Below are 62,246 nucleotides of genomic sequence, written 5' to 3'. Positions count from 1 at the left end.
AAAAAAAAAAGATGTCTATAGATGCTAGTTTATTGAAGTTTATTACAGACAAGAGAATTCTAATTACCAACCATTGTCACATTTTTAATATCTCTGTTAAAGATATTCAAACAAGAACAGATTTTCCTAAGATATATTTGCTCATCTTGTATGACCATGACTGTAGATAAACATGTTTTTGCCTATAATGTCTTCAGCACATATTTCAGGTGAATATGTTACAAATACCTGTCCAGTGATATAGATCACTACACCATATTAAGAGAGTTTCCCTGAGAAATCACTTTCTCATTAGGCATAGGAAGTTTATTTGCTGGAAACATGCTGTCACATTTGACCATCTATCACTTCTCTTGTGCTGGTTGTAATCATTAGTTACCTTGCAGAAAGCTTTGAAGTTATTGCATTTTATAACTACTGAAGATTTACAGAATAGTTGGTGATAACAATTATAATTCTGTTACAAGTACATTAAGGCAATATTACACTCTGAAGAAATGTGTTATGACTGAGTTTTGCTATATAATTCCAGTATTTGTACTTATCTCCCCAGCAGAGTTATTAAAATATTTTGATAATAATCCAATGGGATCAGGAAATACCTTATATATAAATTTTACTGTGTTTATATTGTTGCTATGTCATATCTCAAGTATGATAAAATAGCACTGTAATCAGAGACATCTTTATTTTTACTGATCTTCAAGTCCAGTGGCAGAGCAAATTTTCTTTGAAGCTCTGTTCCCAGGTGGACTACACAGGCTATTGCATCTTCCAGAAGGCTGTAACAGACCATTCTGATGTAAAGTTCTGGCTCCCATCCTTCTTTTCCTATTCTGTATTTCCATAAAATTTCACATATCCAAATGATATTGTTTTATATCCAAATTGATACTTTTTTTTTATATTCTTTGAGGCAGAACTCAAAACTTACATGTTTCCCATAAGAAAGTTCTAATGCAGCGTTTTCATAACAGGGAATGTATTGTATGCCTTGAAAACAACAGTTAGTGATCACACAGCCACTAGTTAGTTCCACAAACACGTTAAAGTATCAGTAAACAGGTATAAATTATACTAATGCCTTTCTTCTACTTAGGACTGTGATTTCTAACATGACTTTCTATTAATAGACAGGAAAAGGCCTCCAAGGCTACATCTGTCTTATTAAATTAACATACCCAATATTGTGTTCTGGCACTGAGATGAGCTGGCATGGAGTAGCCCTCATACATATGTCTGCACAGTTCACAGGGTGATGACACTCACTGCGAACAGCTCTTCTCTGTGCTCACTCCTTAATCACACCTGGAATTGTTTTGGAGACAGCCTGGGATGACTCTGTGCCAGAGATCACTTTAATCACTCATTTAACAACATCAGTAGGAGTATAAAGCCATAATAATTTCACAGTAAAAGCAGTATTGTTTCAGTGTCCAGGACTGCTATGCAGCATCACTTTACTTACTAGAACAGAGGAAATCTAACTGAGCAGAGTCTGTGACATTACACTTCTACTTGTTCAATTTAATCCAAGGGACAGGATCACTAGGTACAGAATCAGGTCCTTTACTGGGAGGTGCAGTTAAGAACAGTCCACAAAAATAATATTATAGATATTTTATTAACTTATTTTTTTAAATACAATTGAAAATTCATACAGATAGGGAAGAGAAGGGAGTCCTACTTTCAGGAGTAGAAGTTTCTTAGAAAATAACTATGTACTTTTCCTTTGTTGGCTTACTACTTTTTATTAGATATGTGTTTTCCACATCATTTCAAAATAAAGATGTTAATAAACAAGTGTGTTGAAATTTTGAACAATCTTATCCTCTTGAAATAGCAAGTTTTCCCTTCTTTCTTCAGCACTATGAAATGTAGTTCAGCAGTTTGAATTTGATTACGCTTTTTTTTCCTTGAATATCTAAGCTAACTGTGTTACTGATATTTTTTATACCCTTACAGTGGGAACAAGACAATATATGAAGTTGCATAAGTCATATCAAATGCCTGGTTTTCTTGCAAACGTGTGGTATGACATCAATATGGCAAATACGTCACCATGAAATTATGTCGTATATAAATCTGATGATATCTGTGGAGGGAGGGAGGTAGCATTCTTGCAGTAGTATCTTTGCATATTGGCAAAATCAATTTTACTTCTAACAATGTAGTCTATAAGCATTTTCTGATACTGAACTCACTTACAGATTAATACTACAGCTATATTCTGTACTATCACTATGTAATCCCATGACATATCTTTTTAATTAAATTGCTTTTCTCTCAAAATGAAACCTAATTAATTTGGGTGTATAATCCCTTGCAGATCTATTTTCAACTGGGACTAGAGATCCTTTATTTGGGAACCTGTCTTCTGAGTTATACCTGTCTTCTGAGATATTTTCAGCTTTATTTGCCACTCATACACACTTGTAGATAGACAGTATTGAAACAGAACATTTGTGGTCAGCCAACATTGTTATTAAATGTATGGTTTTATTATTAAATGTATGGTTTTATGTGTTCTGAAAACTATGAAAAGATCAGATTCTATGATACATTACCATTTACCACAATGGTCCAGCAAGGGCTCTCTTATAATTGGCAATTACCTTGCAGTACTACTTTTCAGGCAATATGCATAACTGAAAAGAACTCTAGGCAGAAGTAAACATCTACTTTTCACATCATTGGAGCCTTTTCTTCATGACTCTGTGACTTTTCTTTCCTTTAAAGTGAGAAATGGCAAGTGAAATGTATTCTTAAAGTTCTACTTGTTTCAAGACCTCCAGTTAAAGCTTCATAAAGAGAAAAAAAGAATTTAAATCCTCCTTTTGACTAGTCTTCCTAAGATCACTTATTTTACATGGAAAACCAGCTTATTTGTTGATGAAGATAACTAGTATGTGTTAAACAATCCTGTAGGACTTTGTCCAACAGCTACTGTCCTTGTTTGACTCTTACTGACCTCTAAGTGATTTATCAGCCATTGGACTTTGAAGATCAGATGTAATATTAACATAATTCTTGACATATAATTTCTTTAGCATGCTGAATTTTGGCCCCTGCTCTAGACTCTTCAATGACAATTTATACAGATTGCTGAGCAGACACAGAGAGCTATTGATTTCTGCAGGATTAATGCAGTTTTTCTGTTGTGACTCATTTAGAGCTGCTCTTAAATTATTTGATAATGCAGTGGTCTTACCTAGTAGTTTCTGTACTTTTTGGCTTAAGCGTCTCTTACTTCGAATTGTTTGAGATGAGTCAAGCAGAAAATAGATGACTGAATATGTCCTGTATAAGAATCGTTAAGAAAAAGACCTCATTATTAGACTTGATGCCTCTGGCCTCCAGCATCTTTTGGAACCTGAAGGGGGAAAGAGCCCACTAGCACAAATAAAGGAATGAAGAAACCTTTCTGTTATACAGAGGGGCAGAGTTTAGGGCTACTACTTAACATCCAGAGTGGCGAATCCATCCAGATACGTAGAGAAGCATAGCTGCATATGTGAATTGGATATGACTTCACATGAGATACAGCATTTTATATATATGTGTGTATATGTATATATATATTTATATATATATGTATGTATGTATGTATATTGTATATATATACACAGCTTTTTGGAAGGGCTTGAATTAGGAAAAAGTACTTACACATTGTTTGGTACTTTATAATTGCTGTGCTTTTTTTGATAATGTTGGAATAAAAGCACGCTGTTTTAAGAATGATTCTGTATTATCTCAGTAAATACAAGATCATAAAAGAAGAAAAGTAAAAGTTGTAAAATTCAGGTACATATGTTCCTACACAAAATAATCAGAAAGGACTAGCAAGAGGCCCTAATTCTGAGATTAGCTATTCTACAACACTAGGAAAAAAAAAAAACAACCCACATATAACCACATAATAATAAATTTGTATTAGGTTATCCACAGAAAAGAATAGGTTTTATGTGAGTCACTCCAAAAGTAATGCCTCATATTTATTTCGTGGAAACTACAAAAGATACAAAGAGCAAAATAAGATAAAGCAAATTCTCAGCTACAGTAGTCACCATCACCATTAGCTGTGTGGTTTCAGCAGTGATGAACAAGAGCCTGAATGCCATGCTTATAAGAATATGCAGCAGTGGAAGTGACCCACTGTTGCCATTGCCACTGCTGAAACACATCACCCACCACATCACTGTGCTCACCTCCACTGTTTGGTCTCAATAAACATTAAGCAATGTTGATGAATGTCAATGGGTGCAATTTTTTCAGTGAGAGGAAGTTCAGTGACACATCTTTTTTTCATATGCACTTCCATGTTGAATGCCATTTCCTCAGCCTGCCCCTCTGCTGCCATCTGTCACATCGCAACAAAATGTAACAGAATATTGGTGGGAAGATTAAGCCTCCACTGCCATACCACCAACATATGCCTCTGATTTTGTGGGCTAGCATAGTAACATAGGAGGCATTACATTCGGAACAGTCCTTGCATGTTTGTAGTACATATGACATTTAGCTCCATAAAATTCTCATTGAAGGACTGGAGAATAGAAGGACTTTTTTCTTTCTTTCTTTCTTTCTTTCTTTCTTTCTTTCTTTCTTTCTTTCTTTCTTTCTTTCTTTCTTTCTTTCTTTCTTTCTTTCTTTCTTTTAATGTTGACAAATTCAAAGACAGAATTTTTAGTCCTCAAGTCCCCATTAATGTAATTTCCAGTCACCCCCACTTTTACATTCCAGTCATGAGATTTACACTGTACTTTTTTCTTTTTTTCCCCAGTGTTCCTGTTCATTCATTTTGGTGAGAAAACTGTTTTCCCTTAGGTTTGCTCAAATATATGAAAAAAACATGTTTCCACAGAAAGAGTAGTCAGTTTTCCAACTAGCTTTAGTTTGATTCCTTTGTGTTCCTTTATGTTTCTTTTCCTGATGTGACTTCTAGCTATTTTCTTGCTTAATTCTACTCTTAAGCTCAAACAGTCAAAAGGAGAATCTAGCTATCTGAGAAGGACAAAATGCATGTAGAAAAATCATAGAGGATTGTGACAGCAAAACTATGGGAATATTTGTAGCAAAACTTGCTTTTTGTTACTGTTATCTAGATAAACTTCCAGATAATTTACAGCATCTCATCTACACAAACATTGTGATCAACAGCATTCTTGCTACTTCGCATGCGGCCACTATTGAAAAGAATGACCTGAAAAAGAAAACCTATAAAATCATCTTTTTTACAGAAAACAAACAAACAAACAAACAAAGCAAAACCAACATTGCCACATGACACATCTGTTCCTATTAGATCGCAGAGCCAGGTGAGCATAGCTGGCAGAAATTTGTAGGGAACTACTATGTCTACATGTGTTCTTCTAAGAGACAGTGTAAGGTAGGAATATCCATTTAACTTACCTTGGAAATCTCTTCTTCCTTTTCCTGTCCTCCAAACACCAAATACCACATGGCTAAATGTAGAAGGATCAGGGTTACTAACTTCTTTATTGCATAATTCAGACAATCCAGTTATTGATGCTCCTAAATTTTACTTCAGCTCATTAATACAGTTACAATTAACTGAATAGCTTAGCCATGTACATTTTATAATATCTAATGGAACGACAACCAAAACTGGCCTTTAACATGGAGATCTGCAGTAACTTGATGAGAAGCACTAAATATTAAAAGATTATGTAAAATACACTGAGTTACTGAAAAAAATCATAGTTTGCATGCGTGCTATTTTTTCTATATTGGCAGATAAGATGCTACATTTTCTTGTTCTGAATAAATAATATACAAAATTCTTTTTATAATTAGCCATATTCCAGTAGTGCTGATATAATTACTGAAATACTGGGTTCATATATCAAATATTCAATGGTATAACCGAGAGATCAACTTGCCAAACTGCTGTGGGCTATTAAAAACTTATAGATAGATCTTATAGATCAAAAGCATCATTATAAAATCTATACTTTTATTTGAAATCATGCTACCTTTTAAACATTTTTAAAATCTTTCTATGAATATATAATTCTGACTTATGTAACTTTGGTATGATACACTTGTTTGAACCAGTATGTTCATTCTCTTAAGTAAGCTCTCTTCTGTTAATCTCCAAATATTTAAGGTGTTATACTAATTTTTGAGGTGAGAAAAGTAAGCTATGAGCCAGGTAGATGGCTTGCCAATAGTATGGAAGTTAAAAGATTCAGAAAAATCATAAAAAAAACTTATGTTTTTCTAGGACCACAATTATAACTGACTCCTTATTTGACGTTCCTGAAATGGAAGATTTTTTTTTTTCCAAAAGTAATCAAATTCCCCAGTATTTGTCAGTTTTAATTTAATCCTACAGATAAGAAATTAGATATAATTTAAGATACTGCTGGTAGAACAAAAGAGTACAATAAACTACTGACCTCTTCCAAGAATTGGATCTTGTTTTTACTTTGCACCTCACAGCTTTCTAAGTGCAAAGTAGCAGTTCTTAAACTGTGAGCTTGGCACCATGGGGGGACTTTGATCTCCTGTAGTGGAGAGTTCAAATATGACAAGCAAAATCATATAAAATATATATTTATTTCCTACTTTCCTTCTTTCTTTTCATTTTCTTTTTTGAATTTCCGTAATTTAGCACTTTCAGCATATAAATATTTGTGGTACACTGCATACTTTGTATCTCTGCATCAACTTCAAGTAGATTAAGACAAGGTAACTAGCAAGTTTGTATTTCTGTACATATGTTTATTATTTTAGGAAACATTTCAGGCTGTGGACAAACACGGTGGCATACGTTCAAAATAAGTTCTGAATTTGTTTGCATTTTAATCAATTATTGTAATGAAATGGTTAAGGACAGTGGTATAAAAAATACTGTAAGAAAGAAGCACAATCAATTATATGAATCTAGGGATTCTGAGGAGATTTCCACACCCAGTGTGGTTATGGGGTATGTTGTAGGATTGTGTATTTATGTTGTACGATAGACACTACTATGAGAGATAAATGAAAGTATTAAATGAAGAAGATGTCATTGGGATAATATGGCAAGTCACCCAAAGATCTCAGCTACAAAATTAAAGCACTATGGAAAATATTACATACTGCCACTGAGACAAAAGTCAGTTCTTTTCTCTAGTTGCCCACACTCACATCTCTGAAGAAGTGCTCAGGAGGTGATTCTGGGAGCTGCAGGATGGAGACTCCTACTCACTGCAAAGGCAGATGAGCCAATAAAGCACAGATTACTAAGTATGTGCATGAAGTAGTATGCTGAGCTTAAGTCCATATTTTCTGAGATTTAAAAAAAAAAACAGCCTCACTGACCTGCTAGACTTCTGTCCATGGGCTGGGGTAAACTAGCCCACAGATAAAGGCAGCACCATGAAAACCATATGATTAGATTTTTGAAAGGCTTCTGATGGTCTTTCACACCCAAGTCTTTTAAAGGAACAGAGCTGTCAACAGGTTGGAGGAAAGAATGTTTTAAAAATTGGAAGAAAGGGTTAGAATTTAATTATTTTCCAGTCTAGACAAGAATCAGCAGTGGATTCCTGCTGACCATCCATATTCAGCTTTTTAGGACACAGAGAAGGAGCTATGCAGTACCTACAAATGTTTATAAATCATATTAACCTTTTGCAAGTAGTTAAATGCCACATCACTGTCACAGTATTGGAAAAAGATTTGCCAAACAAATGGTCATTCTAGAAGATAGTAGTCGATCTTCATAGATATATATGAAGAAACTTTTCTATAATGTGACTCCATGAGGCTGAATTTGGAACTTTAAGAATGAGTCAAGGCTAAAAAGTTTTCTAAATAATTGGCTCCATCTGCAGTAGTAGAAATGATGAAAGTTACCAGAATGGATTTTGCTCATGATAGACACTGAAAAAAAAAGAGGAAGTCATTTTTGCCAGTAAATAAAATCCTGCTGTTCTCAGCTTTATGCATTGCATATGGTTCCAGCCTCTACACTTCAGGAATGGCACCATCAACATAGACAACATACAGACAAAAAAATGTAAAACAGTGAGGAGGATGGAGTAACTTCTGCCTGAGGAGAAACTAAACAGGCTGCAACTCTTTAATTTGGAGAGGAGAATGAGGCAGGAACATGACTGAGGTTTATAAAATCATGGAAATGATGGACAAAATCAGTGCAGCTGAACTATTCACTAAGCTAAGGCCTTTGATCAAACTAATGTTAGGTTAAAGATATACAAAATAAGGTAATTATTTATGTAGTAAGTTTCTAGACCTTAATGCTACAGAGCTTGTAGGAGCAAAAAACACTGGCTAATTTAAGATGGGTTTGGTATCTTTATAGACAACAGATCTGAAAAGAACACTAAATGGATGAGGCATGGTTATGTCTTCCTTTATCACTCATACAGAAATTCTGATGGTGCAGAAGTATGAAGCAGGTCTAAATATCACCTCTTATTTCCTGTCCTCACAGACTTTCCTCTAGGATTACCTGAGTGCCTGACTGGCAAAAATCTCATAGTCCTCCTTGTGAAGCGATGAGAACAGAGAGAAAAGTAATCAGTAAAATGTCAACAGCCACAGGGAACAGTGAATGAAGAAGGAAAGAGTGTGAAAGTAAAAATGGAAAAATAAGGAACTTCAGACAGGTTTTGTACAGAGCACAACACCAAAGCCCACCACTCCCTTATGACATTCAAGGAGACAGCACCTTAAATTCATTCAGAATCATAAAATGTTTAAACTTGGAAGGGAAATTATGGAGGTCCACTGGTCCAGCCACTTGCTCAACCAAGGAAACCTTGATCAGATTACCCAGAATACATCCAGATGACTTCTGAAGACGGAGACATCACCTGGGCTATTCCAGTGCTCCATTATCCATATAGGAAGGAAGTGCTTTGTGAGTGTCAGTGTTCATAGAAATGCTCATTAATGAGAAAGTTGATGATCGTCAATACATACTATACATCTAGGGGCTATAAATAATCTTTTTTTAAATATTTTAGGAAATTTGATAGAAAGACATTTATTTTTAATATTGACCTTCGTAGAAGTGGGGAAAAATGGAGAGGGGAAACAGTTTCTAGTATTTATAACAAAAGAAACACTTCAAAACCATTTTTAAGTCACCCCACCTCCCTCAGGTTTAAAACAATCTAAAAGAGAGGAAAAGAATACTTTTGTCTCTTGATTTCTGAATTATTTTCTCATTAAATAACTCTGGAAACATCTCTTTTTTCTTCACTATCCAAACACATTTTACAGATCAATTCTAAAGACACTAGAAGGATTATCTATAGGATAACTTATATAAACTTATGGCACTCCACAAATATCTTGACAATAGATATATACGTACATGTTTAACAGCAGTCTCTTTCCAACAGAAATGTTTGTCTATCCTGAAAACTCTAGACAAGAAATGTTAGCTCAAGGCACTAGGAAAAAAAAAAGAACACACCAGAAAATTGCTAAGAGAAGATCATGTGATCATATTTCAGATAAAGATATTGCTGGGGATAGAGGAGAGAGTACCAAACACACAGTGGTGAGAAAAAACACCACCAATAAAATAAATGAAACAAAACAAAAAACCCTAAAATGAGCCACGACAGAAAATAGTGTCAAGAGCTGTTAAACTGTAGGAAAACAGTTTAATAAAAATGACATAACTGCCAAGACCCAGGAATTATTCCAGAAAGTACAATCCAAGCCATGGAGATTGCTTGAGCAGGTTCTGAAAGCTGAGAGATTGGTAGTTGTTTTTTTCTTGAACTTGAGAATTACAGCTGGCATTGTAGTAATGGAATTCAAGAAAATGGGAAAGAGGGCATGGCATGTAACTTCTGGAATAGATAATCTTAAGTATTCTTTTACATTTGATATATATTTTTATGATCACATGTCCACACAAAATGTAATAAGTAAAACAAATCAGAGTAGTAGAAATAAAGTGAATAACTATAATTTTCAGCTTTTTTTTCTCTCCTTCCCAAGGCTGTCACACAAGCTCAGCATAACACTTCAGCCTCAAAAGGTAAATACTTTACTGAATTGTTATAACGTAATTAATTAATTAGCTAATTAGCTAATTAAATGGATTTTTTAGCCCACATTTAATATCTTAGTATATATATAAAAAAATCAGAGCTCATAAGAATTTTACATATATATATTCTTGTTATCCAAAGACAAACACCAATAAATGAGATTATTAATTTTCACAGACAGCAACAATCATTTTAACTATTCTTAGGAATACTCACCTTACCTCTCCATACTATTCTTAACGCTATTCAGAAAAATAAAATGTATAATCAAACTAATTTAAACTGTATGTAAACTCCTTTCACAAAACTGAATGGAAATCACAAAAATCCATAAACTACTAGAATTCAGCAGGAATGGACAAGAATAGAAGCATCATGTGAATGATTGACTGTTACTTTAGGGAAATATCCCCATAAATGCAGTGTTTTACAAAGAAGAATGGTTAGGCGTATGATGGTAAAATACACAGGAATCACAGTAAAAATCAGATAAATGAAATTGTTGCAATTAAAATATTAGCATAAAGCAAAACATTGTTTCTTATTTATACCAGATAATAGATAGAAATCATACTAGTCTGGAATTCAACTGTAAAAAATTTATAGAATAACTCTCTTTCATTTCTACTTCTCTCCTGCCAAAGTAAGACTTCTATTGTTCCTAAAACTAAGGTCATGCAGCTATTATGTATCATATAATGTGTTTTCTGAATTACTTTTGAGGTCTTAGAGGGGCTGAAAATAGCAATGGATATAGAATTTCACTGTACCATATCAGTCTAGAGTTAACTGGATTTAAGAGATTTAAGTAAGTTGTATCGAGCTGTTTAGAAGTAAGAAAATTAATATTATAATTACGAAAACTTTACATAGTTTTCTGCAACAACCATAATCTCATGTTTAAGAAACATTCAGATGCTGTACTAAGGGATGTGGTTTAGTGGGGAAATATTAGTGATAGGTGAACAGTCAGATTAGATGATATTGGATGTCTTTTCCAACCTTGGTGATACTACGATTCTATGATTCCATAATATAATTAGAGAATTTAGGATTAGAAAAATAACTGGATGTAATTTTCTGACCTTTCCTCATCCAGGGACATGAGAAGTTGAAGTAGATGCCCTCCTGATCCAGCCTACTCTATGATTGTCTCTTGCCTTTGTCTCTCTCTCTTCTTCTTTTTTTTTTTTTTTTTTGTAGGTCAGTGTATTTTCCCGTATAATAATGGAAGGATAAAGCAGAAGTCTCCCTTAAACTTCAGGAATGTATCAGTGCCACAGAGCCTTCTGTGATTGACACAGAAACAGGACAGCCTTACTCTGAGAAGCTAGCACTAGCTTGTACTGATGGACTCCATAAACTTCCAGTGTGTCTGTTCATGGGCTCAGCTGCTCTATCTCCAGGAGGCCAAAATGCTGACACTGCTTTAAAAAGTCATCTTATTACAATAGAGGTAGTACACTGCATTTGATCTAAGACTTGTATTTGATCTAAGTTTGGTCAAACTTTATTTACTATGAGAGAATTGGGAGTAGTATGTATTGGAAGTTATATTTCTTTCAGGAGGAATGTCTCATAACTCCTACTTTAAAGCTAATGCTGAATTTATGTTTAATAACTTTATGTTCCTGTTCCTATTCATTTAAACAATACTTTTTCTTCAAATAATTATCTATGATCATCACTGGTGCTAATCCTTGCAAATCAAGTTTTTCTTGATTTTGTACTAATTTTCACTTCTGCTTGTAAAAGTCCTTGAGACTGATTGCTCAGCAATCAAAACAAATGGAATTATTGTAGTTTAATAATGCTCAGGAGAAAAAGGATTATATTGCTTATTATTTGCTTCAATTGCTCTTATTTAAAATAAAATAAATTTTAAAAAAAGGAAAAAAAAAGCAAGAAAACCCTACTCATTGAAGTTTTAAAATTCAGTATATTGTGATTTGTGTTCCAAAACTTCTACTCACATAAAGTGAGACCAAAATTTGAAAAATGTGATTTACGTGGCCCAAACAGAAAGAAACATATAGTACGAATACAGTACTGATTTTGTCATTGGAGCTCTGTCCTAACCAAGGCTACCTGAATACAATCCAAATGCAAAGGAGAAAAAAATGAAAAGATTAATCACTTAGAATTAAACTGTCTGATTGCAAAGATGGAACAAGACTTGATAAATGCTGGAGATATTTTACCTCTGGAAATCCATAAAGAAAAGGTTTCCTATGAGCTTTTCACTCTTTCTCTTTTGCCCTTTACAGGGCTTTTTATTTGTGCCTGTTCAGTCATGGCTGGAAGCCAAAAGATGTGGAAAGGAAGGACTAGAATATAAATCCTCTAACCTGCTTCCCAGAAAAAAAAGATTTGCATCCAAATCTGCATCATTACCCTGACACCCGTTGGAGTTCTCTCACTGAAAGTGAACTCTTAAAATGATGACTCATTTCTCACTGACCTTCATACCCTTCCCCTGTGAAGTGAAGGAAAAAAAAAAAAAAAAAGACAGGTTCCTAGTTTATCTTCTTAGTGATAAACTGACCTGTTCGTATATCCCATCGCTGTTACTGATGAGCTGAGAGCTGATCACACGACTAGAAGAACAAGTAGGTCCATGATATACTGGCTTCTCACAGTTTTTCTGTGAGTCACCAGTGTGATACAGCCATGGGAATAACTCATGCCACTACTCACCGTCTGTGCAGATGATCGACAAATAGTAAGGCCATTGGGCAGGACCTAAGGGAGATCATATCTGGAGCATGGTACGTGATGCAGAGGTAGTTTAGAAGAAAAAGTCACATTAGGACAGATTCAGAGTAAGACTGCATCCCATTAGAAAATGGAATGGAAACAAGCCAGGGAACCCAATTAGCGAATGCCTGCACTGAGCACTGCAGAGCAGTGCAGAAAGACTGAGCTAGTGTGGTCTTTATCTGCTCTGGAAGCAGTATGTCATGGTGCAAATGAGTGGTATTTATTATCTTAAGCTGAATTAAAGTGCATGAGCTGCTTCTGGCACTGAGCTGGTATAGCTGCAGAACAACAGGTAGACATATCAGTTGGGGCCAGCAATAGCTCAGGAATATGCACCAAATTTCACTGCACTGCACAGACATCTTCTGCATGATCCTGTGCTGTGCATTCAGGCAAAATGAAAGCTGTCAGGGTATATGATTGCTTGCTATAAATATACCAAGGAAGGGAAGGGAAAGTGGAAACTGACACCAGGACTGCAAAAATTACTTAAATTAGGGGATAATGTTGGCACAAAATCAAATAGATATAAACTAGCTACAAATAGGTTTAGACTGGAAATTAGAAGACAGTTTCAAGCCATCAGAGCAGTGAAATTCTGGAAGGTTTTCCAACAAGAGGAGGAGTGCCAAAAAGCCTAATTACTTTTAAGATAAAATTTAAACATTGGTGAGAAGGTTTATATGACACGACTGCCTGAGGAAGCCGGATAAGATTCAGTGACTTAGGCTGTTCTTCCTAAATTTACATTTCTCTGAAGAGTTTCCCACCATCACAATCCCCTGGGTCCTTCACAGTTGGACACAAGGTTCCCCTAAGTCACCCCAACAGCTCAGATCTCTTATACATCACTCAAGCGACTGGGCCTTCACCTTCCTATCGGGGAACAGCTCCATGCATATTTCTGTGCAACTGAAAGCACAGATCACTCAGATCTGAGTTCCTCTTGCCTTTGAGTTTCCATCTGTATCATAGTACAAGCTCCTTTTTTTTCCCCCATGGAAACTGATGGAAAGCCTTAGGTTCATGGTATTTGCAAATATTTGGCTTTGAGTGTGAACAGAATGTAAATTGACCAAAGCACTGCCTTGAGCTCAGGAGCCTTTGCTGTAGTTGGCAGCACTGCATTAGCTACGATTACAGCAAACTACATCTTGATTTCTCTTCCTCTCTTCAGCAGAGGGATTTGACATATCTGAGATGCTGTCTCTTCCCCCACCAGACTATGGAAGCAAAGCGGGCAAGGGAAAAAAAAGACTTCTAGCTTATAGGATTCTATCATATATCTGTTCATATAAGAAAGGTGAGAGTTAAGATCTGGCAGCATAGGAAGTTTCTTGTCTTTTCACTAGGCTTTTGGTATTTTGTTGAGCTTCTTTTTGTTTGCTGAAACACCAGTTTCTAGACATATGACCACTTGATATCTCAGTATCTGGTAAAAAGTCTTCCTAGCCTTCAGCTCTTCAGCAAAAAAAGTCTGAAGGAGGCTCTGGATTCACTTTCAGAATCCCAGAAAAATAAGAAGAAAGTGACTGTCATCACTACTGTCTTCAAGTACTACTATTTTACAGGGCAAAATCCAAAGATATGGGGCTCCTAGACACTGTTAGCCAGATGCTGTTGTTTTTTGTCTTCTATGTTGTGTCTTTTAGGAAAATGAATAAATTTCACTTTATACCTCTAGATTTTTAACTACTCTCCAGACAAGTCATATATAACTAATACCATAATCACATGACCCGTGCAATGTGTCCTCTTCACTGTAGCAGTGACACAAGAATAAATGCTTTGAATTTCATAAATTGTCTCCAAAATAAGATTTTTCATCATTCTTCTTCTAGTAAAGAGATAAATTTATCTTTTGATTTACAGCATGTTACCAAAGAATACCAAAGTGCACCTAGTCTTCCATGGTCTCTGTGCCCTCAGCTCTTTCCTACATCAGAGGTACTCAGTTTTCATCCTCAAAACTGTTTTCCTGAGCCCCTTGGGCAGTAAAGCATTATCTACATTTATCTGTCTTGCAGTTTTATCTTGATTGATTGTTGGGATATATCTGTACACAAATATTCTGGTTTTGGCTGGGATAAAATTAATTTTCTTCAAAGTGGCTGGCATGATGCTGTGCTTTGAATTTAAGAGAAAAACAATGTTGATAACGCTTTGATGTTTTCACTGTGGCAGAGCAGTGCTTACACCAAATCAAAGACTTTGTGGCTCTGCTCATAAGGAGTTGAGGGTATAGAAGGAGGTGGGGAGGGACAGGACCAGGACAGCTGACCCAAACTGGACAAATAGATATAACCTATACTATATCATGTCACAGTGGACTATAAAACTGGGTGAATTTGGCAGTGGGGTAAGACTGCTGCAAATGAACATGTTGGACATATGTAAGAGGGTTGTGAGCAATGACTATGCAGCTGAACATGGTGGTGGGAAATGACAATAGCAGCCCAGGTTCTTCAAGTATTTTCTTGATCTCACAGATTTGACTTTCAATGATATAAAACTCATACACTGTATGACTGAATGCAAAAGATTAGTTAAAAAAGTATTTATTTTCTATATTTTTTCTGTTACGTTCCATTACAAAAAGAAACAAAATAAAACATAACAAAAACAAAAGACAAGATAGAATTTTATTAGTGGTACATTAATGAGCTTTAACAGCTAAGTGACTTATGTTTGTCACAAATACATATTACAAACAACCACAAAAAAAAGTAACTGAACATGAAATAAATAAATTGAATATTTATCTTCAATTTTTAATATTTATAAAATATATAGCACTTTCTATTACATTTTTCAGTCATTTTTATCCATAACAAATTAAAACTTATGACATATATTGCAAATATTCTTAAGGATAAGAATAATTAAAAAAATCAAAATTCCTGGAGGTATGAAATAGTAAATCAGTTAATGTTCATTAATTTATTATCATATATCCAGATTGTGCATGTTCTGCAAAAATAGCCATTTCTTCAACTAATATACATATTTTTTCTTTATAGTAATATAAGATTAAGATTTTAAATGTAAAGCTTCATGGATTTATGCTTCTGTTTTACAATTGTGTCTAATATGGAACTTTCTTTACTATATACTGAATATTTTCCATTAGTATATACTAATATACACACACACAAATACACACACACTATGCTTTATATATTAGTATATACTCAATAATAAAGCCATTTCTGTAACATATGATTGAGATTCTCATAGTGAGTTGTTGAAACTGGGAGGTGTGCATATCATAGCAATGAAAACTGACTAGGTTAGCTAAATGAATGCATTTAGTTTTACATTGTTCAGCATATTTTAACAGAGTATGTAATGTACTGTAACAACATACAGAATCCAAATAGAATTTTTTTTTTTATTTCAGTATCCCTGATTTTCCATCTGATTCTGACAGAATATGAATTGCTATTCTCATTAAACTTCCTGAAAATGGGAAAATAGAGCCAAATAAATAAAAATTTATTGACCTTATGGACTTTATTCCAGGAATGATTCTAAAATTGCACTTAAGAGCCCTCCTAGCCAAGGAAGCACTTAAGCTTGAAGATGACTTTACTCAATTTACTCTGAATGTTGATCACGGACTGCAACACTCTTCTGGTACACAGATGCCCTTGCCATAATGTTTGAATATTGTCCCCTGACTGTGTTAAATATGTAGAGGCTTTCTTACATAGCTGAGTGAGTGCAGCTTTGCTACCTGCATAGAGCAAAGAGAATGGGGCAGTGTTCTTGGAGCACTCTGAGTGAATTTTAAAGTATGTATTTCTGATAGACAGGAAGAGAGACGCAGCAGGGAGAGGGCTGACCAGCATAATGTAACCTTAATTATTTCCCTTTGGAGTGATGGAAGAGGGCAATGCAGACTAACCTAGCCTGGACTTGTTAGTCACCTTCTGTAAATGAAGGACGTTCTTCCAGAACCCACAGTATATGGGCATCACTCACTGTGCAGAAAGGATGCTCACCAGGATCCAGCAGCCATAGCAATTTAGAGGAATTCTGGCTTTGGTCTTGCTTTACTTAGGTTGAATGAGCTGAATGCCCATTAGAAGTTGGAACTATTGGTGTGATGCTGATTTAGTTTTAGCCTAAAATTCCAGTTCATGTGCTTAAAGACTGCTCTGGCAAATGAAGAACAACATAGTAACAGGCAGAGGGCAGGAACCTGGCTTCAAAAGCACATTCCTAAAACAAGTGAAACCATGAAAGTGGCTGCACCTCTTTCATCGCACTGGGGAGACACACACCTTAAGACTGCTAAGTCATGGTCCGACCTCAAAACTGCCCTGCCCTGCCATTTTGAGGGCCTCAAAGTCCTATCCTAGGTGTCTATGATAGGTATTTAAATTTAAGGAACTTGGGTGAGTGCATCATGTGCCCAAATTTGAACATTTTAAGTTGATGACAAAGATGAACATATTAAAATCAGTCTTTTTTTTTTTTTCGTTGACAAAACACTTTCTCAGTGTTCTCAGGGATTAGATTCTATAAGGGAATTAAAAGTGCAGTACATAGGTGAGTGTTTAATATTAATACATTTACATTTGACTTGGCATTGGTATATCAGAATGAAAATTGTACTTTCTTTTTGGCATAGAGAATACTAGGGGGTACTTAACAATATGTAGCAAAGCTGCTGATTTTTTAAGGGCAGCAATTGTACATTCATGAGATTGTTAGCCTTTTTAATATTTCTTTTGATGTAAGAAACATCTTAAGGCATTGCATAAAAGAAATCATATTTAAAATAATAAGTAGTAACCACAATGACTTACTCATGTTTAACTGTGCACTGTGAGATATTCTGATAAAGTCAGTGCATATAATGTAAATATAAAACAAAGTTTCTGTGGGATCAAGAACTAAGCTGGAAAACAATATGTTTCAGGAATCTCATCTCAAAGTATATTGATACTGTATATTATTATTTTACATTTTTATGAATTCTAGTTTAAACGGCCAAAATGTCAAATTATGTGCTTTAAAAAAATAACTGGCTTACAATTTACAAACTTCTTGCTGCACTTTATTAACAAAATAAAATGATCAATATTTTATAATATCCTGATCTTTATTTCAAAAGTGCCTTCTGGAACTGTTTTTTTAAGCAGATATAGGAAATGAAATATATTCATTCACCTATGAAATCTAGAATAACATGTCTACAAATCTGCAATACGTTCATAACAAAATTATGATAACACTATAACTAACATATGGTTAATTCTGTGGAGGTCAGCTTATCCAAAATTTCCATCATAAAGCACAGTAAATTAAATCAAATACATTTTGTGATACTGAGGAGTGTATATTTTTGGTATGCTATATAATATCACTTCATTAGGCACAGTACTAAGTATAAGCATAAAGACATATACTTTTTAATTTAACTTATTTATGATGTCATAAGGAAAAATTATATTTTACTTTGTGGGAAATAAGGTTTGTTGTATTTTTTTTTTCTTTTCAATATTTGCTTTAATTTGCATACAGATTTTCAGCAAGAGCTGACATTTTATTATAATTTTGTGTTTTTCTTTGTAATCAGTGGGCCATGCTGACTTACAAAATATTTGTATTTCTTATATTTTATATGTTAAGTGATAACTTGCAACATAAAGGTTGGATTTTGACATATGCACATGAAGTTAACTATGCTTTAATTTGGAGTCTTCTTCTTGTATTTAAGTAAAAAACATAGTCACTAAAATTATATTTTGCTGTTTTATGATTAGTTATGACACAGTTTAAAATTGTCCCATTGGTTCAAGGCTGAATTTCTCTTCTACTTGCTATGAGAGGGCAAGCCTGATGCAGCCACCTCTGAATAATCTGAGGTCAGTGCAAAGGCCCCCAGAATCACACACTTACAAGCCAGTACTAACCTGTAGTAAAGGCCATGGCATTTTATATTCTCCCAAGGTCACCTTTATTTTCTTGGAACTAAAAATATTGATTAAGCCCCACAAGTTCAGGTCTTTGAAATATAGGGTTTCAAAACACAAACAAACATAAAAATTGCAGGTTCTTTTTTTGTGTGTCTGTTTGCTTCTTAAATATTGAATATTCAATGCCCAACTAAAAAAGAATTCTCACTGATGAATACAGTGTTTCTACAAACAAAATACATGACAGTTCTGTAGAATGCCCTGGTAGAGTCCAGGCCCCAAAAGTGCATGGCATAAAAACATTTCTGCACAAGAAGCAACTTTTATTTATTTATTTATTTATTTTTCTTTCAAATCATGGAAAAACTTAATCTAGATCAATTTGCAACAGTATGGTTTCTGCTCTTTCAAATAAATGCTACGCTCACTTAAACATATTAAACAATGTCCCTTAAATAACCCTTGGTTTCAGTGGTGCCGTTGTGCACATCATCTGAGCTAGTTGAAGGGAAAACGTTCAACTGATTATTTTAGATTCTTCTACTACCACCAGAGAACTTAGAAAGGCATTCACATGCCTGTACTGGGTGTCTGAATGCAATGCTCACCAGAATGAGATGATTTGGGAGCACAGAAGAGAACTGTCATTAACAGATACAAAGCTTCATCATTGCCAGTGGTCTGTCAGAACTGTCTTTCCAGAACATGCCTTTTTGACAAGGAGAACATCTGAGTTGTCATCAGCAAACTTCTCAGAAAGTTGCAGTTTTGGATTCAAAACATTTGGGACCTGTAATCTCTCAGGAATAAACTCAATAGCCACAGCAGTTTCACATGTCATGCAGAGACTAGGATCTAACCCCCTTATTTAGGGAAGATTCATATAAACAGGATAATAACTACGAAAATATTGGATTTTGATGACACTTAAAATATTTAATCATTGGATTATGACGATTCCATTGTATTTAGCATGGAAAATAAATGTGGAACACAATTATGAAATCCTGTAACACTTGGAGTTCTACTAAGAAGTAAGAAGATACCAGTAGTCCTGTGACAATGACAAAGTGTTCCCAGAAAATGTATTTTCAGATTGTTTTCAACTAGAATCAACTTTACCTCCAGTCTCCATTTTGCAAGGACGCTTTGTAACACACACAAATCCAAATACTTCTACTGCAAAGTAAAAAGACAGATGCATGATTTACCCTGACAGTTCATTCATCTTTTGTCCCCACTTAACATTTGAATTGCTCCCATTTGGAAAAGCTTTACTCTGGATTCAATTATGAATTTTTTCTTCTTTTAATATGTATAAATGGATGTGAAATAGTTTGTCTTCCAGCTGCACAAGGGAGATTGTTTCCTTAACTCTTACCTTCCATGTGCTTTAATAAGAAGAGAGAAAAAAAAGGAAATGTAGATTTCAACATTGTAAGTAGAAATCTCAGAAAGCATCATTTAAAATATTCCACACATTCTGAATGTGCAACAAATGCATTTTCTGCAGTCTTTTAGGGTTTTTTCTTTATATCTGCGAAAAACAAACAAAAAAAACTCACCTTTTTTTGATATTTCAGCTATAACCCATGCATAACTCCCACTATTTTACCATTTTCATTGATGCGTAGTAGCACAACATTAAATTATTTTTGAAAACTATATTTTAATAAGTTATTAGTTATGAATGTAAAATTCTTTCAGATTTGATCATTAAATGAGACCCTTGAACTATTATTTCTGTTATATGGTCATAGGTGATGTAGTATTTTTTTAATATACAAAGACTTTATGCGTTCCTTCATTGCTTCTATCATTAAAGGCTATTTATTTTATTCCTGCCTTTTACTAATAATATAAAAAAAGAAATCACTACAAATTCAATGATTGGACTCATTTTTCAAAAATAATATTGAATGTCTATTTTCTTGAGACCTTATGATGTGAAATCAAGGTTAATAATGGAAACAGTGCATTAAGTGGATTGTTTCTGAAGCAAATACAACATCTGTATCATGTGAGCAAAAACTATCAGATTCTTAGTTCTTCAAAAAATTGAGGAAGCAAATAGTAGAAAGGATATTTTACAAACTTTCACTTGTCATTATATTTAAAGTAATATTATTTTTAATTGAAGAAGAGTAACTTATGGAAGTGGGGTTGTGGGGTTTTTGTTTTGAACTGTGTCAGTCAATATGGCTATAACTTTGTTGTTAATGTTAAAAGAACAAAATAGAAAATGTACCATGACTCCATGTATGGAAAGAAGTATGGATTACGACAGTGCTTAAAGTGCTTTCTTATTTGAAGAGATACTTACACAAATGTCTTTTCATGCTCATCTCTTCATGATTATGTACTAAATGCTTGTCACTTTCTCTTATGTCATTTATAATATAATCATTGGGTACTAAGTTCATACTCAGAATTTAGCATATTGTCATAAAAACATTTGAAAACAGGAAGATGACAATTCTTTTTGTGTGTTATTACAGCAATTTGAAAATTTTATTAAATACCGAAATGCCTCATTGCATCATTTATTCCTTTGCTTCCAGTGTTGGTTAAAGCACTAAATAAGTACAAATAGATCATACTAAAAGCATATCCATCCTATTCTGGGGATTCTGTGAGGATTATTTACTGGTGTCTTGCAGAACAGAAATGAGTTTATGATCCCACGTGACCATCTATCTGCTGATGCTGCAAGATGTCTTGTCTCCAGGATTGGTTTCCATGTACATGGTTCACCAGAGTTTCACATCTTATGAATATCTATACATTAAGTCTTTTTGATAAATGGCAGTGCTGTAATGTGAGATATCAAGTTGTATACTTTAATTTGCCAGTACCAGAAGTTGTGGGAGCAGCAGAAGCTGTTGCTTGACTGCCTACATACAAAGGGTCCAAACAAGCCACTTTGGCTGCAAAGAATGAATGAATACAATGAAGGACTGCAAACAGGTTGGAAAACTCCAGCTCCTGGAAGTGAAAAAAGAAAGATTAATCATGAAGCAAAAGAAGACATCTCAAACATGCACCCAGGAATGAACTGAGTTTTACATGGAAATAGTCTGATGTAATTTTGCTGATGTATCTGATAGTTCTACATTATAGGCACTTAAGATACAGAGCTATTTATTCCATAAATAATTTTTGGAAGCTAATATGGACAAATTTCTGAGTAAAGTAGCTGCACAGAAATATGAGGTTCTGCCTGCTAAAGAGGAAGGAATGTGACAGCCATATACAGTATGTTTTCCCCCTGAATGCAAATCTGGTGCATTTTGCAGGTTGATTTCTTTTTATAAATCAATCAATGGAATGAGTGCATTGTGTCTACATACCTCTGGGTTACTGCTGCATGTAACCACAAAGATCAGTAACATTGAGTTCTACATATGTCATATTCCTCTGTCATGTCACCACATAGTGGTAACTATTATCTCACCTATGCTAATCTTTAGTTAAAAACAATACAAAACAAAACAAAAATTTTTATAAAGTGCTACTACAGAGATATTCTGGCTCTGTTTTCATCGAGGCAATTATTTTTATTGTACCAAAAGTAAGGAACATACTTGGAGTTTTAATCTTCTTAAAAATATTAGACAAAGCTCTTTTCATTCTACTTTAATTTGCATATTTTTTTTTACAGCTCCTCAGATGAGATTTTCTTAGAAACAAGGTGAAAACAAAACAAAATGAAAAATTATAAGTATGTATACATAGAAATGTTTTCATTTGTGTCTAATTGATTTTTTCTTATCAATGGGATCATAATGATGTTGAATTTTTTTTTAGGAATTCTTCAGTATGTGTTTTTGATGTTAGCATTTAATCAATAAAAACGTGCTGTGTTTGAAAGCAGACATTGATGTTATGCACGTAGGGATAGTGATGCAGCTTTATGATCTTTCCACTGTGATTCACTGCCTATGTAGATTTCTGCACTGAAACCAGGAACAGAGAACTGTGGTATATCCTATTTGTGTTTCTCTCTAGTACTGATATTTCCAGGTTATTTAGTGCTGACAGCTTTGCTTTTGTATAAAGAAATATCGATAGTACTGTGAACTTAACAAGAACAAAAAAGATAAAATTCTAAAAATTCCATGAGCCTTCCTCTTGAGTTTTTTCTGGAAGATATTGCTTTAAATACTTTGTGGAGACATTCAGAAATCCCTTATGTGTGAGACGGAATAACTGCCTGAAAGCAGAATACTACATATGCAGAGTATCCCAGCGATGTACGAAATGGGTGGAGTTCTGTTCAACTCTCTTACAACCTAAGCAGATGTCCTTGGAAATGCTCAGAAATGATTTTTTAATTGCTTACAAGCTTCTTTAAACTCTCCTAAGTACCAATTCACAATAAAGATGATGAAGTTTGTGCCAAGTTTCACATACCTGCCATCTGTATTCATTAAAAAAAATTCTGTTTAGAGATACTTTCATTTTAAATATTGGGAAAAGTGTAGTTTTGTTACAATGCCAGAGATTTCTTCCCCTTCTATCAAAATTTCAAAATAAGAAAATTTATCTTAGATGAGAAAAATAGGGGAAAGTCAAAGATGAGAAAACAAGGAATTATGGAAACTGTATCTGAATAAGAAGCATCAGTCACTCAAATCATTACTTTTCATTTGAAATTTTTCTATTAATAAAATGTATCCTTTGGTACTACAAAATAATACTGAAGCTTAAGATGAAAATATAAATATTTACTGGATCTTACAAATATTTGTGATATCAGCTCTGTGTTATATTTGGAAAGACTGTCTCCACCTATGTGTCAACAGAGCAAGTCTATTAAAATAAATATTGCAGTTTGAGAATTGTTCGAGTCAATTAGGTAATCCTATTGCTGAAAGTTTTTATGTATATCATAATTATGGCTGCTGGACACTGAATTTTCACAGTGCATTTCACAGTACAATTATTATCACCAGTTAACACAGGTGTTTCTGCAACAGTAACACATTGGGAAGATCCACTGCTCAATGGACCTTCAATGAAAATGTGTGAGGCAATGGCACAACTGCTGAAGGTCCCAATGGTTTGCTACTGCTGTTAGCGATGAAACAATACATAAATTAATTTGATAGTAAAGATGAGCACTAACAAGTCAACGAATGCTAGATACTACTTGGCATGAAACAATGGGTACATCACGCAGCGAATTAAACAGATCTCTCTGATCACACAATTTAAGAAATTACATGCATTTAAGGTGGCTTAAGTAGAGGATCCGAATAATGCAGCTTATTTAGAAGACACAAATATAAGCATACAACCAAATTCTATGAAGGTACTTAAAGACACTGATGGCTTGTGTTGTAACTGTGCAGGGCAGAAGTCACACTCTTGTGATCACATCTGTTTCCCCAGCAGCGGATGTGGATTAGAGGCTAAAAAAGTCACACGCTGACTCTGTTACAAGCAGAGTTCACATTAAAAGTGGAATTTTAAGCAGTGTGAAACACAGTGGGCTGATATTGGTATGTGATGAGTATATACATGTCTGATTAATAGCTGCAGCTGAATTCAAGGGAGTAAGATTGATGCAAAGGGATCCACCATCAGGAACAACACTTTCCAAGCAGATTAGCCTAGTCACAATCAAGTTTACTGAACAGATAAAGGTTCACATAGAACTGCTGACAGACAAAACATTCCCTCAACTTCTGTTGAGAACTTGCACTTTCAAATCGTCATAGGTCTGCAGCACTGCCATAAAATGGAGGGGAACCCACAGACTTTTCTGCACATCTAACTGCCCCTGGTTGTTTTCACATTTAGAATGCTCTGCTGTCAGTCATACGCTTGTCTGAACACACTTTTATCTAGCAAAGTAGTGCACATTGCACACGCAGCTTCAAGGAAACAAACAAATCCTAAGAAACCTGAAGAAATATTCTGTCAAGCTATTAAGTCTGCAAGCTGTAGGGAAAAGCAGATGCTCTGAATCACAAAGCAAAGAAATCCAAATTTAAGCCACAACTACTTATTCATGCACAAAAACACAATTTACTCTTATTCCACTTTCCAGATTGGAATATTAGTGTATCCTCTTGATATTGATCTTCAAATCATCCTCCCACTTTCTTGACCAAACTACTTTCACTCAACATTGCTGTCATTATACCAGATATTCTCAGATTATTAATCTGAAGATTCACTGTTACTGCACAGGACAATGCAAGCCAACAAAAGATGAAGACGACAAATATGGAAAAAAAGGAATACAGATAATGTCAGACAAAAAAGAATCAGCTAATATTTCATTATATTAATGACACAGCTACCTAAGCTCTACATATACAAACTCAAGTAACTGTTAGTTTGTGATTCAGAAAAAAATCATGGTATTGTCACATATAAACTTCATCAAATGTCTATATACTGGGGTAGAATGTGATTTTAAACAGCTACAAAAAAAATACAATCTTTGAGCAAGACATGGGAAAACTAAAAACTAAGTCACGCAAACTCACATAGTTCAAAAATATGAACTCAGAACGCAGTCACTGCAATTGAGCAATCACTCCGTAAAAATACTAAGGATAGGTACTTGAAACCCATTTAAAACTTAAATTCTGAACTTGAAGAGCACTGTGATGATCACAGAAAAGCCCTCAAGGCTAAGAACAAGGATTAAATTAAAATTATACTTTGGAGAATATACTTGAAATGAGCAGAAATATCAGCCTGGAAAATAGTGCAAGCATTCATCAAGGCACCTTACAACACACCAGAAAGCAAACATTTTGTTCACATTACAACATCTCTACTGCAGGCTGTCTTATTTTAGATTCGATTTCTATATGGAATAGTTTCAAGTACAAATTAATTACCATTAACTGTTATTAATGCATTATTCATCACTCCATATTAATGCCAGATCTTTAAAGTTATGCACCTTCTTTTGCTGACACCACAGTTTTTCCCAATTGACTAGATCTTCATCTTCATTGCTGCTCACCACTGTTCCATGACACTTAGCTTAGGGCATTAGCTAGTCTGTGAACAAAAGCTAACAGCACAGCTATGTGACCTTGGCCGAGTTTTGCTGAGAAAGCTGTTAAGCTGTGAAAAATCCTTGCAAGTTCAGAAAGGTAAAAGAACAGAGAGAATAGTTTTTGAGATATATACCGTGCTTTATGTTACAGAGCTGAAATGTAAGAAGGACATTCATTTTCTCAGTCCAACTGTGTAAGCCTGTTGCTACTTTACTTTAGTAGGCATCAAATCCTTGCCATTGCGATGGGGCACACAACCTTTCAGTTTACAGAAATTACTGGCTATTATATCTACTTACAAAATTCAGATAGAAATGGTATGTAATAAAAAAAAGACGACAAAAAACTAACAAACAAACAAACAAAAAACCCAGCAACAATTCTGCTTTAGATATATAGATCCTGAATACTGCAATGTTTGGGAGTCTATACGTATAGAAACAATCTTTGATAGGTTTAAGATATTTTTCTCAGAAAAACATAAAACTGTTTGCATTGCAGTGATCCACTACTCAGTCAGGTACAGCAGAAGATTATAGTGCGCTGAGTTTATTACAGTGCTGAGATTCCATTAGCCTCTGGAAGCTGCTCTAATGCTGAAAAGCCATTAACAGATCATGAAGTTATAGCTAAAGAAATAGGTAATTAGATAGCAAGATGCATAATGTATCCCTCTGTGTTTTATAAATGAAAAAAAGAAACTGTCCCGTTCTTTTTTCAATGCAACCAGAGCAGCACAACAGGGATGAAGCAGAGGGACACATAGGCTCCACACTCTACCATGCCGACTGCTCTGTTTTGTAGCTCTCAGTCAGAAAAATTCTGTCTGACTGTGCAAACCTGTGCAATATCTCCTGCTGAGTGACAGCTGTGAAATAACCTACAGATTGGAACGTCTAAGAAGTATTGGTGATTAATGTTGCCTCTAAATGGTTTACATCTCAGAAACTACTTAGACCTTAACTTTGAGACCTTCAAAGTCAGGTGTTTGATTGGCAGGCACTCTGCCATTGACCACCAGTATGACCTATGGTAATTACTGTTCAGGTTTTTCAGACTGCAATTGTTCATGTCTACGAGGAAACACTTCCTTTATTCTATACTATGCATCGTTACAGTAGCATGATGTTGTTTCAGTGAGGCCAAACAAAAGCATCAGTACAAAGTCTCTAAGTTTAAACGTTAAACCATTTTTGAGCCTGAAAGAAGTATTCCTAATTAAACAGTAACCAAATATAAAACATATGTTGTTCATCTCAAAACATGCCATTTTTAATTTTGTTAAGTCAGGCATGAAAAACACTGAAATATTTTGACAGCGTTATAAAAATATTAGGTTTTCTGTGTCAGTGAAGGACTTTCGCTTAGCAATGTAAACTCTGGCGGCAAGTGTGTTTTTCAAAAACAAAAGTTGACTGATGAAAGGATATAGTTCTGCATTTCTTTCTCAAAAAATATCTCAGATTTTGTAACACTAGAAAAGATTGTTCTTTATATTCAATCAGAATAAAGAGGAAACTATAAAGTCAGTAAGGCTAAAATTTAAAACACTGCTGCATAATTGTTTCTTTTTTAAATGTTAATCAACATTAATTACCAGAACACTCTACCACTCTTAATTCTCCAGATCATGAGTAAATATTTAAGATATAAAGGATATTATCACACAGACACAACAAGCCATAACTGTACACAGGCTGCACACAAATGTGCAGTATTATATAAAGTGAAGATAGGAAGCATTTGGATTTTGATAACTCACATTTTTACATGAAGGAATTCTAGGATTAAACCAGTATTACTGGAAATCAATCAATCAGTCTGTAACTGAACCATTTTACATTTGCAAGGTGAAACTGAATTATAGCGCATTAAAAACTTTAAACGTATCTTGTCAGCAGCACAGTTGAAACTCAGATATGGAGGAAAAGAAGTACTGCAGAACAAGAAGAGCAGGAGTCTCAAATCAAGTATGAGCACACCATAGCAGTTTCTGCATAGAGCATGATAATGTTGATGATGAAGAGGAAAAACCTACTCTCACTTCTAGTATCATATTGAGCTGTATCATAGTTACTCGCCTCAGTGATTTCTCGCTACTGTTTGAGAATGCAAAAATGAAAAACCCTAACAACTTGAGGTAATGACTCCTTAGAATTTTTTGTCTCAGCTGTAAGTCCTCATCCCACTATATTTCCCACACAATATAATAGGCAGACAATTATATTTATCTCAATAAAACATTACCCTATATGTCCTCCTTACAACAGCAGGTCTCCAGGCCTTCTGCAGCTCAGAGTTTCATTTAACAGGTGGTGATAGCTTTCACTATGAATATTCATCACAACCTTTAACAGCTGTTTGAGAAAATTCCCACCATCTGATTCCAAATGAAGCCTGCATACAGCATGCATGAAACCTGGCATTACAAGCATTTCTTAAAATCTGATTAATATTTCTTAATGACTAGAGGGTTTCCCAAAAAGATATGTCTCCAGATCTGTAACATTAATAAAGTCCAAAAAATAGAAGCTAGATTGTTCCAGATCTTTTCTTGCTGAATAGTGCTTTAAATACTTGAAAGGTTCAGTGGATGCAGAGAGGCCTATTCACAGAATTTTAATCTAACCAAAGTTAAAAAATATGACATAAAAATGTTTTCATTCTTTCGACAGACAAGTATATCTTACAGTTTTTAGACTAAACAATGTACTTCATATATAAGCAAATAGAAAGTTGATAAATGTTGTAACACTGTCCAAACACAATATAATCTGACATTTTTTGACCGTAATGTAACTGATTTGCTTTGAGTATCAAGAAAATTATATATATATATATTTCTAAATTGATCAACATGAAAGATTAAATTTATAATCAATAAAAGCAGCTAGAGAACATGACAGTATATTAATTAGGATGCTAATAAGTTTGAACAATATTATGCCTTCATAACTTAGAGGAATAATTTCTACTTTGATAAAAGGTGGAAAGGTGAAGTTTCCTAGAAATAAAGCTCTGTTCAGTTTATCTGGGAACAACAGTAACATAAAGTTTTAAAAAGTGATTAGCATGACAGATTTAATTAAAAATAAAATAAAATAAAATGATAAAAGCCATGTTTCTTTCTCAACATCTAGATTGGTAACTACGCGTTGTTCTTAAATTGATGAAATAAAGCATCACTATTTGGCTCCTGGATTCCAAAGAAAATTCTGAGAAATATTGCACCATTAACTTAGCTAGTTCTAAAATCTTGTGTCCATGTAATAGCAATACGAGATAAATATAAGAAAAGAAATGTTGAGTTTCAATTTCCAACTATACTTATAGAATCACAAGGTTGGAAAGGACCTATAAGATCATCTAGTCCAACCATCTTCTCATTACCACTGCTACCACAAGCTACTTAGAAGCATAATAAAAGTTTCCCATTATTTGCTTAAAAGAAAATCATCCTCACAACTTTAGGGTTAAGTTAAGTTATGGCTTCTTATTAGTGAAGAAAAGAAATTCGGTACTAGTGCAACATTTGCTGAAGGAAATAAGAATATTTATGTTTGAGATGAAGAAAAATGTGAATGTACAGAAAGTCCACCACACTTCATTTGTACTGATTTAATGGGAGCTCTTGTATACAGTTGTTATATTGAATATAACATTTAAAATCAAATAAATAGCTGGGAAAACAGTATAGTAAGGGCTTCAAAAGCCAGCTTTAAAGCACATCCAAGCAAACATAATCAGGATTACAAAAATGTTGGAATTCTAATGAAAAAGATTCTCAGGCAGTTTCCATGTTACCAGGGAGATCACATCCTTACGCATACTGGGAGAGTAAATTCTCAAAATACATTCATAAAATTAGTCATAAATCTTTCAGGGTAACTGTTTTCAAAAAATAACTCCTGAATCAAAAGCACAAAATAGAAATTTTGAAATAGACCAAGACACAAAGCTTCAATGACATCTTCTTGTAAGAGGATATATGTTTAATCTGCAATATTTTTTATTGAGCTGTAGTAACAAATGTTAGATCCTTGCTGTATTTTCTGCCCAAATTGACTCAAGGATGTTTTGCACTGTTTCTTCATGATACCAAGTGCAGAGAAAAAGATAGGGCATTCAAATTCTCAGCCACTTTTATCAAAATGATTTACAGACTTGGCAAATACTCCTAAATGCAGCAAGTCTTTTTTCTTTTTTCTTTAATGTAATGGCACTCTATAAAAGAATTTAACTTACCAAAAATTCAAACAGTTATTCAGATTTCTTTGGTTTCCTTTATTTTCACTTCAAGCATTGAATGACTTTTAAATAATTTAGTTTGATTTACTCATCTTGTCTCCCAGCTGCTGCTTTAATAGATGTTTTAAGGTAGATTTATAAAAGAAAAAAGGTTGTTTTTACCTTTGCTTCAATTTGTTTATTATCTGGGTTTTGGAAAAGGAATTTGATTTTGCTCTTCCCATCATCTGAAGAACCTTTGAGCTGGGAAAATTTGTACCTCCAAAGCACAGCCTAGAGGAAAAAAAATACATATACACAAGTAAGTCGGTGCAGTTGTTGTGGTAAACCGTATGACAAACAGCTGATCTCCTTCTAGCAGAATTTTTAACCTCTCAAAGGTATATCATAAAATCAACTGAGTCTTATGTATTCTGATGCCTCTTTGATCATAAGGATGTAGTATACTTTGACAGTATTTGACTGAGATCTGACAGACTGTATCTGTGAAATGTACTCTGAAATCTCATTAACTATACTTAATCCTGATTTATCATGTCTAGACCCAAAGATTTTTACACTGAATATTTGGTGATTCCCCAATCCAAACAGTCAAACAGTATTTGAAACTCCATTTTGCCTAGAAGAACCATTTTTTAATTGTAAGTAGTTTCAACCTAATTGAAAGATATTTTTCCCTGCAGGTGTTTTGAAGAAGTAATATTTTCATTGTGATTTCCGTACTTTTTCACATAATTGTAAGATCATCCTCACTCACATTGGACTGTTGAATTAAACAACAAAAAACCTTAAGATTCTAGGTGTTGTTGTTTTTATTTGTTTTGGCCTAATGATTTGTAAATTATTTCCTTTTTTGTATCTAGCTGATATTAAACAGAATGTGAGAGGTGAAATTCTCAACTTTCCAAAATAAAATCAAGCTCCCTTTATCAATGTGTTAATTTCTTTATGCTATAAACTGAAATACAACTTTCACCTGCACCAAGGTAAAGTTAGTTACGTTCATAATTGTCTAAGTAACTGAAAGATGATGAAAAAATGACAATATTTTAATTGTGCACAGTAACAATCCAAGTACAAGATTTATTTTCTAGTATCGAAATTGAAGCTTGTAATTATATGAAGGCTGCTCCAAAAGTAATGACTTCTATTTTATGGTGTTGGCCCATGATGTCAGAGGCAGATGCTGGTGGTATGGCAGGAGAGGGAACCTTCCCACCAGTATTCCATTAAATTTTGATGCAGCATGATATATGGCAGCAGCTGGAAGGTGTGACAAAATGATGGAAGTGCATATGAAAGAAAGAAAAAATGGTGTCCGTTGACATTCATGGATGCTTTCTGAAAGTTTGTGGAGGCCAAACAGTGCATGCGAGCACAGTGAGGCAGTGGGTGGTGTGTTTCAGCAGTGGTGACAGCAACAGTGGGTTACCTCCACTGGTGCAGATTTCTGTGAACATGGCATGCAGACTCTTGTTCATTGTTGGCAAAAATGCATAACTAGTGGTGGTGATTACGTTGAAAAATACTGTTTTGAACCTGAGAATTTGCTCTATCACACAGTGTTATTGTACTCTTTGTATTTTTTGTAGTTTTCAGGGAATTATATATGAGGCATTACTTTCTGAGCAATACCTTCCAAATCAGATTAAATCTGAATGAAGATGAAGGATGCATAAAACTTTAATTCTTCGGCATTTCCCATGCAACTTTGCCACTTCCTTCATTCCCACTCAGAAGACAGTGAATATGGTCATAGCAAACCACAGGCATAATTGAAGAACACACTTCCATTTAAGCATATCACGAGCACTGAGAATTCTACTTAGCAATGGCTCTTAGTTACATTACAAAATCAGGTCTGTAGTGTAGACGTGACAAAATCCTTGTAGAGACTAATCCCATAAGATTGCACTTGTTTCTTCAAAATATCAAAACAGGTTCCCAGAACTGACATTTTAAGAGAAAACTTTGCAGAGGCTATTAAATCCTCCTCATCTAAAGCATAAAGATTAAAAAGACCATTGACTATGCATGGAATAATTTCAAAATGAAAGAACTACTTTATTTCTTCTTGCCAGTCCATGTCTTCATTTTTTTTTTTAAGGACTATTTGTTTTTTTTTTAGTTAGTGCAAAATGTTTAAGCAGAGAACAGAGACTGGCCTGTCTTTATTTAGCAACTACTTCATAGAGCCAAAGAACAAAGAAGCAAGACTTAAGTGCACAGTTTCACAGAGACGTATAGCTAAAGCTCTGACTTACACACAAGAAAGTTTCATATGTGGTTATCTTTCACATTTCATATGGACTTATTTTAGTTTCAAAGTGTTCAGTTCAGTGACTGCTTGGATAGCTAAGTTTAAAGGCTGATTCTTCTGCAATAGGAATAGCAATCCTTGGGAACTGAAATCTATACCATCAGCAAAGACAGTTGAATGATTTTTCTGTCGTTTTGAGCATCATAGTTCTTCAGAACTGTACAGTAAGTGCTTGCCACAGAGAGTTAACTTAGGTTGAGATAATTTTGTATAAATATATTAATTTATTTTTTTGTCTAAACTGACTTCTGAGCTATAAGTACATTTGTAAAACAGCTGTCAAAAAATACCAAAGAACCAATGTGTGTCATATAAACTTTAAATCACTTTTTATGAATCATTTGTAATAGAAGTGCTTACAGGCTTGAATGTTCATTTTCATTGAGCTTAACACTTTATAATACATCCTGACACGATTTCTTTTAGTTAAGAAAACACTGAATATGGTATGTAACATGCTAATGAAAAGAAATACAACCTTTCCCTAGCTGTTACTCATGGATCACTTAGGTTGCATTTTACAGTTTGTACCATTTGATAAAATTAATCTCAAAGAATAGAAAAATGCAATGCTAACATATGAACAGGGCAGAAGAGCTGAAATATAAGACATCTCCTGAGATGAATAAAAGTAAATCTAAGACTGAAATCTTATCTTGACTGAAAGTAACAGGATATTTTTCACTTGATATCCGAGACTGAGATTCTCAGACAAAACTTTATAAGGAAAGTATTATTTATAAGTAATTATTTAGGAATTATTTACTCTAGTCTTTTTAGTAAAATTAGCATATATTATCTCCTGCTAATGCTATTTTCTTGCAGTTACCTGTGGATGCTTTCTGCCTATGTTTTTTTGTTTTATGTATACAACAACAATGAAGTAAAAAAATGGTACATAGATGAAAAGCTATTGACTTCAGCTTCCATAATACTCTGCTATGGTTCCCCACAGTCACACAGATGAAAGAAAATTATATTGTTCCTTTTCTATGCACTGGTGATAAATCTAGAGAATATATGCTAAAAGGAACTTCAGAAAATACTGTCATGACTGCATCCTATGACAGTTTGCTACCAATTGCAGTCAGTACAAAGTGCTGGCTAAATGACATGTAATTTTGAGGAGTTATCCCTTTTCCTGATAGTGCTCTAAACAATTGTACCAGTATAGTGGTAAATCACTGTTACCTTAGTTTAGGGTATGACTGGAGTGTTGGTTTTGGTCCTCTAATTGGTCAAGAAGCTTGATTCACACTAAACAAAGACTAGATTACCAAACCAACAGTGAATAAGCAGTTTATCCTTGAATTTTTATTTACCTAACTATGAGAAATATACATACTCTTTGCATCTGCCTACTTCACAGCTCTGTGATAATTATATGATTTAGCAAGGGCATTTTGCATTGGCACTACAGAAAAAAAAAACCAACAACCCAATATTTTGTCAACATGAGAGCCTTCAACCAGAATAGAATTAATTTATGGCCTATAGTTTCATTACTGAACTGTCTTCTGTTGTCTTTTCTTTGACATCTTCAAAAAGCTATAGTTGTATTTTCCATTAATATCTTCTTTTATTCTTGATAATCTGACTGATTGAATTATGCTTCTCTTTAGCTTTCTACGGCAAATCTCTATTTTATATATATTACTCAATCATTCTAAATTTCAGCATACACCTTTCAAACTAATGTTTCTCATCTGACTATCATCTGACTAAAATTAATGATACTCCTATAAGTCAAACTAAATCATGTAAAAATGTCCAGTGGATCAAAAATGTCCAGTGGATTCAAGAATAAAAGTAATTGGGTCTTTGGACATCTTGTATATACCTTAATTTGTGTGTCTCAGTTGTAATTGAGAAACATGGCATTCTTGTAAAGAGGCATTTTGCCCATAATGATAGCAGCAGGATTAAGGATTAAGAAATTGTTCACGTTCAGTTCTACTGTGTTACTGATTTCTGGAGAGCATCTTACTACAAAATAATTATGGTACAAGGCAATTTTCTTTGTCAACTTCTGTAGCTTTATAACTGCAAAAGGAAAGACAGGAGAGGACATGGAGGATAAAAAATAAAAGATATAGGAAAAAAGAAAGGAAGTCATCCCTAATAAAATAAAATTGGCCTTGTCAATTACAGAAGATACACAGAATGCTAAAAGAGTATAGTTTATTTGCTTAATAGCGATGGATAACCTATCAAAAATTTATTCCTTCAGTACAAAGCAGGATTGTAAGAACCATGCTGCATTTATTTCAAAGGTACAGTAGCTGTTTGTTCAATGTGTCAGTTTCTAAGTATGGAATAAATATTTGCTTACATGAGTTAAATTTTTACCCTGAAGTGAGTCTAGTTGCCTTCTGCCTTCTCCATAACTGAACTCTGGATCTCCTTTCTTTTTTCGCACAGATCTTCAGATACTTACTTAGAAGGAGTTTCTTCCTATATAAATTAAGAAATTCAGACAAATTCTGCTCTGTGTTACAGAGTAGACATTTGATATTAAAAATGTATATATATTGCAATGCTATTTATTGTTTGCAATGTATTCTCTTTCTTGAAGTGTGCAATGTGTCCAGGGATTGGAACTTGATGATCCTTGATGTCCCTTCCAATCCAAGCTATTCTGTGATTCTCTGATTATGATTTGATGATACATTGATCTCTCTCTGACCTCAGGAGAAGTAACTGAATAGTTATTGAAACCAATAACTGGAAATAAGCTGGAAAAATAGAAATAAAAAGCACGCCTCAAATACTGCTGTGGTGTTTTCTTCCTGATAATGAATGCACTTTAGTAGTGTTCTAAGATATAGAGCAATGAATCCAATTGGGCATAAACCAGCTTCACCATGTTTAAATACTGGCAAAAAGAATATATAGATGCACACATATTACAGACAGAGCGTATTAAAGGTAATTGAAAATGGCTAAATTGTAGAATTCTCTGACACTGGTAGTACATATCCTGATAAAAAGGTCTGCTGTATTCTTTTGGGGCTTTATTGAGAGACAATAGAAAAATGGAATATATATTTTGCTATTCATAGTGAATAAAATAAGAGAAAGTTATTGGATCAGACACACACAAAAGTGCAGGCTTATTTCCTTTTTTAATACACACAGAAAATGCTTAGGGAGAAATGGAATGAAGATGTGGCAGGAGTTCAGAACCGCACAGATTAGATTTTGGAAACAAGAACACTAACATTGGAAAAGGAAATTGTGGGAGTGTACCTGTATATTTAGATTAACAAAAATCGACATGATTTTTTGATAAGCAATAATAAAATGAGATCCTTTAGTATCATTGAGTGTATCTGTTTACTTCACCTGTTAGAAAGTTCTGCAAAGATTACACTCACTGAAAAGAAATTAAAGCTTACTTAACAGCAACATGGGTGTTTGCACTGCATCATGTTCAAATAGGCTTTCATCTCATGTATGGTCCTTCTGAATTACTGGTTGGCCAATTAACAACACAAGTAGACAATGTTAGAGAAATGTACGATTTGAAGTGGCCACTTGCAATCATAGTTCTTGGGAAAAACATTCTCTACAGTAGACACTGATAATCAGTGCTGTAAAAATTACTTGATTTGTATACTTTCAACACCTGCAACAGATATTTTGCATATGCTAAGAATTTATGTACTTTTTGTAAAATAACATTTAGGGCATAAAACATCTCAAAAGAAAAATTGTCTGCAGTAGATGCTGCATATCTTGCGACTCTCTCTTAAGCAAGATGTAGCTGAACAGAGTCCAGAAAACTTGATTAAGCAGACAACAGAAAGGAAAATATCCAATCAGTGTTCACGAAGGTTGTTGAATTCACTTTTAGCAGAATACAAGTGGAATATGAGAGGAAGAAAGAGGGAATTTTGTTCTTCCAATATTTCAAATAGTGCAGATTTCAAATAGTACAAATTACTTCAAAGATGGTGGATATTTTTTGAAGAAGTCCATAATGGATTAGATGCTGTGAGAACATTTAAACTTCTACATATGCTGATGGTATCAAACATTTTTTTGATTATATATAAAACCTAATAAATACTTTCAGTTGACATTTCAAATTTTACCTTGAAGCTTTCACATGATCATTACGCAGATGACCTTTTCATACCAGCTATATTACTACTGTAAATGAAGGACTGCATCATAGAAATTAATCATAGTTCCTTGTCCTGCTGGGCACTTTTGAAAAGAATCTGGCTACATCCACTTTAGTCTTGCCCATTAGACAGATATTTATAAATATTGGTGAGATCCGCTCTCAGTCTTGTCTTCTCCAGCTAAAACAGTGCCAGGTCTCACCCCAGGTCTCTCAGCCATAAGTGAGATGCTCTTTTGGGCATGAGGTGGGATAAGGCCCCTAATCAACTTTGTGGCCCTCTGCTGTATTCCTTCTAGGAGATTCCTGAAGAGGCCAGAATTGGACATAATATTACAGATGTGGCCTCACCAGAGCAGAGAGGGAGGATCACCTCTCACATCTTGCTGGCCATGCTCTTCTAATAAGTCCCAGGATACCACTGGCCTTTTTTTTGGCCACAAGGGCACACTGAAGGCTCATGACCAACCTGTTAACCATCAGGACACCCTGCTCTTTCTCCAAAGAGCTTCCTTCCAGCAGGTCAACCCCTAATCTGTACTGGGGCATGTGGTTATTCCTACGCATGTGTAGGATTCTGCACTTGCCCTTGTTGAACCTCATCAGGTTTCTCTCTGCCCAACTCTCCATCCTGTATAGGTCTTGCTGAATGGAAATTTCTCGTTTGTCAAGCACTCCTCCCAGCTTCACATGACCAGCAAACTTGCTGAGGGTGCCTTCTATTCCTTCATCCAGGTCACTGAAGAAGACACTGAGCAAGATCTGTTAAGTACGGACTCCTAAGGAACACCACTAGCTACAGGCCTCCAACTAGAATCTACATCACTGATCAAAACACTCAGATCTCTGCCAGTAAGCCAGTTCCCAGTTCACCCTATTGTCCACTCGTTTACCTCACACTTCCAAACTTACATTACTATGGAAGACAGCATCAAACACCTTGCTCAAGTTCAAATACACAACATCTACTACTCTGCCTCCATTTACCCAGATACCAGATTGGTCAAGCAAGGTTTCCCCTTGGTAAAACCATGTTGACTACTCTTGATAATCTTCTTTTCTGCTGTCTGCTTGGAGGTGACATGCAGAATAATCTGTTCCATCATCTTCCCAGGAATGGAAGTGAAGCTGACTGATCTGTAGTTACCCTGATCCTTCTTCCTCTTTCTGAAGACTGGAGTGATATTGCTATCTGCTAGTCCTTAGGGATCTCTCTCATTCTTCATGACTTTTCAAAGATGATAGAGAGTGGCTTGACAATCTCTTCTGCCAGCTCCCTCAACACTCCCATTGGGGCCAATGGATTTGAATATCAACCAACTTTCTTGGGCCCTCTTAGCTGGGCCCAGTGCTTTAACTATGGGATACCTCCAAGTAGATCCTTGAAGAGGTCAAAGCTCTCTCTCTAAAAGTCTCTAAAAGGTTGCAATTCTACTTATCGCCTTGTTTTTTCCATGTAAGATTCTGATCTCTACTGTCTTGTGGTCACAATATCTCACAATAACTGCTTTGTCCATATGAATGTTAGTAGTGAGTTTGGATTTTAGAACATCTGTGAAGTTTTGTCAGGCATGTTGGAAAAGTGTATTTATTAACTGGAAGTATAAGAAGTGAAAACAAATCAAATATTGTTTAATTGCTTCAATAACATGAGTATTGGAAAAGCTGGCCAATGGTTCATACCATAAAATGAAGAACTTGGCTTAAGTTTAGTAGTGAGTGATTATTCACTATTAAAAAATAGTTCACTCTCAGTTCAATAGTGATTAAAAGAGAATACTTACAAAACCACGTGCACACATTTTAGAATAAAACAGAAATTACCTGAAAACTTATACTACACCACAGTACTAAAAAGGATTTTTCAGTTATGTTCAGAAGCTAGCATTTGAGCTCTGTGTTCTGGGAAATATCAAAACATCACAAATAAATAAATAAATAAATAGATAAGTAAAAATTAGAAGTTGAATGTGAAAGAGAGTAAGGGAATATTTCAAAATGAAACCTTTTAAAAACTATGAGTTTGTCTAAGAAATATAATGTGAAACCCATAGAAAACAGATAATTTATCTTAAAATATTTTTTTCCTGAAGAATCACATCACAAGAGAAAGTTTATATCAAGTTTTGTTTTCAAAACTTTTCTCTAGTTATCAAAGGAAAAAGATAATAAAAGATAAATAAATAAAAAAAACAAAAAATGAATTTTTGTGTACAATCGTTGCAACTGGTAAGTCTCCCACAGAGGCTCTCTTCATATTAGCGTCATGGCTTCATGGTTTTCCATTGCTACTCCACATCATGACATCATGCAGTGCACTGGGGGTTCTAAAATTCCTTTTCCTGGCCAACACCAGTCTGTTCTTGCAATTATTCACTTTTTTTTTTTTCAGAATATTAAGAATTTTTAGAATATCAACACTAATTTTATCAGATTTCTCCAAGCGCTGTTATGTCAGCTGTCATTTAATAGCAGAACCATTGATTTAGACGTAACCTGTGGATACTTATTCTTGAGAGTATTAACAACTACCATAGTGGTATATAGCAAAGGTCTATCTATCTATCCGAGTATCTTGTTCTCAAAAATGATCAAAACCAAGAAGTGTGGAAGAGTAGAAATGTCTATCCTAATGCAATTGCAGCATCCAAAGTTTTGCAGCTTAAAAGACTTTGTAAAACTGATGTTGCTTGTTCATTTAATGGTATTCATTAGATCTATCCTCCGTTTAATCAATGGATATACAGATGGTGTATATGTGTATGTATGTATATATCCAGGAGCTTGGCTAATATAATTTATATTGGAGTAATGAGAGAAAGTCACTCACCCTGTTCCGGGCTCAAGAGATGAACTCCTGATGGAGCAGATCTCCAGAGAGCTCCTTCCCTGCTGGCAGTCAGCTCTTAAACGGGTCTAGGAGAGGTGGAGCCAGGCTCCACCCCTTCCTGCAGCACAGGTGAATTGCCTTCACCTGTGCTCCTGTGGCTGACTCATTGCTCGCCTCAGGTGATCAATCAAAGGTTCAGGCCGTTGATTCAGCAGCGCCATACAATCCTCCAAGTACTTGTCCAAGATCCCTTCAACTTCTGTAAAATATTTTCTGTTTGTAGTACTATTCTGCAGTGAGTAAAAGCTGGACTGAATGAGTTATTTGACATTGAACTCCAGAGTCTATAGAATATGCCTTACAGTTCAGTGCTAATGGAAAAAGGAGAAGTTGAATTTCATATGAGTAATGGAAAAATAATAGAAGTGAGCAGGTAGCAAAAGAATCACAACTGCTACTGGCAGCCAATTTATTCATATTCTCTATCTATTTGGGGATTTTCTATTTATTTTAGGAATTATGAAATCTGTGACTGAACACAATTTTTCTACTACAGTGACTTATGAAAAATAAAGTTTGTACTGTTTTCTGAAATGCTAATTGTGAAAATGTATGCAGTCTAGACAACAACTAGATGCAATTGTTCATGAATAGTACAGCATTTCAAGAAGCATTTTTGTCTTTAATCTTGAGTTTCTTACTTCATGTGGTAGTTCCTAGGACACTCATACAATCTTAACTTACAAACTTATATTGATACATCCATAAAATATTGATAACTTAGTTTAAATTTTATTCATGCTTTCCTTGTTCTACAGACTGATTTCCATTTTTCTTTCCATTTTTCTTTTTTTTTTTGTTTGTTTGTTTTCATTTTCATGGTTCTTTACTTGCAAAGAGTTTTTGAGCATTAGGTAAAGAAATAATACTTCTAGTTCGTGTGACTAAACACTTCAAGTTTATGTTTCATTTTATGTGCATATAGCAGTACTGTTGAAGAACATTATGAGTCACAACCTACATCTGCCACAATCACAATAGTGGACATAATGCTTTTCCTATTAAGGAGCTCATGAAAATGGATTAGCATTTGTCAGCTCTCTGGTATGCATGCTAACAGAACATGTATTTATCTTAAACTGTGCATTCTGGTTGCCTGTTTTTCTATATCAAAGGTAAAAATCAACCCTGAAAACATTAGGATTCTCTGTGTATTGATGCCTGAGCTTTACAGTCATTGGTCTTTCCCTCCATTCTTGAAGGTAACATATTTTTAAAAGAAAACTAGCAAGCGTTAAGGCAAAACTGTTTTTATCAGGCAAAAGCACAAGAAATACAAAGAAATACATGGGCAGTGAAAGTGGAAAAGATGGAAAAACAAGGAGATAAGAGTAACTTTCAAAAAACAGAAAATATTTTTTCAGGGGAAATCACTCCTGCCACAACATGCAGCTTTTCTTAGGGTGCTGTTGGGAGTTTTGGAGATTAGAGTGGGATAGGAGGTGGTTAATGATGGATCTGACAGATCAGCAGGAGACCACTGCTTCTCCTTGCAGCCCATATTGAAGTGCAGTGAATGTATGGTATCAACAGAGATTGCTAGAGCTGGTCTGGAATCAACAAATGCTTTGTGGACTGATATTCACTGCAAGGCTAGCAGGAGACAGGGAGGAGGACCAGCACAATCTGTCAGATGATGCATATTACCCTTTCTCATCTAACTTCAGTCACACTTTGGTGACACATCCTGCTGGTTCTTTAAACATGTACTTCTTTCATCACTGTTTAGATCCTCAAGATCCCCCGACAGTCCGCTAAGATTGTGCATGGCTTAAAATTTTACAGCTTTTTGCATGCTGACCCTGGAAGCCACAATAGAAGGATCAGCTTCACCATGTGGTTTCATGGCTTTAAAGATGAAGGCAAGAGGAAAATGAGTAAAATTGACCTATGGTTTTATACGGCTTTATGAGTCAGAGTCTTCTCAAGTGTGGGCACCCTGGAAGATGGAAATTTGCATGACATAGAACCATAGAATCATGAATGTTTGGAAAAGACTTCTAAGATCATCTAGAACAACTGTTTAACTACCACCAATATTGCCCACTAAACTTTGTCCCTAAGTACATCTATCCTTTCCTTAATCATCTTCAAGAAAAGTGACTCCTCCACCTCCCTGGGCAGCCCTTTATAATATCTCACCACTCTTTCAGAGAATAAATTCTCCCTAATATCCAACCTGAACCCCCCCCGGACACAACTTGAGGTCACTCCTTTTTAGTTTTCTTATGCTGTTATCAAATCATCAAAGCTTAATTTCAGTCATCTTGCATTGTGGATCTTCTGCTACTTGGATGTGCAGTGTGGCTTTCGTTTGAGTAGGGAAGAAAGCAGTGCTTCCACAAGGCAGAGACCAGCCTACCCAATCAAGTATCTTCATGTATTGATGGATCTTAAAAGATAATTTGCTTAACAACAACAACAACAAGAAAGTCCACACAAGAATCTGGGTTTCAATTCATCCCAACTTGTGCAAAAAGTAGATTGAAGTGGGAAGAAAAAGGAGTTTGATCAATGGAGTAATGTGGTCAGAAGGACTGACTAGAGATATAGGGTAGAAGCACATTCTTTGGAGAAAAGGGCATTTTCAACAGTTAGTAGTGACCACTCTCACCTTTACTGAGACTTTATTGAGATTCAGACCTGTATTAATACAATGAAGAAAGTGATGGCATATTATTCACCTGTCACCAGTTGTACTGAGTATTTTTCATACCAACTAGAAAAGCATGAGATATAGTGACAATAGTTGAATTGAACTGAATTGAATTGGTGATGAATGGAATTAAATCCAGCTGGTGACTGCTGATGAGTAGCGTTCCCCAGCAGTCAGTACTGGAGCCTCTTCTGTTTAATATCTTTACTGATGACATGGATGAGGGGCTCAGTAAGTCTGCAGATGACACGAAGCTGGGAGAAAGTGTCAACCTGGGACTAGGAAGGCCCTTCAGATGTATCTGGACAGGCTGGACTTCTAGGCTGAGGCCAATGGGATGAAGTCCAACGAGATCAAGTGCTGGGTCCTGCTCTTGGGCAACAACAACTCCAAGCAACATGACAGGCTTGGGAAGAGTAGCCGAAAGACTGTGTGTAGGGAAAGAACCTAGGGATGTTGGTTGATGCTCAGCTGAACATGGGCCAAAAGTGTGCCCAAGTGGACAAGAAGGCCAGTAGCATCCCAGCTTCTATCAGAAATAGTGTAACCAGCAGAAGCAGGGAGGTGATTGTCCCCCTGTGCTGAGCACTGGTGACACCACATCTCAAGAACTGTGTTCAGTTTTGGGCCTCTCACTACAAGAAAGACAGTGAGATCCTAGAGTGTGTTCAGATGAGGGCAATGAAGCCAGTGAAGAGTCTGGACCACAAGCCTTATGAGGAGCAGCTGAGGGAACTGGGATTGTTTAGTTTGTAGAAAAAGTGATGCAGGGGAGACCTTATCATTCTCTATTACTCCCTGAAAGAAGTTTGCAGCAAAGTGGGAGTCGGCCTCTTCTCCCAAATATCTACCCTTTGGACAAGAAGGAATGGCCTCAAAATGCATCAGGAGAAGTTCATGTTAGATACTAGGAAAAACTTCTTCTGCAAAAGTGGTCAGGAACTGGAATGAGCTGCCCAATGAGATGAGATCCGTGAAAGAAATGTATACGTGTGGCACTGAGGGACATGGTTTAGTGGGGAAATACTGGTGGTAGGTGGACGTTGGACTGGATGATCTTGGAGGTCTTTTCCTACCTTGGTGATTTCTATGATTCTATGAACTGGCTGCCCCTTTTGGATCCTGCACAATTTTGATGCATGGGTTAGGCAGCAGAAGTACCAAAAATATTTGTATGATCATATTTCTCTTTTTGAAGATCTCTGAGCAAAGATATCTAAGAAAATATTTTGGGAGTTTCCATAATAAAACACATGCCCAATCAGGAGAAAAGAAAGATATGTTCCTTTTAAAGCTTATGAATCAGATTGAATTTAAGATTCTTTCCTTTCAAAAAAATAGGACGCATCAATGAAAGAAACATCAAGCTGAATCAGTCTGGGTTTCATATGAAATTAAAAAATGAAGATACTGTTTCAAGTTGGCATTGAGTTTTCAGTAACACGCACATTACAAAATACAGATTTTCTTATCATTTAGAAATCACCTCTAAGTTTAAACTAAAGCATGAGTGTTGAGAGTTGACACTATATGATCTGTTGCAAGAGTACAAAGAAAAAATGGTACATTTTAAGGATGTACTATTTATCTTAAAGTGTAAGAAATTACGAGAAATAATAGTACCACGATGGAAAGAAGTCTTAGATCTTTACCTTTGTTGCAGCATCGAAACAGACAAAGCCTGTGCTAAAGTCAATGGTAAGCCCCATGAGATGGCTTTCCAAAACGCAGGCATATGTCTTGCACTGTAAACAAAAAATCAGAGAAGGCAGTTACCACAGAACACATAGAAAACATTTCTTCAACTTCTTTCTAGGACCAGAATTTCTTTGTTTTATTGTACATGTATCTCAAAATTAGCATCTAGAAAAAAAAAAAAGGAAAAATGAAAAGCAATTTGTGTGTAAATAGGCCAATTTACTGCTGAGTAACAGTAAGTCATATGCTATTATGTGAACCACCAAAGGTGTGAAAGCTATAAATGTCCCTCATGAAATTGAAGATTTCTTACTGTTAAAGTGGATGTGGAAAAGTGACTGTTTTATTTTCTTACAAAAGTGAAAAAATTCCATGTATTTCACTAGATGTATAAAATCTGAATTCAGACAGTACAGGGATGTACTTGGTCATTATAATTATAAATGCACGAAAAAAATGACAATTTTTAATCACAAAATCAATGATTTAACTCTGTTTTGTCACAGTCATATGGTATTTGTATTTACGATAGCAAATGAAATTGTGGGTTTTTGTTTTTTTTTTTTTGAGCAGCCATAGCATAAAACTGCTATGAAAATGTAAAATTTGAATCTAAATCATTATTGTTAGAAAAGGAGATGATATTGGCTTTGGCTATACCTCATTAGTAGAGGAAAAAAGCATTCATCAGTAGAAAGTAATGTATTTCAGAGTGATTTACTACTTAATACATTCTCAAGTGCAAAATGGTCAAGTTTTGCATGCAAAGCAAAATAATTTTGCAGAATTATTTTACTAACTTCTTACAGTATATGTAAAACAACTACATTTTTATTCGCAGACCTCCAAGTTATCTAGAACAGACACACAGCCTTTACTTAGAATAGAAATTTGGCAACGAGACAGTATCTCAGATTCAAAATATATATCGCTGTGTAATTCATCTGACCTCCCCTTCAGCAGCAGCAGCAGTCTACAAGACACACTGAGCTGGCACAGCTACATCCAGAACAACACTGCTTAAACATAGCTCTGTGCCTGAGCTAATAAGCTTCACTGAGAAGATAAGATTTATGAGAAGCAGGACATCTCAGCCTAGGCTTAGTGTTGCATTGAAAAAGCTACCCAATTCCCAGGCTGTAGGCTCTTTCTTCAAGGCAATACACAGCCTGTGGAAAAAGGCCTCATTCAGTACAACATGGGCATCAGTGGTAAGAAAGTGCATCATAATATGCAGGCTGCCAGTGGAGTGGCTGATTGTATGAAGTAATTCTTCCTAGGAGACTTGATAATTAAGAAGTTTGTATACATTTATCACATATTTTAGTCTTTAAGAGTGATTGATAAAAATATTGAGGAAGTTTGGCTTTGATAATTGTTTTTTCACATATAGGTCATAAAAATCTCATCAAAACAGAAGCATCCCCCTCTCAAAAGACAGAAGAAAATAATCCAGGATTCATTTCTTGTTCTTCCACACAATACAGAACCTTAAATTGAGTTTCTGAATAATTCAGTGGGTCAGGGGCTGAAGGAGATGACTCAGAGCATTATTTTCTTTAGAGTCTACTTCCTAAATAACATCCAGTCTAACTTATGGAAAAAATGATAAATTGTAATCCTACTATAAGCTATATCTAAAGCAAAAGGAAACCAGACTATACGTCCAAGATACAACTCAGACTCAAACTCAGATTCAATTTGGGAGGAGACAAAGTTCTAAAGCAAGGCACTATGAAGCAGCTTACATAATAATCTTTGTATTAGGTCACAAGCAAATACAGTACAAATAAGAAAACAAACAAACAAAAAAAAAGATGATGGAAATGGAGAAAAAATAGCATAAATAGTAGGAACTTTACATGAACTTGGCAATCATATAATTGCACCTCATTATTTATATATTTCAGTTTCATGATTCTTCACAAAGCTGTGAGATAGGAAAAAAGATCTCCATTTTAACTTCTTTCTTAATTGTTTTAATAGTTAATTATAAAAGACCATCAGTTACTTTTGCTACTCTAAATAAAACTAACTAAAGAGTGACCATAACATATTATGATAACACACACTATAGTATCATATCACTTACTATAGCCAAATTATTATCAGCTTGATTCTTTCTGCAAAAACTTCTCTGCCTAACTTTTGTTTTAGATAGACACCTGGCAAAAGCTATCAATTAGGCTTAAATAGAAATTACACATAGTTGTAGTGAGGCATTTTTTAAATATTTGCATTTGTTATATATTCTTTAGATGTATATAAAATTTAAACTCAGTAGAGGTGAATGCTAACTTGTATTAGTTGAGAAACACTATTATTACTTGCATGATTATAGCACAATATGCAAAACATCTGAATAATTTTAAATGGTTGTTTTAAAGAGTGGTTACATTCTCAAAATTACATGATTTCATAATATGACAAACCTGCATACTATCATTCACACGAAATATGAATATTTATATGAATATAACTGCATAAAACAGAACTTTAGGAAACATTTATAGTTGATGCCTTGATTTTGAACCAGCTCCCTTTTTTCCTCTCAGAGCAATGAAAGAATTTTTAAGAGACAAATTATATCACCATCTATTCCAACCAGACTTCATATTCATCTGGAAATTGATGGATAAAAGCAGCAACAGATTGCTGAAAGAAAATAGAGGAACCAAGGCCAGTTATATTATAAAAAAAAAAAAAATGAACATTTTGTTTTGTTTGATTTCCAAACTTGGATACAGAAAGAGAGGCAAGAAAGAGGGGTGAAATTATAAGTGTATGTTCCACAGCAATAATCTATCACAAGATGGTTGTTTGTCCACTTTTTCAAATGTGCTGTAATCATTTAGACTCAGGAAATAAATACCTTGACTTCTTCACTGCTACTTTATACATCAAACAGTGCAAGAAGTTAAAAATCTGAGGATAAGTTTTCTAGAGAATCTCTTTTTGGAGACAGGAGTAATTTTGAATTAATGAAGTTCTCATACTCGAGAGAAAAAACTGAGCTAGGAATGCTAAAGAACGATTCAGTATCAGAGACAAACAAATATGAAGTGAATTCAGGGTTGAAAGTTATTTTATAAAATTGCTGTATCTTCCTTTATGGATGGTGCAGTAGGCTTTCTGTGAACAACATTACAGTTAGTTATACAGGAAAGACAAAGCATCTTAAATATTTAGTAGCAGAGGTATACGCTGTTGAAAATTGTATTTAGAAAAACTACATTAGTATTCTTTAGCACAATAACCAGAGCTCAAAAGGTAAGAGTAGCTCCTGTAAATGGTAGCAGAGCGCATCAACTTAAAAGATACAAATGGAACCTTCTCAAACTCCTCCTCCAACAAACGTAATAAGCATTAAAACTGAGAGTAGTGCATCATTTACAAAATGGATCACCATTGGTGTATTAGCTAGTGCTCAGTCCATCTACAATATTGGTTTATAGGTCAGAATGTCATATATACGTATACATATATATATATGTGTGTGTGTGTGTGTGTAGCTAACAATTTGTCTAAATAAAGATAACTTTAAAAACCAAACAACCATCAGAGCTTGTGTTAACACGAGGATGCAGAAAATGATGGTATGGAAAGTGAGTATTAGCAAATATCTTAACAGGGTAATACACTAATGATTTTGCAGGAGTGTGTACAGAATTCGTGGCAACTTCAATTAAAACTTCCATCCACATTATTTTTAATGCTTGGAACATTAAAACATCCATTAGGATGATAACTTTTTAATAATAATTTTTATGTTTTTTTCTCTCATTTTTTTTTCTCATATCTTTCTTCAATAATAATAATTTGAGAGTTCCATAAGGACAGAGAACATCTTCATTTAAGTCTTTATTTTGTCATAATCTGTTAATGTACCAGAAGGCCATCATCAAGGCAGTTGTTCTTACCTGTATCCGTTCAACTTCTAAAAAAGTTGCTGTCTGGAATGCCTTTTCCCATAGTGCTAGGTCAGACTCTAATTCCACGGAAAAGTAAAGATCTTCTCCAGATTCAGATTGGACACCAAAACAATGTTTCCGCCGGTCCAGTAGATCACTGTCCTGATGAAAACCTGAAGTTATATAATCTGGCATACATCGATAAATATTTCTTTTGTTGCAAATATGCCCCAAATCTAGCCTAAACATGGACATCTCAAATAATTTTAAACAGGATTCTGATATTCAGGATGGTACAGAACAACGTAGTATATCTGGCATAAATTTCACTATTTTTAACAAATAGTGAAAAATGTTATCAGCTAAATGTCTTTAAATTGAGTAAATAATACAAAAGGCAACCACTTTCTATTCACGTGAGAACAAAAAGCTAAGTTTCTCTGATCTGTGTGATTCTCTCATCCTAGTTTGAAAGGCTGGCTAAAGGAAGCAAAAGATTTATTTAAGTATCTAAAAAGCCCATCCGCTCTTCTTTGCCTATGGAAGCTAGATAAAATAAGCCCATATTTCTGATGGTTTAAATGTCCACCATAAATTTTGTATACAGCTGTATATTACTAGCAGAGACTATGTTGGCGAGCAGTGATTAGTTTGCTGGCTTTGAACATGGAGAAGGAAGATACTTTTAGCCTTACTTTCAATGCAGCAACATACAGGGAATGTCTGATTGCAGAAATATGTAACATTTAATTGCTAGCAAATCAAAGAATAATCAAGTTAATCAGGAAATCTATCACTTAAATGTTTTTCAAAGATTTTTTTTTTCTTTCTGAAAGAGTAGAGGATACTTTGTATGCTAAAATTCTAGCATGTAATTTGTCCTTGTGAAAAATGTCCTTGCAGAAAATGTTTTAATTAATATTGTTCCTACTACAGTAGAGCAGCTGTCACAAAGCACAGGCTCACCAGCTGTCCTTGAAAACAGTTCAGAAAATTTGGGTACATGTAGCTTAGGTGAAATTTCTACATGTTATCCTGTTGCAGAGCTTGTAACTGAGATCAACAGAAGACTCCCAGGATAGTATTGCCATCGGTTATCACAACCTGAACAGACCAAAGGGGGACCATAACTAGTAATACAAGTCTTATATTGTTCAAGCCAACCTGGGGCAGACTACCAAGAACCTCAAGCTGGCAGAGAATGGAAATGTACAAAACAGGAATCTCTATGATAAACTGTTAATCTTGAGAAAGGATGAAGGCAGTAGTGGAATGAGCACTACTTTCCTCCTTTTCATTCAAGTGACAGACCTACTCAGAAAGTAGGACAGAATCCATTCCTGGGTGCTCGTGGCTCAAAATAGTTTTAGTGTCTAGAAAAAAACAGCTGTGAAGGCAATACAGCCTCTCTTTTCAATCACTTTGACAAAATTGAGCTGTTCAAAATTTAAAATGATCAACTATTGTGAAACAATGAACTCCTTTGTTACATACCTTTCGACAGTTCCTAAGCTTAGCACCTCAACAGCATTAAGTAATGGACAGAAGGATAGAAAAACCAGAATGAACATAGGCTTTTTTTACTTTAAAAACAGCATACTCAAAAATAAATACAGACTATTCACTTGTGTTCAGATGAACTAGATGAACTAGTTAGATGTAGCTAAATAAGTCTGTCTCCTATGGAAAATACTTCTCTGTCAATTCTGGTTACAGTAGGATTTGGCCAGCATTCAAAATACTGGTCATAATGTCTGGGTTGCTATAAATGACAACTCTGTTACACTGCATGCTCAGCCTTGAAGTACACAGAACAGCATCACTATGACAAATGTTTAATTTTGTGAATATGGGTATCAACATAAAACATACCATCCAGTACCTGGCAATATAAACTCTATCAGGAACTGGCTGAATAAAGGTGATGGCCAATCCAGCTTCCTTCTTCCCAGGAAGAACAGCTACTTCATACAGTGTAGCAGCACTTTTCAGCTAATAGGTCTGTAGTGGAGTCTTAAATTCATCCGGGCCTCAGAACTACACCTGACTGATACACTTATTGGTCCATAATCAAATAGACCTATTCAGGATGTAGTTTAACAAAAGTAATGTGTAGGCACATGTTGTTTCCAGGGAATAATTTAACTCTTCATACTTGCAATTTCAGACAGAAATATTTTGAATTCATCTCCACTTATTTTTGACAAGAGGTAGTAGAGAAAAAATATGAATAATAATACAATTGTTCATTTTTTGAAACAATGCTACAGCATTATGTGGGATTACAAGATTTGCAGTCACTTCGAGCAACTGAAGCAACAGACCCTGATTTTAAATGGGAGGAATTACAGTGCCTGATTCCAGAATGCATATCTCTATGTCTCTGCTCTGCTGGGCACAGTTAAGGTGTGACTCTTTCAAATTATACTGTTAGACTTTCAGATTTTTACTGTTTTTTTTTTTTGTGTGTGTGTGTGTGTGTTTTTCTTCCTACTAAGAACATGCTGACTGTGTAAAAGGGTTGTGCTCTTTTATAAATTGTGAAAATGAAAGTGTTAAAAGTTGTATTGAGACTGATCTCTGTTAAAATGTGTTCGAAAGTGCAAGAATCTTGGAACAGTCTTTCAAAGTGATTAAATAAAAGCCTGTGCATTTTATTACCAATATTTTTTAGCAATAGTTGTAGTAGATCCTGCTGAGTATTTCATTAATCCTAGTGATTGGAGGGAGAAAGGAGATAAAATGGATCTGGTATATTAACCCATGCTTTTGCTATTTACACATTAAGATGAGAACATATTCTACTCAGAGAAGATTTAATCAATACAAGGTAGCACTTCTTCTCAGTGGTTTACAAAAAAAATTAAAGTATTTCAACCACTACAGACTGTGACAAATTACACGCATGATGTACATATTAACAAAACAGAGAAAAGCAAAGCTATTAAAAAAAAAGAAAGATATAATAAAAAAGAATTTCTTCATACCAGAAAATAACATAGAAAAATAATAATAAATATTATGGGAATGTATCTTTTCTTATTTGAATTGAAAAACAAACAAACAATCAAAAAAATGCATGACAATTTATCCAAACAATATGTATATATATTTAATTAGTTCTTATGATCAGTATGTACTTGTGATTTTGATATCCATGCCATGGATGTAGTAATGATATGGTTAAAAATGGTAACAGTAAAAACAAAATCCAGTCAAATATATTTGAATAGTATATTTTGACTTATAATGACTCCATGCACATGAGATAGTAGCTTTCTCTTTAGTAGTATTTTCTCCTATTTGTAAAAAGAATTTGATGTCCCTGCAAGGCTCTCTTTAGCATTTCTGCTCCTTTTTTCTACAAGACTTTTCTTTAGGTTTCTATTCATGCTCAGGCACGTAAAAAGTGAAGCCTACATACCAATTCACAGATTTAACCCCGTTTTCACTTATATTATAGATAACTGTAGGAAACAATAAGTACACAAACTTAAAAGAAAGCTATTCAAAAATCCTAGAAAAAGTTGGAATTCAAAGTAAAATTTTGTCTCAGGTATCCAACTGAGAATTCTCTCTGGAAGTTTAAGATGAACCTGTCAGGAATCTTAAAAATAGGCTTGGATTAAGAAGAAATCATTACTAATTGACTTTTACAAAACACTTACTTCAGTTAAAATATAAAATAATGTTCTACTCTGTATAAATGAGGTTACAACTTTGTATTTTGACCCTGCATTTTTATTATTACTCATAAGTCAATTATAGTCAATAGCTAATTTCATCTTATTTTTGAGCCATCTTTCATATTGATAATGATCAGCTGTACCATTTACCCCTGATGTTCTCAATGTGAATTAATACAGACTTTCTGAAGATGAACAGTCAGAAAGCTTGTAGCAGTATGCTAATTTCCTACTGGAAGGAAAGTAGCCCTGCTGAAGGATGAGTGGTGAGAAAAGTCTTTGGCTTATACCCAGCTTCAGGGTAATCCAGCATCTCTGCTGACAGGATGGTATGACTCCTGCTTGTCTAATTAATAATGATGTCCATGTTAAGTGAGAGTAATAAATTTGTCTAAGAGAACTAAGCATGGCTCATTAGGCAGGTCCTTTCAAATTAAAGCAGAATGCCTCTTTATCACTAAGCAATGACATCACTTTCTCTACAGCAAGAGAATTTTTTCTCTTTGAAATACTGGCCTCTCCAGAAATAACAGTGCTCCTTTTTGATTACATGTATTTTTTCATTTTATGTATAACTGATCCAATGCATACTCATATTTTGGCTATTTGTTAAATCAACTAAGATGTTAGAGACCCTGAACTCTGACTGCAATGAAGACCAATTGTTCTATTCTACAATTTTTTGTGAAGGATTAAACAATGTCCATGGTTTCCATGTATGACATTTACCCAGAAGGACTTATTTGAGAACAGTCTTACATACTGGTTCTCCTGTTAAATATAGGTTATATATGTATATGCGTATATATTTATATAATGTATAAAGTAATTAGGAGGTGGAACTGTATATACCAGTGACACCGGTGAGCAGTTTTTGACATGAGCAATAAATTATGTAAGATGTTCAAAACCATTCAAATCAGAGTTATATACACAGACAAAAAAGACCTTGATATATTTTATTTTCTCTTTTAAAGTGGGGTAAAACTTAAAGTTTGTGATACTGATTATAATTCTTAATAACACAGAGCTAGAAAAAAAAAACAAAAAACCCTAACAAAACCTGCTTCCTTTTTGGACTACTTTAGGCAGTCCTGAAATAAAAAGAAATCTATCTTACAAAACTCTCTCCCATCAATTCAAGAGTGCAGTAATATTAAGATGACTGTAAAAAATGATCACATCATCCCTTCCACCTGCTGGCACTAGCATCAGAGTACTGATTATTTTACACTTATTATCCCCATCTACATAAACAAAATTCCTTTCTAAGGGATTCTAATGATCTATTTTTTTTTATCTGAAACTTTGGGAACACTCTTTTCGGGCATCACCATTAGTTGCTATGGTGATAGTTCTAATAGCATTTACAGGCAGCAGGAAACTGATTCACTCCAAAGTGAAAAAAAAAACAGATACTACTTCTCCAAAAAATACTCATTAATCAAATAATAAAGAAAAAAAAAACACCCCATGTCACTTGCATGCAAGCAGGTACAAACACGTGACATCTGTTTCGGACCCTTCTGAATTTTAATATCAAAAACATAAAAAAAAAAAAGTTGCAATTGCATACATATGATTATTTCAATAGCCAGAGAATGACAGCTAAACTAAAACAGGGCACAGTATTTTTCAATGTTCAAATTTTATGAAAATACGCATTCTGAAGTGGAAAAATAGTTATGAGTATAGGATAAGTTTTAATTTAAATTAAATTTCCGTTATAAAGATCTGTCTGATTGCTTAACAGAAGTAAAATGTTAATTCCCTGTAACCTACCAGGTACAGTAGTAAGCACAAATGCAAAAATAATTTCTTATTCTTCCTGATTAAAAGATAATGCAATCTCAAAGACTCACTTGAATCAGAACATGAATCTGAATATAGGCTCCCCTTGAGTTAGTGCCATAAGTATATCTGTTTCTTCCTTAATAATGTCCACCCAAAAATGTGTTTATTTCAATGCCATAGGAGGACAATTTTCAAAAATTGAGATCTTCAGGGTGAAAAAAGTACCCTATTCTAATACTTTCCAGAGAAACATTTGTGGCTGTTTTCTGTTAAAGATAAATTAGAGAATAAGTGAATTCTCAAAATGTAATGATCATCTCTTTGGGGATTTATTAAGGTGTTGTATTTCTCCATATTCTGAGGTATTATTGGCTGGAAATTAAATCTGAGAATAGATCCCAGAAAAATAAATATTACAATAAAAGATAGCAATGCTCAGGTCTTTTATTCTGAGTTCTTTCTTACTTTCTCAAATTTATGTAAGTGTGGTGGTACTCATTTCCATTTATGGAAATTCATTTCCTGAGGGTATGATTTTCATACTCAAGCTATAGCTAAAACAGTTAAAACAGTTTTGTGAAATAAATTAGGAAAAAGAATGAAATTTCTTTGTCTGTTTCATATACAAACAAACAAACATACAGAGTGAGAACCGTCCCTGAACCATCTTACAAAGTGGCTCTGGAGTTTTTGTAACTGCAGTGAATGCTTCAGAAAAAATCAAGACCTACAGCAAAATTCAGTCATGATTTTCACAGCTGTTACTCTTATATTACTGCTCATGAGAAAACGAGAATTGAATACACTGTTCCTCATCAAGAGACTACGTACTTCTTCAATAAGCAAAGAGAAGCACCTGACTCAAAGACAAACTTAACTGGAAGAAAAGGCCTTATAATTCTCACATGATGAAATTTTTGTGTTTTTGTTGTTGTGTTTATTTGGTTGTTTGGTTTCATCAACTTTAGATGCATTTGTTTTAAAAGTAAAAGATCTTCTAAAGGTCACAAATATTGGAAGGATAAGAATTAAATCCGATGAAATAAAGGCTGGAAGACTTTGGAACCCAACTAGGAGGTTATTTATTATATATAAAAAAAAAAATTACATACGTTAATACTCCTTTTTCAGCAGAATTCTTTACGTGCTTAAAGAAGTTTGTGATTAAAACATGGTAAACTGAGAATAAATTGGGGTAGCACACTGTTGGCTATCCATATTTCTCTCCATAAATGTTTAAGAAATAGTATGTTATATTTCCTTTCTAATAGTGTAAGAAAAAGTCAAAAGAGCCTATAAAAAAGAAGATTCTATAATAAGACTACAAATAAAAAATAGTTACTCAATTAATAATTCTATTTTCAGTGTTGGTTCTGCCTACTGAGAGTAAGTAGTGTGCAGGCTTCTTTGCAAAGAAGCAAATATCAATTAGTTGTCTCTGAGACAGGAACAATATATTTCATATGATGAACAGAGCACAGATCTAGTGAAAAATACAATAGAATCACTGTTGTGTGAAGGCCTACACTGCTAAGTTCTTTACATAATAAAACTCCAATGTCTTACAATAAATTTAATTATTGCAATAGTCAGAAAGGCAGGATTAACCACAAAGTATTTCTGGAATCACCTCAAATAATTAAGGATTGTGACCAGAAAACAAGAGGAAAATAACAAACTGAAGAAAAAAGCCTGCAAAAACTGATGAATCAGAACATATTAGTGAAGAAAACACCGAAATGCATCACAGATTCTGAAAAGAGTCCTGCTCAGACTAAATCAGTGCTCAAACTTTTGATAAATCTTGAACAGCAACTAGGATGTAAAACATACACTTGCTTTTGTAGGGTATGCTCATTCATTATTTTTCTTTCACACTTAATTTCCATTCTCTTTCATCATTCCTTTCGCCTTATGTTAGAAGTTAAAAGTTGGCTTTACATGACACAGATGTTGTAACACCCCGGTGGGTTTCATAGACGGGGAAGCAAAAAGAAATTGCATAGAAGCAATTTCTTAGAAGGAAAAGTTGATGTCTTTAACCAGCAGAAAATTTCTAAGAATCATTTAAGTATCTTCTGTATGTGTTATTCTTTTCCTTTTAATCTGTGTGCTCATATTGTTATTTCTCTTACGAAGCAGGATCACTCCAACAATGGAAGCCCCAGCCCATCTCAGCTGACTCCATTTTCTGATGGAGAGACAGTTTATGCTATCTTAATATTATAAAACACCTCCTTTAAAAACAAAGCAAAATTTAACTTTCTAAAATTAGAGGGAAACAGAAAAAGCCTTACTTAAAAATTTTATATTTAAAATATTCTTTTTTTTTTCTTCTGAATCAAACAAAAAGTTAACAAGACCTGATATGGCAGCAGTTGTCATGCAACTAACAAAACTTTCTGATTTCAAAAGAAGCAGAAATTAAATTTCTCTAATTTAACAACATAACAGAATTAAGGATTCTATCACTACATACATTCACATCAAAGAAGAATCACAGAAAATATGGAAGATCATTTAAGAAAGATGTTTATCTGGAGCACGTCTCAGTTCAAGAAAGGAGAAGCTACACAGCCCTGTAAGCTTAAAAAGACTCAGTGATAGGAATTCAGCAGCTGCAGTAGAAGTTCTATTTCAGTACTGAATGATACTAGCACCTGACACATTTTTCTTTATTGTATAACTAGAGACAACTTTATGATGGTCTTAATGCCAGCGGACAAGGGGAACATTTATTATTTCTACTGTTATCTTATACCAAAATAAGTTAGAGTGGGAACAGAATCTCTTTTCTCTGGAGACATTAAATACATCTACTTTTAGAGTCGTGGGACTGAAAATCACTTCAATTACTTAGAACTGAAATTCTCAGCAGTTTAGTACTTTTTTCCAAGAGCTGACACCTTGCTGAGCCCTGGCTAAAAATGCATTTTTCCCTAGATTTAGTATTCATAAAAGGCATTCATGACTTATGCCACCTAAGCATGAGTTTGTGTAAAATGCTCTATTGGAATCATATCAGCATGTAAGCCTCAGCCACTGAGCAAATTATATTTATATATTGATACTTTAAATATTTGAGTATGGCATTCACTTGAGTATATTGGCATTCACACTGGAACAGGCTCCCCAGGGTTGAGTCACCATCCCTGGATGTGTTTAAAAACCATTTGGATATGGTGCTCAGGGACATGATTTAGCAGAGGGTTGCTAGTAAGAGTACAATAGTTAGGTTGTGGTTGGATTTGATGATCTTTAAGGTCTTTTCCAACCTGAATAATTCTATGATTCTATGATTTTAAAATTTATCTAGCATTCTCCATAGTCTTTTATGCTTTTGACATCCATTTCCTAGAAACAATAATTGAAGCAATAGTGTAAATTATTTTTCTCTGCAAAAGACAACTTGTATTTTGCAAAGACGAAGGCTGGCTATTACATGTCTTTTTGGGGATGAAGAACAAAATTAGAGGACCTTTAATCGAGAAAATTAACATAAATGTATTTAAGTAATTTACACAGTAAATGCTAAAAATGAGGAACAAACCACATGTCTGATCCTGATTAACACTGTAGAGAGAAAAGTATAGCTACACTGATGGGAATGAATAATTCACCATCCTGACACACTGTCAACATAGACTGCCATTCATAATTACTCTCACATTTCATTTCAGATCTGACCTGACACCTGAATATGGTTCCTGTTTAGTGCTAAATAAAATATGCTGTTTATTGTAAACCTCTGAATGTTTTTGCATGACACACTTAAGACAGAGGGGAGTGACTGAATGATAGAAAGGATTTTCTCACAATTACAAGGAGATGCTTGGATTATGCTGAAGAATATCTCCCCTCAGCCTCCTTTTCTCCATACTAAACAGCCCCAGTTCCTTCAGTCGCTCTTCATAAGGCATATTCTCCAAGCCCTTCACAAGCCTTGTTGCCCTTCTTTGGACCTGCTCCAGTACCTCAATGTCCTTTCTGTACTGAGGTGCCCAAAACTGAACACAGTACTCGAAGTGAAGCCTCACCAGTGCCGAATACAGGGGCAGGATTACTTCCCTAATCCTGCTCACCTCACCGTTCCTGATACTAGCTAGGATGATGCCATTGGCCTTCTTGGCCACGGGGTGCACACCGCTGGGTCATATTAAGCAGACTGTCCATCAGTATATCAAGGTCTATTTCCGTCAGGCAGCTTTCCAGCCACTCCTCCCCAAGCCTGTAAGGTTGCCTCGGGTTGTTGTGACCAAAATGCAGGACTTGACACTTAGCACTATTGAAAGTCATACAGTTTGCAAGGAGGCATTACTTTTGGAACCACCTACATCTATTTGCATTTATACATACAAGCACACACAGGCATACTCAAAAGATGCACACAATTCGACTGCATATCAAAAATGTAGGAGTTACCAAAAGACAAATTCAATGCAACAAGCTTTGAATTACAGAACAAGCCAATGCCATCTGCCTATTTCTAAAGCAAATGATATATGAGTACCTTCTGGTTTCAATTTTAGAAGTCTTGATCAATGCTAACACTGGAATTATTTGACTACTAATGGGGCTTTATCTGTCATCAAAAAGCTCTGGGTGAAACAAGCTTCTTCCAGAATGAATTAACAATATATATTCATGGCAAACTCTACGACCAATTGTGCTGAAAATGACTCATTGATACATTTTAATGTCAGAAATGATACAATCAGATTATCTTGCATGAAGACTTATTTAATATAGAGCACATCTGTATGCTGTTGATATTCCAGTAGTATCAGTTTGAATACAACTGGTGGTACAAAACATAAGTAGTTTAAAAGTATCAATTTCTCATAGCAATTTATTCCATTGATTAATCATAAGAAATGTTAAAATTTCTAACTTCTTCCTAATTTGAACTTCCCTAACTTTACTTCCTGCTTTTTCTTCCATTTTATCTTTTTCTTTTTAGGATTAATGAGTTTTTCAGAGCTCTCTATTCTCCCTCTTAAGGTACTTGAACCCATATAAAAAACATATTGTATTTTTAATAAATTATTTCTTATGCCTATCAATTTATGTATCTTTCCACCAGATCTAAATTATTTGTATCTTCAATAATGTTTCTTTCATGTCTAGCGCAGCCCACTGCTATGTTACCACTATTGAAGCATAATGAATAATTTAATGCAATATAATTAAAATGTGATTATTGTACTCAGCCTGTTTTAATAATTTGCATGTCAAATTAAAATTTCACCCCCAAAATAGTGACTGAAAAGTTTAACACTTATACTTATTTTTACTAGGTACTTTGAAGTCTTTTCATAAAAACTTACTTATTATCCACTGTTGTGGATTGTATCATATTACTATTCCAGTAAATGAATGTGATTTCTTTTACTTTATTTTATTTTACTTTTTCACTATCTATCTAGATTTTAAATATTGAATGATGTTATCAGAGATCATTTTCTGAATTTATATCAGTAAAACTGTTTTGGAAAGTCAAAATAGTGTTTTTTTAGAATCTTTCTTCTCTTTTTTTTTTATTATTTAGAAAGTTCTAATCAGATTAACAATAATGACTTATTGCTGTGCTTAGGTTAAGTCTCCTCCTCTTTCTTTTCCTGGTAATGTGACAAAACACAAATAAACACACACAAAAAAAAACATTACAGTGACAACAAAACAGAGATTTATCGTGAGGACTTTAATAAATATGAATCCACAAGTTTTGAACCACATAATACCTAATCTCTGATTGAGGTGCAGGGGATCCTGCCTTGAGGTTGAGAGAATTATGGAAATTGAAAATGGCATCTCAGTTTCATACGTAGTTCATGAGAAGCCTTTGGAATTAATGCAAAGGAGAACACACTGTACGCATACAGTCAAGTATGAAGAAAACATCTGCCATGGTTCTGAGTTTTATTTAACACATATTGCCTTCCTTATGACTAAGTCAGTACAGTCCTTTGCTGGCTGGTAGACATTAATACTTATTTACTGTTTAAATATTTTACTGTCACTAGAAGTAGTATTCTCTCTTATTAAAAATCTGAAATATTAATGTGCATTCAGTAGGATCTGGCAGTTCATATTCTTCACTTCAGTGCTTCTGTCATGGAGAGAAACTTCAAATCTCTCTAACCGATGAAAAGGACAATATCATTTAAAAGGATAAACTTAGGATAGAAAGTTTCTTTAATCAAAATTCTTCTAGTGGTTTGGTATTCATCAGAATTTTTGACAGAATTAGGGACTGGAAGAAGGAACAAAATGTTCCTGAGAGATTTTAGTAGTAAATCCTGTCCTTGTTGTACAAAAGACGCTCCTGAAGTTTCCAGAGTACAGCAACAGAAAATACTAGCATGCTTGGTGAAAGTTGCATGCTAGTTTATAATGTTCGTAAGTCTAAAAAAAGTTTCTGAAAGTCTCATTCCAATCTAAACAAGCCAGGTAATGCATATACATTTTGATTAGTAAGCACTACAGTAACATTTACTAATTCACTTTCACAAAGAAGACATGACCCAAGACTTGCTTACCTTCTGGCTATATAAAGACGTTGCAGCAGTTCTGGCCAAGGCAACACACTCAGTCTTTCATGCAAACAATATATTTTTTACTTTCTAAGTAAGCTCAGCAGCCTGATCAATACAGAAATAAATATGCTATGGAAACATTAATTCTAAAACATTACCTCTCACTCCATGGCAAATTCATATGAAGGTTAGCAAAGACCATTTTCAAGTCCTTCTACTTAAACTGAATACTAGCTACAGAAGCTGTATCTGTACTAATATATTAAGTATGTATGGGATTGCTTGTTGACGCTATTTCTCTCCTTCTTTTCCATCTTAGCAAATAGTTTTTATCTCAACCTATTCTATTTTTTTTTTTTCAGATTCTCTCCTCACTTTCCACTGAGAGTGGTGAGCAGTGAGTGAAAGGCTGTATGGTACTAAGCTCTCTGCCAGGTTAAACCACAACAAGGACATTCATATGAAAACTGCTCATTAGAAAACATTCCTTCACCCATGAGAAGTCTAAATTAGGAACTGAGTGGGTGAGTGCTAGGTGGGGTATTTGGTACAAAATCCATGGTGATCATGCAAAAATTGTTAAGAATAATATTCTTAATATTGTTTTGACTGTATCCCTCAATTTGGGAATGTTCTGTGATATTTATTCCAAGTAAATGAGTAGTCTGAAAAATTTGAATTTAAACAAGAATATGGAACTAAACCCACTCAAGATACACTGAGTGATAACATTCCACTGCAAATTGAATGAGTATCTTCCTGGATTTATCTCTGCCCAGTGACATATGATTACTTCTGTTGAAGGAGAAGCACAGAACAATGCTATCTTTTCAAAAAGAATGACATGAACTCAGTAGCTCCTATGGAAGTACAGTAAATATAAAAAAGGGAACACTGCACTAGAAGAGTCCAGGTTTCTTTTCTCCACATTTTTCATCGGGCTTCTGAAGTTATCATGCTATATATCAATCTCTGTGAATTTAGCCTTCAATTTTAGAATCCAAATTATTTTCCAAGGAAATGAATTTATAATAAAAGTAGAATGTGAGATACAATAGAAGGGAAGAAGTTTGGAAGTGATCACAAAGTAACAATCTAAATTTTTTAAAGTTGCCTCTGCTTAGGTAATATCCATAGAGAAAATTTGTCTTGTACAAATGCACCTGGACACTTATGATGCTGGCAGAAAAGCTGAACAAAGACTTAAGTCATTACAGAGGTTTAGTGTAGTAATAGTAATGGGAAGCTGTTTTTCCTGGTTTTACTTGCTTGAATATTTAGTGAAACAATGGGTAAATCTGATATAATCTGCTGCAGAAAGCTAGAAGATGATGAATGTTAACATGCTGATGTTGGAAGCTGTAATTTCATTGCAGTGATTTTTTCAACAATGAAAAATAAACCTGTTTGAAACACTTCAATATTTTATGAATGTGATCATGCTTACAGACCATAAAATAATAACTGAATATGAATAACGAGGTAAACACATCAGTAATATTTTTAGAACACTCAACAAGCAATTGTCCCTATGCTGGATCATCCTATGTTAAAACAGACCGAGAATGGAGGATCTACAGACAGTCTGAAGAACTAAATGATAAGAAAGAACAGCATCTTTGCACTCTTTCCTGCACCAGGAAGGTGCTGCTTCAGTTTTTACAGCTTTATGGCCTGCATTCTGGCTGACTGGTCAAGCCCTACTTTTATGAAACAAACTTCTGCTACGCACTTGAAAAGAAAAAAATAAATAAATCCCTACATTAGTACACATGAATGGGATAAAGAAGAGGAAGAAAGAAAAATGGCTAAAAATGAGTTAATTAGAAGAGTATCAACAAAGTAAGATGGTAGAAAGAAGGAATAGAAGAAAGACTTCTGAATTAGAAGAAAGTACACATCATAGGTGCAAAGAGAATAGTAAAATCTTTGGATAAAGTCACAAGAAGGAGCTCGCTCCTACAAGCTTAAATCTTAAGAGAAGGTGCTAGGTGCTTATTGTTTTCCATACTGAAGTCCTGAAGTAAACAGAGATTAACATAAAAAAAGCATATGCCACTAGCAACATATTTCATATCTCACTAAGAGTGACTGTGTTGTAAGCACAGTGGTTCATATTACCTCCTGAGTGCAATGCTTTCACAGAGTGAATAGCTGCTTCTGTTAATTTTATTCCTACTTGAGAGAGTCAATGTTTGCACACACTTCTTAGTTAACCACAGTTATCCTCTGTCCAAACTAGTTGTATAAGAACACCTTTGCCTTTTCTATTTCTGTTTGCTAACAGAGGTTTTTTACTCAGATTAAAAATTTGGTTTCCTATTTTTGAAGTCTCTGATGTAAAAAACTTCCATATTTTTCTGAGTTGTTCCGTCTGTAATCTGCCTCCTAAAGGAATAGAGTGCATCTACATGACCTACAAAAACTAGAAAACGTACCATGTATGTCAATACAAGGTCTTCCCAAAGGGATATACTTCTTTAAAATTTTTTTTTCATTCTTCTTGATATTAGGCTCTGCCTGGATGAAAAGTAAAATCCGAATTGCCTCATCCAAAAAAAAAATAAAATATATATATATATATATATATATATATATATATATATATATATATAACTAA

At 34.5% G+C, this 62,246-nt stretch overlaps 1 protein-coding gene across 1 annotated transcript; it reads right to left on the bottom strand.

Annotated features, from left to right (window-relative positions):
- Positions 1 to 15,401: 15,401 nt before the first annotated feature.
- Positions 15,402 to 47,820, bottom strand: LOC104910332 (gamma-1-syntrophin-like). Its single transcript, XM_010708900.3, has 4 exons — positions 47,620 to 47,820; positions 43,654 to 43,746; positions 30,169 to 30,279; positions 15,402 to 21,718 (listed from the first exon to the last, which is right to left on the bottom strand). Exons 1-4 carry the CDS (start codon positions 47,803 to 47,805, stop codon positions 21,560 to 21,562), a joined length of 549 nt encoding a protein of 182 aa, XP_010707202.1. The 5' UTR covers positions 47,806 to 47,820; the 3' UTR covers positions 15,402 to 21,559.
- Positions 47,821 to 62,246: the final 14,426 nt, after the last annotated feature.

This window comes from Meleagris gallopavo, chromosome 3 (genome assembly GCF_000146605.3).
Source record: "Meleagris gallopavo isolate NT-WF06-2002-E0010 breed Aviagen turkey brand Nicholas breeding stock chromosome 3, Turkey_5.1, whole genome shotgun sequence".
NCBI lineage: Eukaryota > Metazoa > Chordata > Aves > Galliformes > Phasianidae > Meleagris > Meleagris gallopavo.
This window is presented reverse-complemented; position numbering and strand designations above follow the sequence as displayed.

Excerpts from the sequence above, each read along its gene's own strand:
- LOC104910332 (XM_010708900.3), bottom strand. The coding sequence starts at position 47,805 with ATGCCAGATTATATAACTTCAGGTTTTCATCAGGACAGTGATCTACTG. Across the intron at positions 43,747-47,619 it reads TAGAAGTTGAACGGATACAG|TGCAAGACATATGCCTGCGT; the intron begins GTAAGAACAACT and ends TTTTGTTTACAG. Across the intron at positions 21,719-30,168 it reads ATAAACAAATTGAAGCAAAG|GAGCTGGAGTTTTCCAACCT; the intron begins GTAAAAACAACC and ends TTTCACTTCCAG.